Here is a 72,089-nt window from a genome sequence, read left to right as displayed (position 1 = left end):
CAACTGCACTCAGTTACACATCTTTAGATCAGAGCTTTGAACTCTTCCAATGACAATTTCAATTTCAATATACTTTATTGTCCCACTTGGGGAAATTTGTGTTGGACTTAAAGCTGTGCTACCAGTATTGCACAAAAAACACGTAAAAACAATGTTGTGCATAAAAACACATAAAAGCAATATTGCACATAAAACACATTATAAAAAAAAAACAGTATTGCACATAAAACAGTATTGCACATGTCCCAAGGTCACACGACACAAACATACGCTATAGAAAATTAAAAATAATTGCACAATCTTCGGCCTAAGCAGCATTGTTTAGGAGTTTGATGAAGGTGGGAACAAATGAGTTCTTAAAACGGTTGAGTCTGCAGTTGGGGACTCTGTACTGTCTGCCTGAGGGAAGGAGCTTGTATTCTGAGTGAAGGATATGTGATGGTTCAGTCACTATCCTCTGAGCTTGCCTTAGAACCGTTCGCTCATAAATGGACTGCAAGGATTGGTAGTCATTTTTCCCCATCACCTTCATGGCCGTGTGCACCAAACGAGCCAGTTTGCTTCTCATCTTTACAGTCAGGTTTCCATACCAGGCTGACATCCCATAGCGGATTAAACTCTCCAGTACTGCTTGATAAAATAAAAACATAACGTTTTTGTTCACACCATACAGTCTTAGCCTGCGCAAGAAGTACAGTCTCTGCTGCAAACGGGAACACAGGCTTTCCACATGGACAGTCCAACTAAAAGAGCTGTCTAAATGAACTCCAAGATACTTGTATGAGCTGACCTGCTCAATGGGTGAGTCATGTATAACAACAGGACTGTGGTCCCTTACTGATCTCGGGTCTAAGATCATCTCTTTGGTTTTCTGAATGTTAAGGATGAGATGGTGAGCATCACACCACTGCACAAAGTGCTCTATTTCAGAGAAATAGGCTGAAAGGTTTGAATCTCTGTGCGGTAGGCTGAGGATGGCGGTGTCATCAGAAAATTTACAAACAAGGTTCCCAAGGAGACTGTTTGTGCATTCATTTGTATAAAGTGTGAAAAGCACTGGGTAGCTGACACAACCCTGTGGGACAAACAGTCATGAATCTATCGAGCAAAATGAGAGAAGGCTGCTCTACCTTGTTTAATACACACGTGGACAAAATTGTTGGTACCCCTCAGTTAAAGAAGGAAAAACCCACAATTCTCACTGAAATCACTTGAAACTCACAAAAGTAACAATAAATAAAAATTTATTGAAAATTAAATAATCAAAATCAGCCATCACTTTTGAATTGTTGATTAACATAATTATTTAAAAAAACAAACTAATGAAATAGGGCTGGACAAAAATGATGGTACCCATAACTTAATATTTTGTTGCACAACCTTTTGAGGCAATCACTGCAATTAAACGATTTCTGTATTTGTCAATGAGCGTTCTGCAGCTGTCAACAGGTATTTTGGCCCACTCCTCATGAGCAAACAGCTCCAGTTGTCTCAGGTTTGATGGGTGTCTTCTCCAAATGGCATGTTTCAGCTCCTTCCACATATGTTCAATGGGATTCAGATCTGGGCTCATAGAAGGCCACTTTAGAATAGTCCAACGCTTTTCTCTCAGCCATTCTTGGATGTTTTTGGCTGTGTGTTTTGGATCGTTGTCCTGTTGGAAGACCCATGACCTGCGACTGAGACCAAGCTTTCTGACACTAGGCAGCACATTTCTCTCCCGAATGCCTCGATAGTCTTCAGATTTCATCGTACCTTGCACACTTTCAAGACACCGTGTGCCAGATGCAGCAAAGCAGCCCCAAAACATTACTGAGCCTCCTCCATGTTTCACCGGAGGGACAGTGTTCTTTTCTTCGTATGCTTGGTTTTTGAGTCTATGAACATAGAGTTGATGTGCCTTACCAAAAAGCTCCAGTTTGGTCTCATCTGTCCAAAGGACATTCTCCCAGAAGCTTTGTGGCTTGTCAACATGCATTTTTGCAAATTCCAGTCTGGCTTTTTTATGAGTTTTTTTCAGCAGTGGTGTCCTCCTTAGTCGTCTCCCATGAAGTCCACTTTGGCTCAAACAACGACGAATGGTGCGATCTGACACTGATGTACCTTGGCCTTGGAGTTCACCTTTAATTTCTTTGGAGGTTGCTCTGGGCTCTTTGGATACAATTCCAACGATCCGTCTCTTCAATTTGTCATCAATTTTCCTCTTGCGGCCACGTCCAGGGAGGTTGGCTACTGTCCCGTGGGTCTTGAACTTCTGAATAATATGAGTCACTGTTGTCACAGGAACTTCAAGCTGTTTAGAGATGGTCTTATAGCCTTTACCTTTAAGATGTTTGTCTATAATTTTTTTTCGGATGTCCTGGGACAATTCTCTCCTTCGCTTTCTGTTGTCCATGTTCAGTGTGGTACACACCTTTTCACCAAACAGCAGGGTGACTACTTGTCTCCTTTTAAATAGGCAGACTGACTGATTATGAGTTTGGAAACACCTGTGATGTCAATTAAATGACACACCTGAGTTAATCATGTCACTCTGGTCAAATAGTTTTCAATCTTTTATAGAGGTACCATCATTTTTGTCCAGGCCTGTTTCATTAGTTTGTTTTTTAAATAATTATGTTAATCAACAATTCAAAAGTAATGGCTGTTTTTGATTATTTAATTTTCAATAAATTTTTATTTATTGTTACTTTTGTGAGTTTCAAGTGATTTCAGTGAGAATTGTGGGTTTTTCCTTCTTTAACTGAGGGGTACCAACAATTTTGTCCACGTGTGTACATACCTGGGTACCGTGTAGCACAGCGATCTAAATGAGTGAAAACTGTAACAGCTGCTGTAAGTGGCAGGAAATTACTCAAACATGAACAGAGGAATTCAGTGAATCAAACAGTACAGAAATTGTCAGGATTTGAAATAGACCTTGATGCCTTCGTATGTCTTAGTATGTCCAAACATGTGCACCTTCATTTCTTAATCTTTTCCTAATGTTTTGCTTTCTCTGATGGCAGCAGAAGAACGTACCCCGAAACATCGCAAAAACTGCTCAGGAGTGGTCTGGGGAATACAACAGAGCTAAAGTGTTTACCTGGGTTCCACACTCCCCAGATCCAAATCTTATTGATGATCTGTGGGATGGTGCCAGGATAAGTCTGATCTAGATAGGTCCCACCTTGCAACCGACAGGACCCACAGAGTTCATTGCCACCAACCTGGTGCTACAGGACATCCACAGAGGTCCTGTGTCCATGAACCACTGGGTCAGACGAGTTTTAGCAGCACAAAGGAGACAAACACAATGTACAGTGGTCGTAATGTTTTGTCTGATCGGTGTGCTTACACATATATATGTGTGATTGGGACTACAAGGGTAGCTTTATTACATATGCCATTGGGATATAGCATCATTCTCTTTAGTGAATCTGGCTTGTCTTGAATTATGCCCTCAACCTGTACGCTACTAAATGTCGCCGAAGTCTTTCTCATGGTGGCCTGCTTTTAGGTAAACCCCCACAATGCCCAAATAACTGTCTCCTCAGATCTCTACGGTAAATAGGTATGATGGGATTGATTTAAATTATTGTAATATACATGAAGTGTGTATTATCTAGAAAAAAATAGCATCTCATTGAGACTTGGTATTAGCGGATACACAATAATAAATTCTTCCATCCACTATTTACCGGACAATTTAGAGTCATCAATTAACCTCAGCATGTTTGGACTGAGGGAGGAGTACTCGTTAGGAACCCACGCAGGTACAGGGAGAACATGCAAACTGCACACAGAAAGAAACCAGGGATCTTCTAGCTGTGAGGTGACAGTGCTGACCACAGCTCCACTGTGCTGCCCTCAGTAATATATGACTTAGGAAAAAAACTGATTGGAAGATCCTGTGATGACACTGTCTCCCCTTGAAACGTCTTTTTCTTTTTTCTTTTTTTTTTTACTGATAAGATCTTCAGTAGAACGCAATCTGACTTCTATTTTTGGTCCTTGAAAATGTTTCCCTTCTCATCTAAGAGGCTTCCTACTAACAGGTTATAAGCCACGTGATTTAAGGGTAAATTTGTGGAACTCCCTGTAAGTCAGAACCATGGCAGACTCTTTGATGAGAGCATAAATGTGTTTAAGAACCAAAAAGAAGTCCAATTGCATTTTATTGAATCCCTCAGGATTATCTTGAGCTGGATGATTGAAAATCTCCACAGGCTGATATGTTGAAATAGTTTTCAGGGTTATTTGACAGTTGCCATGGAGGAAATGACAGGAAACTTGGGTTTAAGAGAGAGAGGTGTTTCACATGCATCAAAATCCCAGGCCAGAATGAAACCTCTACTGCCGGCTATCCTTCCTGTATCCGCCTGGGAATTTTTCTTGTTTGCCATGACCCCTTTTCTGTGACTGTGCTTCCTCTCTCTCTACATTACGCTGATATGAAGTAAAGGAAAAATGCCACAAAAATTCTTAAAAATACTGTTTGCGTTCCATCACTTTGATACTAGAGAAAAGGCTGATTATTATTTGGTTGATTTTGAAGGAAGAGTTGGTGTTTAATGAGCATGATTCTAAACAGATTAACTAACATTTCTTTATACAGGGCACACTAAAAGGGGGCAGGTCTTATTTTGAGATATTCCAGTTCAGGAACACTGTAAAAGAAAAACACAAACTAAAACTGTATTGGCATGTAAAACACTGTAAGCACTCAGAGGACTAGGACTGAAATTTGAACCCAGAACTTCTGGTTGGTAAAGACACAACTCTAATCACTGAGTCACTGATCTTCCCCTCATAGGATGACTCACATAATCCTGACCATGTTATCACATGGACCACAGATCAGTTTCCAATCACGCATCTCTGTTTTATCCCTTACTTATCATTTCCGCTTGTTCACATCTAATTCTGAGGAAAGTCACCTCATTTCCTAAGATTTTAAAATTAAATACAGGCAAACTTCAAGTAAACTGCAAAACAATTAAGGAGCACTGGAGAAACCAAAAACAGAAACAAGGAAAGATGTGAATGCTTCTGTAAAAACAACCAGTGTTGTGAGAATCTGAGCGTGAGACTCGGTAAGAGACAGAGCAAAAATGACAGGGCCGATGAGAAAGAGAAGACAACGGGACACAAGAGATGAGAGACAAAAACAAGTGTTCGACTGGAAGACAGAGGCGTCGTGCTCAGTGGGAAAGGTCGTATATTGTCCTGCGGTGCTGCAGTGCATTAATTACAGGATAAGAAATGATAAGCTCTGCTGCAGGACTATGAATAGACAGACAGAGACAGACAGATAGCTGACAGAGCAACCGGATGCTGACTGTCTCTGAGTTCCTTACTGTTGACAATGAAGTCAGTAAGCTGGGGTTTGCTCAGTTTTGTATTTTTGTATAAATTGTGAGCATGTCGAAACTCGTTCAGTGCATTTCGTGCTTCCAGGACACTTTGACACAGCAAAGAGTTGTTTCTGACAAGAAAGGGAGCAAAGCAAAACTACCTTTGTGAGCATTTTGTGAGTTGTTTACTACTTGTTAGGCAATTTTCATGATAAATGAATATTTTAAAAGTTCTAACAAGAAAAGCACTCAGAGAGCGCAGTACTCTGCCAAGGCTGCTCAGTTATATAATTTCCGACAGATGAGTCCCAGCGGTTGTTTTGTAGTTTGACTGCAATCAAGTGATGGTTAGCAGGTAGCTAACATAGTGCTCACTTGTAGTCATAGTTGCAGTACATAGGTACAGTTTCACCAACAGTACTTAGTTTTTAGGAGAGCATCAAAATTTGGGTTAAAATACGATCCTTTCACATGTTTGACGAATAGATAGCACCCATTACGCAGCACATTGGGCCATTAACACACTTTATTAAGCCTTTTGCTAGTAATCTAGGTGTGATTTTTGATCAGTCTCTGTCACTTGACAACCATGTCAGCTAGCTTACACATTTCTGTTTTTTTTCCATCTGTGCAACATAGCTGAGTTAAAATCCATGTTATCCAAGGTGGAACTGGAGATGATTCCACATGCTTTTATTTCATCTCATTTAGATTACTGCAATGTCCTTTTCACCTGTTTAAATCAGTCCTCTCTTAACCGCCTTCACACAGTCCAAAATGCGGCTGCTCGTCTTTTAACGGATACTAACTGGAGATCTCACATCACCCCAGTTCTTTCCTCTCTTCACTTCTCTTCATTGGCTCCCGATTAATTCTCATGTTCATTTTAAACTACTGGTGCTAACTTTTAACCCAATGACGCCTATTATTGCAAATTCACAACATACCACTTTCATTCAGACTGCATCCGAGACAGCATATCCATTCCGCCGATGACGGTTTGTCCATATTCAATACGTACCTCGGAACCTTTTGCAAGCACTGGTTTCTGGTAAGACCGGTCGGAGTGGGACCTAATTATTACATATCTGTTATTATTACTATATATCTATGCTCTATGTGTAATACATAAATTAGCAATCTCCACTTATTTTAGCATCAGCTGGAAAGAAAAAACTGTTGAAAAAATGCTTTTGATTTAATTGTAAATAAATTTAGGCGTCAAGAGGTTAAGGCTTTGTGTGGCCAAATACTGTGGTATGTTGCTGACATCCTTCACCCTTATGCCATGAATAGAGCTCTCAGGTCAGGCCAACAAAAATTACTTGTTGTCCCACTAACCAAGCACAGAACCCATAGTGACTGTGCTTTCCAAGTTCTCACACCAAAGCTGTGGAATGCTCTTCTTCTACTACTGAGATCGGTCGACTCCTATGAAGCTTTTGAGAGCCGAAAATGTTTTTACTCAGACAGGCTTTTGATTTAACTGTAGGCACTTAGCTGCATAGCTAGAAGGAAAGGTTTGTCTTCAAATGTATGAAAACTAAAACTGTGTGTTATGTTAAATGAACACACACAGCACACAAGCGAGTAAAACGTGTCCTCTACATTAATTAATATTTGTCTATGGAGAGTCTGAGCAACAGACTTTAAAAGAAGCTGTGAAGTTTTCATACAGCCACTGTGTCTCCAAGAGGGGAAAATGAATTAAGTTGTTTATCAGCCTTTATAGCTATTTGGAAAAAACAGTCTCATTTTCACACTTGCTCACATTTATGAAATTATTCAGTCCAATTTAAGAAAGGACTTTCTTAGCCTCCAGCACACCAGAGCATGTAAAGGTTTGTACAAACCTCCAGTTCAAGGGGAAAAAAAGGGCTCCATCTCCCAATCACGCCCATGTATTTTTGAATCATAAAACCTCACACATAAACCCATAAATGAACATGCCGACATCTAACACAGGCAAAATTAAGAACAAACAGACTTATTTTCTCATTGAGCAGCATCTTTTGAATTGGACAGTGGGTTTTGAATGAGTTTGGTGGGATCGTGAAACTCGCCTTGGAGCCTCCTCAGTATGCCAAAGAGAGAAAACAATCATAATTAACAACAACAAAAAAAGAGGTTTATTCATGCAGCATCAGCAGGATGCAACACGGAAAGCTGGAAAAGAATAACCAGCACTTTCAAAAATAACCTTTATGTCGTTCCATGTAGTATATTGTAGGCCCTCCACAGTCAACAAACCCAAACAACTCTGTACTGTATCCAGTTCTTGCAACTTATAAAACAAATGACACCCAATCTTGTGATTTTGTGTAATTTAATTTATAAATTTCTCTATTTTTGGAGCACACTACACAGACAAACCCAATTAGGATTGCTTTAGGTCCATGTCTTGGGTCTGGGGATGGCAGTGAAAGATTAGATTTAAGGTGTATGGATTATGGATTAACCCTTCTGACTTGAGTGACCTGACCTTATGGGTAGCAACATACTGGGGTTGGGTATATTTGAACAATTATTCAGTGGATTGCCATGAAAAATGATAAACATGCATTTTCTCCTAATGAATAAGTGACTGGTGATATTTTTGGATTCTTACATTGCACCATTATAAGGTCTAATGATGGGTTTATGACCAAATACCTGCAAAACATGAAGCTGTATTTTGTGGTTTGTGCAAATTAGCAAATGTTGGCATACTAACATTAGACTATAGTTGATCTATAATCTGTACAGAGCACTGGTTCAGCACACATGCGAACTGCAAATCAGTTGCAGAGTTTATCAATCAAAAAGTTACATACAGTTTTACCGCCACTGTTACTTGGAAACTTAACTGGAAAGACACTCGTAGAGTGCAGGCACCTTGCAATGCCAGTGGATTATCTCACAATTTTAACCCTCCTGTCGTCCTTCGGGTCAAATTGACCCGTTTTAAAGTTTAAAGAACAAAATAGATATATTTTCACAGTGAAAACTTTTACATTTTCAAAAATTTTTTAGGAAATTTTTGAACATTTTTGGTGGAAAAAAACAAATTAGAAAATTTTTTAAGAACATTCAGAACAAAATCAACCAAAATCCAGTGAATTTTTCTGTCAAATTTGGGGATTTTTTATTTAAAAAATAAAACTTCTGAGGGAAACTTTTCAGGAATTTTCGTCCTGAAGATTTTGCAAATTTTTATAAATTTGGGGAATTTTTTTCTGAATTTTTGGACTTTTTTCAGACAAGGCAACAACATTTTTTGGTAAGGACAACACGAGGGTTAAAGAAAGTGATCTTCATACAAACAAGCAAACAGCACTGAAAACATACCTTCACCTCTATGAAGAGTAAGTCTTAAAATTGTGTGTTCATATGATTGGGGCATGTTGAAAGCCGTCGACAGTGAGTGTGTATTTGTTTCTTAAGATCAGCCTTTGCAAGGCAGAAGCTATTCTTTCTGGGGTCTTCTTAATTTCATTAGAAATAACACAAAATGCAATATGTACATACAATGCATGCAAATTATAAAATTAAAGAATGCACAAACACAATGCATACCAAATACATACAAAACACACACATACACAGTACAGTGCTCTGCTTCTGCTCTCTGAGGGCATGTTAGCAAGGCACACTACAGCATGACAAGTTCCAGATTGTCCACAAATTGGAAGCAAGGAGCAAATTTTGACATTATTTCATCAAGACGAGCCCACTGACTACTACTGGGAAGTTTTACCTTCATAAACTGAGGAGCCAGCACATCCATCTTGGCAATTCATCACTGGAACACATGCAGAGTCATTCAAAGAGCAACAGGTTAACATGTGACAGACAACATAATTGCATTTGGCCCTGAAACATCAGTCAAATGATTAGGTTTTATTTAGTGGCAAGCAAACCTTTGCGAGATCAGAGTTTGTCGGAGCAGTTAAGTGCAAAGACAGCTGTTTAATGTAGCTTTATCGTTTTAGCTGACTTACCAATGTGACAAACATTTCTATCTGCAAACAAAGCACTCTCACTGGTAATGTCAGGTTCACTATAGCTCACTCGCTGCTAGAAGTCACACTATCATAGTCTGCTGATAAATAACATCACAAGTAAATTATAAAAAAAGACTCATTTCTGTAGAAAGACTGAAAGTGGGCAATGTTCACTGAATTACTGCTGCACTTCACAAGTACTGAGAGACATGAACATGTAAAGAGATGATTTAATGAAGAGTTGCTCCAGTTCTGGTTGGATATAAAAATGTGAGAACACAATGCTGTGCTAAAGTTCACTTCCGTTGTTTTTTGGCTTCTTTATCAGTATTGATATGTTAAGCCTGGTATTGCATCAAAATCAGAATTTTGGTATCATGGCAACGCTAAAGGAGGTTAACATTCAGCTACCATTTGTTGACTTCACTAATTCCACATTTGAAATCTAGAAATATTTATTTGAAGGGTTAAACAAATAACCCCTACCCCATGCTTTTCATTTTAGCTTCAGTGTCGCAGCTGTTAGCTTTAGTTTAAATATGGACACATTAAAGTAGAATTCCAAGCCAAGATTGTTGTTATTTTAATCAGTTGATTCTTAAAGTTGTGCTAAATCCCATATTTAAAAGCCAAGGGTCATGCAAATTCGGTGTGCAAGACTGTTGGGCTGCATTATGCAACTGTGTGTGTCTGTGTGTGTGTGTCAGCGGGTGATAAAGGTGGGGGATTCCCGTAGCGACCGGTGTTAATGTGTGTGTCTCCCATCCATCATCACACACACTTCCCTCCTTCAGCGTGTTCGAAAATAGAACAGTGTGTGAACATGACCTCTCCCACACATAAACACACACACACACACACACACACACACGCACGCACTAGTAAACACACCCATTACGATGCCATTGTGTCTTGGTTTCTTGTCCAGAATGTGGGTGCGTGTTTGTTTATGTGTGTGTGTGTTTGTGTGTGTGTGCATTATCAAGAGCTGTAAGGAAAAATGTCCCTCTTGCCATGTCCTCCCTCCTTCTTTCTCTGTCTCTCGCTCCTTTCTTTCTCGCCACAAAGTCTGGAGTTGCTGCCAAATTTCCTCTGTGGCAAAGGTGTGGTGCCACAGCACTGTCTCTCTCTCTCTCTCTCTCTCACACACACACACACACACACATTGCAGTTGTTTTGTTAAAGAACAGCTGTGAACAGGACATTAGGTGATAATGAACCTGTCCTGATATGAGACGATAACTACCGTGCTGGCGGTGAAGAACGCCCGCATACCAGGGGATGTGGTGTTTCCTCTGCTGACTCCGTTATTCCCCAAAATCAGGACGCCTCTGATTATATTAACCACAAATCATGTACCACTTATCAAAGTAAAAATAAGTCAGTCATTGGGAGACGGCAGTATTGGAGAGAAACATCCCAACAACAATTCTTGGAGATAACTACATGTGAGACGGAGTATTTAATACAGCGAGTTGTTCACTTAAATGTGGCTCACCTACTCTGTATTTCACCTCTGTTTAGAAATTTTTCAAAACACTCACTGTAATGTCTCTCAAGTAGGGAAGGTAAAGCATTGCAGACTCTCTGAGCCCCAAAAGCGACTAGTAGTTTTGAAAGGCCTGTAGTATTTTTATACACATAGAAATCTCCAAAAGTACATTTATCATAGCTCCACATTGTAATGACAAAAAGAATCACTGCCCTTGAACTCATCTGTTATGTGTCATTCCACGGGAAAACCGAAAACATTTATACTTAAAATTATTACACTGCATCAAAATTACTTTAGTCTATGCTTAAGTATAGGGGGGGCGAATATTCGGATACCAGAACTAATATCCGGACACCGCTGTAGCGAACGAATATTCGGATATTCGTGATAGTCGGGTTCAGCCCTAGTAAAGTGTTGTACACGTTAATTCCATTTTTTTCAATCTTTGGAAAATAAGTAATCAAAGAAATTCAACTTTTTTTTTCTTTTATTAGGATTTATGTGCTTGACTGCCCAAAAGACATTTTTGTAGTCCTTTCTGCTTCTTGTCGTGGTTGTTCTGGTTCTGTTTCCATAGAGGTGCATGACTTTGTATTGCAGTGAAAAATGAGCCAACAGTGAGTAGAAATGTGACAGGAGCAAAGAAATAAAATACTGCTTGACATCCAGAGGGTGAAAATGCAAAATAAATCAACACGGATGTAAATCTTTTGGCACTTCTGCTGCCTGTCCCGACGGCACCCGAAGTTGCACATTGCACCCACTTTACAAAACACTGAATTAGGCGAACATGGATCCATGTAAGCCCAAAAATAATGTCAAAGTAGCAGGTTGCGTCAGTCGACCATGTTTCTGCCTCACTGTGAACTAAAATGTGCACTGTTTTTATGCACACCTACACTTAGAGTCACTATAAACAGTGACCTAAAAGACATAAAGATGCAGCACACATACACACAAACACAAAGAGAGAGAGAGACACACACACACACAGGGAGCCTGGGACAACAGTGGTAAGTGGGAGTAGTTCCTGGTTGGTCGAGCAGGAGGCTCTGAGACGCCACAGCAGTCTCCCATGGAGCTGGGCGTGGGGAGGAAAGTGTGTGTGTGTGTGTGTGTGTGTGTGTGTGTGTGTGTGTGTGTGTGTGTGTGTGTGTGTGTGTGTGTGTGTGTGTGTGTGTGTGTGTGTGTGTGTGTGCGCGCAGGGGGTCATTATATTGTGGTGGATGAAGGGGCTTTTGGGGGGGTCATGTCCTTGGCAGACAGACAAACACACCACATATAATATTCATTTCAAAAGACCGTTTCGTTGAAGGATGAGTTTGAAAATAATATCTGACTTTAAAGCTTTAGTTTTAACTTTGAGATCTGTCTACTATGCACAATAGCTACGTTCACACAGTATTAAACCAGCACAGCGATGTCGTATATTCACTCAAATGTAGTGTCAAAATCCTCTCTACTTTTAGCATTTGTTTGTAGTTCTTAGTAGCTCATTGATGCAACACCGATATCAGAACCTCTGATCAAAACATACATCCACCACATGTCAATGTGTTGATGTGAATAAATAAAACAGTTTCCACTCAGGTATTGTTCAACAGATCAACAGAAATGCAGCAGGTCTTGGTCATTCATGTTTTCCCTGCGAGTTTGCACACAGTCACCCCACACTTATAGTATGTTGCATGGAAGATGTCCCTGCGTTCGCGAATTCAGTTTATTGGACATTTTAAAATAATAATATTTAATATTAATATTTTATGTATAATGTCTAATGTAAAATTGCACAATTTATCAAAGGAAAAATTGTAAAAAAGTTTTTTAAAAATGAAGGAATTGTTGAATTGTCAACTTTCTAGAGGTCCCTGAACTGCTTTGAAATCCCTTTGCATACTTTGCAAACTGAGCCAAACTGAAGCTTAAAATTATGACATTTGATCAATCTGACAAAAAAATATGTTAAAAAGCAGCTAATAATAATAAAAAATAAAAATCGAGAGGAAAAATGTGCATGCTGATTGCATTATATATATTTTCAGCACAATACATGAAAAAGACATTCAATTTTTTCTTTTCTTTTTATTCTTTTTTAATGATTTCGGACATTTTAACTGTCACACTGCACAAAAGGCATTTTTGGGTTCTCTCTACTTTCCACAGAGGTGCAGGAATTCTATACATATTGCAAGGACAAATTGATCCAAAAGGTAGTAAAAATATGTCAGGAGCAAAACAAAAGGGCCAGAGATCAGAAGGTTAATTGACAGAATTTAGAGTCCATTTTTAAATCGCATATTTTATCTGACCGTTAGTCCAAAAATGACATAAAACTAAGTAAAGCATTCAATTCTCTCCTTTCTATTCCTTTTGCCAGAGAAGGACATTTTTACCCATTAATTGATGCTACTGAACAACTGTCTACCATTTCACCTGCTCAGTAACCATGTAGCCTCTCCTATAACATGCATTTATCTCCTTCTCTGTAGTACATTTAGAAACCTATCTTTTCCAAGTGACAAGCTGTTGCTGCATCAGTCAGATCTGGACCTATCATGCAGAGGTACGTTATGTCCTAAAGCCCATTACTATCAGCAGCCACCCCCATCCAGCCCCTGATTGCCTCCTTCTCTTCCTCTCTCTCACTCTCGCTCCCTCTCCCAGTGAGTTGTTGTTAGGCTCAGCCACTAATCGCTCTGGTTGGGACTGTGGTCGACTGTGTTACCGCTGTCCTGCCCTCAAATACACACACACACACACACACACACACACACACACACACACACACACACACACACACACACACACACACACACACACACACACAAACACATATATATACATGTGTTTGCGTGCATGTGTGTTACAGTTTGACTGTGTGTTTTTGCGTGTGTGTGTGTGTGTGTGTGTGTGTGTGTGTGAGAAGCACCATTCTCAGTTGGGCAAAAACAATGGAACCTCTCTGATTACATCTCCCTGTACAGGCGGACAGCGTGTGTGTGTGTGTGTGTGTGTGTGTGTGTGTGTGTGTGTGTGTGTGTGTGTGTGTGTGTGTGTGTGTGTGTGTGTGTGTGTGTGTGTGTGTGTGAAGCTTCATGGGGAGAGGAAAGGGTGGCGGTTGCGGAGGAGGAAAGACGGGGAGGCAAAGTTTGGACCTCCCCCCTCCTCCTCTCTCCTTTGCTATTTCTCGCGCACACACTCGTTCCCTTCCCCTCGCAGCCGCCTGGCATCTCATTGGTTAAATCTCCGGCTATATATTTATCTGATTGGTCAGGGCGGGGTATATATACACAGCGTGGGTCGGTTAAATCTGGCCACAAGTTTCAAAACTTTCAAACAGGACAGACAGACAGAGAGACAGTGTGTCGGACGGCTTGAGTGACGGAGGGAAGAAGTGGAGATTTGGACAAACCGCCGCACCACACACTCCAAACAAGAACTGTTGTGTTTTGAGAAAAAAAAAGAAAAAAGAGGCAGAGTCATTGTGGATCATTTTCAGGGGGAATATCCTGCACCACAACTTGTTTGTTTTCTCTTTCTTCCACGTCCTTCCACCTCTTCTCAGATCTCGATGCTTTGCTCTGGGATTTGTGCTCCAAATCCATCAAATTCTTCTCTCGATCCTTCTCCTCTTTGCCATCTGAAACATTTTGAGTTACAACTTTTGTCCAGAACTTTGCAGCCTGACAAACTGAGACAGACGTTTGCAGAATTTCACTCGGACTAAAAGTTGATTCCAAGGCCAGTTCTGGAATGAATTTAACTGAGCCGAGCTTGTCTAGAGAGACTCTTCTGCATCCCAGCCGGGTGTCTCTTGGAGCCTGGACGTCGGGGACCCCAAGTCCTGCTTCTGATTCAGAAATGGGTTTTGAGCAGAGCCTCTCCGGGGACTGTAGTTCTCCCGATGGCATGAGGAGAGCCGAGCCGAGGATTTCTCTGACACCCAGTTCTGGGGGACAGAGTCCGGATCTGACCCAGGCAGGAGGTGTGTCGGCAGGCACGGGAGACGGGAAGGCTGTGGGGGCCGAGCAGAGGATCCGCAGGCCCATGAACGCCTTCATGGTGTGGGCTAAAGATGAGAGGAAGCGCCTGGCCCTGCAGAACCCTGACCTGCACAACGCTGTGCTCAGCAAGATGCTCGGTAAGACAAACAAAAACTTCAGCCTCACTCGAGCAGAGAAACCAACACAGACAAAGCAGACTGAAGAAATGCAATCAGAGTTCTTGGTAAAACTGTGTCAGAGGGGGGGCAAATAAAGTCGATTCTTTTTTGTAGTTGCAATTAAATATTCAAAATGCTTGGCTTTCGCTGATACTGCTGTCATACCCCACACATCTAAATCACTCTCAAGATCCCGGTAATAACACCAGCACACACCATAAATAGCATCATAGTAGAACTACTGCTTAAAAAAGACAACAAAACACTATATATGTGTTGATATGAATGCACAATAACCTTTTTACATTATTCATTCTTTATATGTAGAGTATATATGTTCTGACTAAGGCCTTGTTTTGTTTGTTATACTGCATGTTTGCTGTCTCTGCACATAAACTGTGCAATACCATACCATTTACTTTCAGACTGCCAGTTTAAAAACTTTTTTCTCTCATTTTCTTTACATTCTGTTTTTGCCCTCTGCATAATTTTGTGTCTGATGTTTTGCACTGCTTTAAGTTTTACAGTATGCTAGACAGCTAAATTTGTGTAGGATCTGGAAATTTATCCAATCATTTTTGCGCCATGTTTGAGGGATTTTAACTGTTAGCAACTTCACTCTTTACTGCTGAAGCCTTAAACGGACGTCTGCAATACATTATGATTGGCTTCACATTAACTGTATAGGTTTATATTTTTTTGTTCTCCTCTAAAATCCCTTTCAGTTCGACAAACATATGAATTCGTGCACATTAAAGTAATTAAAGTGATCTGTTTGCACATGGCAATCACTGGAATTGTGTAATAAGTTTGCAGTGTCCAGATAAGTGGGAGGAAAATTTCAAAATGTCCTTAGAAACCTCTAAAACCGCCCATAAGTCACTTCTCCACTGTCCATCCATCTGCTCATTATGTTCCAAACGCCATAGTTTGTCAAAAATAAGGAATCCACTACAGTTGACATGAATCCAAGCCGACCACAATCCCTCCTTCAGTCTCCTCGAGAAGGAAAAGTGCAAACCTTTTATGACCACCACTGAACTACTCAGGAGGTGAGAGTTTGTGCACAAAGATTTGGGGTGTATAAATATAAAAGGAGCCAATTAAATGAGCCAAAGACTTTTTTTATTGGATGTTTCTTGAAACATTCTGTCTTTTTTTTCTGTGGCTTTTGACAGCAACATGCTTTTTTAAAATATTGGCATAACATTAATGCACCACATTCATGCAGTGTTTCACATTAACACTGAGAGCTGCTCAGTGCAATCACACTTGACAGCTGGAGTTCATCTGCAGCAGCACATTCTCAGAGCCACTTAATTTCAAACTCGAACGTTTCTGAGAGAAAATGTGCTCAACAGATCTCGAGGCTGCTGGCATCGACAAAACAGACGATAAACTGAGAGTATAATTGCAAAATAAAAATATACCCAATGGGTGGCTACAACACAGCAGTTTATATGCCTGAAAACAATTTTTAAGCAAAGAACATAATCCAGCATCACACAAAATTAAGCTTGAGAGGAGTACTGGAATTTTGTCACGTGGAGACATGTTGTCTCAGGATATGCTATGTAGCTGCCACTGGAGCTGTTTGAAAGTTAGGACTTCACTGCTTTCATTGTGATTTTTTTTATATCTTTTTGTGCATCACCACTTAAATAAGAATTAAAAACTGGCAGCTTGACAGTCCCAGATCAGTAAATATTGCCTTAATCATCCAAACGTATTGGTTACAATTAGAGACGGGATTTATAGCTCTTTGAAGGGAGCCGGATTTTGAGGAGCCGTTCCTTTCAAAGAGCCTTTCAAAAGACTACCTCGTTGTTATATTCATTTATTTTTTAGAAGTCAGCCAGGGGTAGCTAGATTTTATCAAGGAAACAATCACTAGTAGCAGTTATTAGATACGATATGGATCAGATTTATTCAAACTTACATATCCCTCCAATATATACTGTATTAGTGGGAAACATTCTGAAATATTCATTATAATTTCTCTTGGCTTATGTTTTCATTGTAAGCATTCCATAAGGCGCTGCCATATCCTCATGCTTTAACAGTGAAATCACTATTTTGAATTTTCCCTCACCTAAAAAAATTTGTGGCACAACAAAAAATACGCAGGCTACAGCTGCTAGCTCATTCTGTGTTTTTCTTTTTTGGTTGCTAGTATATCCTCCTCCCTGATAAAGCGGTAACTGTGGCTCTACTCCAGTCTCCAGTCAGTTGGGCTCTGGCGGCACTCACCCTCCTTCTCCTCTTAGTTAGCTGTGGATATATAGCTGTGTTCATGTGAACGAAGCATGCTGTGGACAAGTCAATGTCAGAGGTGTCATTATTTGTTCACGTGAAGGCAGCGTGGACAGCTCAGACTCATGGGGCACACAGAGAAAGCATGGGCAATTTGCACACATGAACGGCTCACAACTGTGAACCAGTTCTCGTCGTTCACTTAAAACAGCTGTTCAAATGACTGACTCGATCACGAACGTCACATCTTCAGTTACAATATATATTAGTGGTCAAAGTATGCTGGTGTAAACTGATGCAGTGCAGCACATTTGTTAAACAGCTTGGTTGAAGAGAAGGTACGATTGTTGTAGGTTAAATGCCAATTTGAGCTGAAACAATTTACCAAACATCTGATTGACACAATTTTAATAATCATTTACTTATTTTTAAGTAATTTTAAATGTTGGTTTCCATTGGTTATAGCTCTATAAATTGTTCTGCTTTGGACAACGTAGTATAATGAGTAGCTTAAATATGCAGTATCTGTATTGTTTCTAAAAAAAAATTGTGATTGTCTCTATTTTATCACATTTTTTGACCAAGCAACAAAAAGAAGTAAACATACTGATTGATAATGAAGTAGTTTTCCCATCCCGAGACATTAAGATGACTTTGACTCCCATAATCACTGTCAGTAAGAAATGGAAATGATTTTTTTTGGTTTTCTTGTTCTCCACCTCCTCCAGGTCAGTCATGGAAGGCCCTGAGTGCCACAGACAAGCGACCGTTTGTGGAGGAAGCAGAACGGCTCCGTGTCCAACACCTCCAGGATCACCCGAACTACAAGTACAGGCCTCGTCGCAAAAAGACCACCAAGAAACTAAAGCGGGTTGAACCGGGCCTCCTGCTGCACACCTTGGCCCAAGGTGGGGCACCAGGCCTTGGTTTAGGACCTGCCATCAGCCCCTTGGGCGCAGAAAGTGTCTCTGGAGGTTCTCCTTACGGACATCCAGGCGCTCACCCTCCACACCACCATCATCCCCACCACCTGCTGCCGTCTCTGGGGCACTTCAGGGACCTCCAGGCCCCAGGACACCCAGAGCTTGAGACCTACGGCTTGCCAACTCCAGAGATGTCCCCTCTCGATATTCTGGAAGATGGAGCTGGGGAGTCAGTGTTTTTCCCTCAGCATATGCAGGAGGAGGCAGGGATGGGAGGCTGGAGCGGGTACCCCCACCACCTTCATCACCACAACCAGCATTACAGCCACCACTACAACAACCACAGTCACCACAACTCCATCCATGGTCAAGGGTCAGGGATGAGTGTTAGTGCCAATTTAAACACTAGTATGAATTCCAGTCTGAGTCCTGGCAGAAGCTCCAGACTTGATTCTCGAATGAGCTCTGTTGAATCCAACATGACCTCTAGCATGAGCTCTGTTACTGCAGTCAGCTCCAAGTTAAATCCTGCTCTCGCCTCCAGTCACCAAGTCCCATTGAGGAGTCCTGTCAAGTGCCCACCATCTATCCCTGATTCCTCCTCCCCTGTTTCCTACCCCCAGCCTCCCATCAGCCACCCTGAGTCAATAAAATGCCACCAAGCTCCCCTGAGCACTGCTCCTGTCACCTACTTCAGTCAAATATATGGCAGCGGCGGCCCGAATGCCACCCATTTCGCTCCTTCCCATCTGGGGCAGCTTTCACCTCCTCCTGAAACATCCCCTTCTTCTTGCTCAACCTCCTCCATCCCCCCTCCATCAACCTTCCTTCCCCCTGTGCACTTAGACCACTCAAATCCAGAATCCTCTGGTCATTTGGGGTCGTCTTCTGCTGAATTTTGGTCTGAAGTGGACAGGCATGAATTTGACCAGTATGTAAACATTGGAAGGAATCGAGAGGAGGCCTACGGACTGATTGGGGGATGTGGGGGTGGATCAAAGGTCCTGGGTGGGCGCAGCAGCAGTAGTGTAGGTAGTAGTAATAACAGCATTGTTAACAGTGCCATCAACAGAGATGTCAGTGGTATTTTGAGTGGTGTTGGTGGGTGTGATGACGGGAGCAGCCCTCTCATATCTGCTCTTTCTGATGCCAGCAGTGCCGTCTATTACAGTGCCTGTATTACTGGGTAAACCCTCCATGATCTCATCTCCTGCATGTGCCTCCTGTCATTTGTGTTGGCCCATTTCAACCATTCTGACATGACAGGAAGAAAGTATGCTGGAAAAAAAGAAATGTTTCGACTTACACTTTTAGTCAAGTCATTGTCATGTCTTATTTATCTCTCACAGACTGAAATTTAAAGGTTTTTCTAAATGCCAAAAAAGAAATATGCAGAGGTGTCGTTTCATCAGACATATATTGAAGTCAGAGACAAATGTGCTAACTGGAACAAAAATGACACTCTACATTAACAAATACAATCTTGATCACAAAATCAAGCAGCTTTCCTTTACAGCTACAGGCTGTTGTTGCAGGTTGAGTTAGATGTATTAACCTGTAAACAAAGGCAACCTACTACTTCTTGTAGGATTTAAGGGATAAGTCTGTTAAATTATCAGTTCTTGTCCCCTTTGTAAACAGAGGTTTTAGCAACAGGGTTTTCTTTTTGATGAGGAACTGCAAGATTGGTGCTCATTATTATCGTCTATTATTATCTGTTGATCCAAATGAACACTAAATCAATATCACTCTGCTTTAATTTGGGATGTGTTTAATAACTACAGTGTTTTCTGCCTTATCTCAGCCTTCAAATGAGTAGAATGCAGTTTTCAATACATAATGAAGGACACTAGATCTTGGAGTTAGCATCACAGATGCTAAAAAAAATTCTTCATCAGTCTTCATCAATATCCGGATGCATTTATGGCATACACATTGCATGACCTACGTGATTCAGAGACATCAGCAAGTGCTCATCCGTGTTGAAGTGCCTTTGAGCAAGACACTAACCTGTTACCTTGTTCTGGTATATCAGGAACGTCTGTGACAAATTTTTATCTCAGTATTTTTGACATTTCATCTCAGGACCGGACATGTATTCATCTCCACTGAACTTCATGAATTTTAAAGAAGTTCATCTTGTTTGCTGAATGTTAACGGCAAACTTGTGGGATTCGCAGAAAGAAAAAGACTCAATGGGAGAGACTTGTTCCAGCCTCCGCATATTCCCCAGCAGTGTTGTCGGGAAAACCTTGGCCACTAACCCAGAACACACCACTGATGTCTCCCACAAACTATCAGGATGTTTTACAAGCCGAGTTGGGTTTTCTCTGACTGTGATACATGCCATTCCCTCTGCGGCCCAGGCCATGACAGGGCCTTGTGTCAAACTCCGTGCCAAAATCTGCGGATTTTAAGTCGCTTTGCTTCATACCAAATACTGATATGCTGACAATTCAAAGATCATTCTTTTCAAACCGGCAACATTCTCTGGAATAACAAGCATATCACTTTTTGTTTTTTGTATTTTCTTGTTTGCTTTGGTTGTCAAAATTAGTTATTAAAAAAAACAGGTTATAAATGTAGGTGCTTTTGGAACAAGTCTTGCAAGGAAGAGCATGGAAATATTTTAATTTAAATGTAAATTTCAAAAGTCATCAGCTTTACTTGCAAGTTCTTGCAAAGCACACCTCACACTGCCAAATAGTGTGCAGTTGTTAATCTAACATTCCTGGTGTTGTCATTTTTGGAAACCTCGGTTTGATGTAGCTGTTTACTGTATATAGAGATGTTATGCTTCTTGACATTATGTGAAGGAGAAACTGAGACTATGAAATGTTCTCTTTGCACTGGGTTTAATGTCTTAGCTGTATAGACGGAACACTACTTATTGAAAACTAAATGTCCATATCATAAAATATGTCTTTGTACAGGAAAGACTGTGTTCATGTTGTTTAATGGAGTCTTATTTTTCTTAGAGGAAAACTATTTAGAAAAATCACTCACTAATGTGGTAAGCATGGTGGAGGAGCAGGACTTCAATAAGCAAATAGCCTAGCTTAGCATAAGTTCAAGAATCAGAATTAGACTTTAAAAATTCATCTACCAGCACTCTGATACTAAATTAACAGGCTGTAATTAATTTGTTTAATATACAAACAAACCAAACGCATAATGTGTTATTATGTTCTATATGTGTTTATTATTTGGGACAGAAGAGCTGGTAGGCAGTTTATTTTTTAAACTTTGCACTGCTCTTGCTGCTTAGCGCGGCTATTTGCCCCGATTCGTCGCCATACTTAAACCACAGGTATAAAAATGTTAAATTATTCCTTTGAAGAAATGTAAACATATTGGATCCGTGTGTTTCCACTAGTCTATTTTGAAGTTCCTCCAAAATGTTGTATATTAAAAAATTGCCTTTAAAAGGAAATCTAGAATTATAACGATCTCTTGTAGATCCCTATGGGTCTCATACATTTTCTTCTAGCAGCCTAACAAATGACTTTTAATCCCACGCCAATGTTGGAAATTAAAATCAAAATTTGTGGTTTTGTTTGTGCTGAGAAGTCAACAAGTTGTAGCCACTGTAGAGGTCTCTCTGTATGTGTTTATGTAGCATCCATCCCGTAATAGTTTTGTATACAGTGGAGGCCGAAACCAGAAGTCTCTCTTCAAAGATTTAGCCTACATCTGCTCTTCATTAGTTCTAAAGACAATGCTTTTTTCTTTTTTTTCTTTTTTTGTACATGAAACAGTAGAACAAAATGGAGTATCTTGTACAGTGAAACCAGTTATATTTGCCACACAGTTCCTTGTGACCACCACTGGTTGACAGCAGGGCAATAGTACATTTTTCCAAACATTTCCTCTAGAGGATGGAGTCACAGCGAAGCAGCAGTTCATGTAAAGTATTAAAAAATACTTCTACATCTGCATTTCACATTCTTTTCTGTTGACACCAGAGTCTTGTTTCCATTTTAATTTACTGTGACGCACAAAGACATCAGAGAGACAGGCGTTTTTTTGGAGTCGTGCAATAACTCTGGGGCTTTTGGTAATAATTATCTGAAGAAAAAAAAAAAGAAACACCCAAGATTTTGGGATTAAAACAAAGGACATTTTCTCAGCAGTCATATAACGACAAATTAAAGCCAAGATTTTCCCAGAAGTGTCACTGTGATGCTTCTCAATGTGTCTGACAGGGATCGTTTTTACATCTTCAAAGCATAGAAAATGTTTGTTTTTTTTGTGGTTGTATATTTGAAAAATGTTTCTGTAAATGGATTCGTTCAATTTTATAAAATAATTTCACAAAATAAACACTTCTAAGATTGCACATTTCATGAGTCATCTCCCTTTTGCAAAATTTTATAAAATGTTGTTGGTCGCATATAACGTCTTACATAGTTTTTGCTGATGAAAAAAAATGACCAAATGATTATTTGTTTGGCTTGAGCTCATGACAATGACTGTCATTCTTCCATCATAAAATGGACTTTGAAACCAAATTTGAAACTGAGACTTTCAATGTGATGAACGTCAGTTTATTCTAAAACAATGAAGTATTTTCTTACATTATTGTTTGAATAGGAGAAATTTGAGCTACGAATTCAAACAGCAGCAGGATGGTGTGATTCAATACTTGACCCCAGGGCATCAGACTTGGAGGCAGACGTCCCCACCCAGTCATCACCTCTTCATTAACCCCTTAGTCCCTACAGCCCCCGCCGGTGGGGGCTGTGGAAGTGCCTCAAAAACGGCTTCCGCATTTGAGTTCTTGAAGATTAAAAAATAAAATTAGGCTAATGCTGGGCGCTGTGTACATAGCGTCTATAAAGCATCTACTGAATATATATTGTATATTTTTGATCAGTGTGATGCCATCGGTTTCAGATTTGGATATCTCTTGTAATGAAATGCATAACTCCAACATGTACTGGTATAATTTGCTAATACTGCACCCAAGCTGGTCCCAGTGTCCAAATGTGGCTAAATTTTTGGGGCTCAGTATCGACACCAGCGGCTGTGTTCTAGAACCAATCAGCCAGATGCTGCTGGATACTGCTGCAAAGTTTTTCAATTTAGTGATACAGCATGATTTTACTATAATCTAAGGGTAAAATCATTAACAAAACACCTTGTGTCTGATAATGGTCAAAGTAATATATTTTTATGTTATCAATGTCCGTTTCCTATTTGATCGAACATAGATTAGTTGCATCCTGGACGGAGAGACCCACAAGCCACAATACTATTTTAATTGAAAGTTTTAGTGTATTTAAACCTTACTATCTTGTTTCAGTTGCGATTTTTACTTGCTTTTCATCTGTGGTGTCCACACATAGTTCTAGATTCTCCAGAAATTTTGTGCTATGTCTGTCCAAAGTGCTTGGAATGAGAAGGAAATTGTCACACCTCATTAATCAATAAATACTCATTGATACTCATTCTGCAGTAATGCAATCGCGGCAAAATCTTGTAAAAACTGTGAAGTCACAACCTTTCAGAAACATCCATGGGAGCCCTGTGGGTATTTCTTTGTTCAGTGTGATGGGCAATGCGTTGTGTTGCAGTGTTGCAGACGGATGTGCATCCTATTCATAGTATGAGTTAACCTGTGTTTTTGGGGAAATCAAAACCCTTTCGTCTTCTTTCAATGTAATACTATGTCCCATTTGACCTTGTTTACCATCTCATCCTTTCATGCTCGTCGCACTTTTTCATTGTTATGCTTACCAAACAGCTAACTATGTGATGAGATGACGCCCCCATCTACAAAGCTAACTGTTTTTTAACAATAAGAGCAATCACTGAAGTTGGATATACCTAAACTGTTGCACAAATCTGAGCACATGGGTGGTGACTCAGGAACCAGGTTGAGGAGATCAGCCTTGATGTTAAGAATCCAAATGTAGGAAAATGAGCAACACCTCCCAATAAAAGGACAGTAAATGCTGCTACATTTTACAGTGTCCACTGTAAAAGCTGTGGCCCTCAGTCCGCATGTCTCCAGGTGTTGTAGTGGTAATGAGGAAGAAGCAAATAAAACGAGGGGTGGGAAAGGAAAGACAAGAGTAGAGGGAGGCTGAAATACAATCCTCTGCGATCTGCTCTAATTCGGTCCTCTCCAGGTTCAGATCTGACGCTAAAAGAGTTTGGCTCTGTGGGAGTGTCTCCCCTCGAACAAACCGCTAACAGACTCAAAAGACAACATTCGGAACAAGGAAAACTGTTCTCTCATTCTCTCTCCTTGGACAGCCTGTTTTCTTCTCTCTCTTTTTTTTTTGCTTCAACCTTCTTTTATTCCCTCTCAGTCACTGTAATTTCATGTTGTTTTTCTTTTTGCTTTTCTTCCTTGTCCCACAAGTTTGATTCCTGCATCTTGTTTCATTCATTTTCCATCTCTTGCCACCTTTCCATTTGCCAATTTGTCTTTTCCTTCCTCTGCATTCTTTCTTCTCACCTTTCCCTTCCATTTCCTCATTCCTATCACATTTTTCCCCTTTATCTTTCTTAGGCCACCAAAATATTTTTACTTCCTGCCACCTTCATTCATTTACATTCATTTATATTCTTCACGCATCTTTATGTTGTTGACTTGGTTCACTTTTTTATTCCATCTTTCTCATCTCATTGTTGCTCCTTTTGTCTTTGGATTACCCTACATCTTCTCACATGTTGCTGAATATCCTCATAATTCTTTCTTATTGCTGTTTTTTCTCCCTTTTTAACATAAATCTGCATCATTGTTTCTCTGTCCTCCATTCCACTCTCCCAATACACTGTTGTTATCACTGAACCATCTCTCATAGCTAATTTTCATGGACTTCATTCGCTAAATGTCATTCCAGTCACCCTTTATCATCTTGTCCTCCTTTCTTTCTCTCTCTTTACTCATCTCTTCATCACCTACTGACCCTTTCTGGTCACATTTTTAAAGCGGTAACACCTGTGGCTGAAAACAGCAGTTCCTTGAATGTCCACTTGAGGTTGGTTGTTAAACTAAGTCAATCCCACAGACACCCATGTTAAAATGTGCATCTATACAGCAGAAATAAACATGCTTACAGCTTGGTACACTTTTTTCATGTATGTAGCAAATTCCCCTGTCCATTTGGCATAACTCATGCCTTTTAATAGTACTAAGGATTATCATCATGGAGGAGTATGTAGGTCAGTCTGTCAATTCATAATTCAGTGAATATGTAGCTTCACTATGCCAAGTTTTGTTCAGAGTTCATCTACTTTTTGTGATCCTCAACTAGATTCTGTAAACTATTTTGACAACATGTTGAGTGAATTCACATTTTTTTTCAGTTTTTTCCCACAACTGAATGAAAAGCAAATCAACTGAGGAAAGATGACTCATTTGCATTGTGCTTTCCGTCATTGCTTTTAGTCCAACATTGATATCCTGTTTCACTTAGTTCACTGTTATAGCACTTGAAAGAATGTGCTTTAGTTAACATGAGATTTATTGTGATGAGCACAATTTCTCTGGTCAGTTTTCATTCAAAATGCGGTTATATTCAAAAAGGCACAATAAACTTCATAAGTTAAATTTCAATTTGAGGACAATATGCAAGTAACTTGTACATATGATAACAATGTATAGACTTTTATGCTCACCAGTTTTTGTGGTCCTATGAATCAGTCCATATCACAATTCTGAGTTTTCAAAATAGCAAAAATAAATGAATAAATAAATTATGCATGGCTTGTCATAGTTGCTACTTTTCAAATTCTAGAGTCCTTAGAAGATTGAATTTTTAGTAGGAAGCACCGCTATCAGAAATCACATGAACTAAACTCAAGGACTTCTCATTTTCCCTGATTTTTTCGTCAGGTTTTTCTCCCATCATTTCTCTTCTCTATGTTGCAATTCATTTTTGTTCTTCCACCACAATTAACCCTCATCCCCTCAGTCTACCTCTCTCTCTCTCAAACACATTCTCCCTCATTTTTCTTCCTTTTGCTATTGTATTAACATTCCAATAAGATTTAGTCATCTTTTAGCAGAGGACTCTGAGGTTTTACACTTCTTAATTTAGTTGTTAAAAGAATGTGTATAGCTTAGATTGTGTGTGTTTTCCTATATTGGATCATGTACTCGTATATGTGTGTGTGTTAGTGAGAGGGTTTTAACAGTGTGTGCGTGTGTTGCTGAGGTAACTGACAGGAACGTTAGCAACGAGAAGGAAACTCCTGTGGAAGTTTGGAATATTCGGAAAGGGTGTGTGTGCAGATTGAGAGCTAGGGGGAGGAACAGGTGTATATTTTTATTATTACCCTGACTCGAGAAGATAACACATGGCTGGTTTCCCCTACTGCCAGTTAGAAATGAACATGTGAGTATCTATGGGCTGTATGTCGTTTGTGTACGTGGGTGAGTGAATGGACTTTTAACAAGCAGAATTTGTCATCAGGAATGGAATATTTATTTAATATAAAAAGGAATATTTAAGCTGGTCTGTATTGACATGGAGCTAAGTCAGATCCTTTGTCTATGACCGCTGTCACACAAGTATAGCATAGGTAAGCACAATTATTCGGAAGGACACAAGGCTTGCAATTTTTCATATACTTTCCTTTATCAATAATCTGCAGCTTTATAAATCATAATCAGTTAACTGGCAAGAGAAATGAGCACAGTGGACATTTGTCCTGCATTGATATTGTTGTTCACTCCAATAGACACATGACTGGGATCAAAAAGCAGGCTCTGTTACATTTGCCACAGGGAATATTGTAAGTATGTTCATCCCAGTTAGCCTTGTACACCTGAGGTCTGGACAGAAGCCATTTAGCATCACAAAAGTCTGAGTCGCTGTTACTACCCAACCACTAGGGTCAACTGGGTGTAACAAAAACAACCAAGCCATGCATTCATGGCTATGGAATCTACGGAATTGTTTTATTGCTCAGGTCTACTTCAGCATTCCTGTTTGGGTATGAAAAATTTCAAGTGGCCCCGTAAATCTTTAAGCAGGTTACCAAGGATACCAAGAAAAGTCATGGAAATGCTTTAACAGGACCATGATAGTTAGACACCAATATATTTTAATAGGGGCCCAGTATCTTTTTTTTTAATTTTTCCCTGGGCCTCCCAAGAAAATTAGACTGCCTATTCTGGTTTGTATGTCCTTTGAGAATTAGTGCATGATTTGTGATTTCTCTTTTATTCTACACACACCGTGAACACATGGTACGAGAGCTAGAGCCAGACATTGAAGATGCATATGGAGATAGACAATGAGACAACAAAGCTCCTGCGAGATGCAGAGAGAGATGCAGGGAGAGGCAGAGAGAATGGAATTTGTACATCTATGTACTTAAAAGAGAGGCTGATGAAGAGAGAGACTACGCAAGAGAGTTACAGACAGAGAGAAAGAGAGAGGGATTTTCCAGTCTCTTTCTGTCTCGGTGGCGTTTTATTGGCCACATGTGGTTAGGATGTCAGATCAGCCACCACAACTACACACTGACTGTCTAACTGTGTGTGTGTCTGTGTGTGTGTGTGTGTGTAGCTGTGGTCATTCTTGTGTGTGTGATTTTACAGAGTCTGTACGATGACAGCTCGTTTACACTGTAAATGTGTTTGTGAGTTTGTGCAACTACTTTGTGTATACTGTAGTGTAACGTTCTTGCGTAAAGTTTGTGTGTGTGTTTGTTGTATGTGTGCACAGTATTTGCATGCCTGTGTGTGTCTATGTGTTGGTCATTAGACTGTGAATGTGTGTAAGTGACCAAAACTTCCTATCATATGTTCATGTGCTTTTGCATTAGTTTCCACTGTAATCGCCTTTAACTGCTGAACATGAAATGCCATCAATGTGTGTGTTTGTGTGTGTCGCACATCAAATAGGAACTGATGACAGTCCTGCCTTTGTGTTTTATGTGCAATATGTGACTTTTGTCTGTGAATCTCTTTATGTTTTCTTTTTAAATTTGTTTACAGCTGGTGATCTAATAAACGTATCGACTAAATCCATCTGTTTATCATCAGGGGGTTTTATGTTTGATGAAGGTTCTTGTGTAGTTGGTACTGAGTTTCAAAGCAAATTAAGTATTGCTGCTTAAATCAATGAGTAAAAATCAAACATGGAATCATATGTTATTGATATATATTAAAAGATGATTACATTTTTAGCAACCCCTGTAATGGGAAGAATTGTGTGAGGTAGGTACGCATCACTTAAGCACTACTTTGGAGAACATGTTTCATTGATAGTGATGAAAACAGTTATCAGCTTAGTGTGACACTTGAATCATTTTTAACTGTAAATCGTTGGCCTTCCTATCTGTGAGGTTTTTGGCTTGTGGTGATTTCAAATCTTTGCACCTCCATACTACATATATGCCAGAAAAACATTTAGTTTGTCCATTAATATAACATGTCAATGCACAATGCCAAAAATACCAGCACGTCCTACATTCTAAAAAACAAAAAAAAAAAAACACTTTGTGACATCCTGTAAGAAATGATGTACAAGCAACAAAATATGCTCTATTATCAAAAGCATTTTATAATTACTGGTCTGAATTGGCTTGATGGGTAGCGCTTTCAACTTGCAGCTAAAAGATCCCTGGTTTGCATCCCGGAGTTTCTGGGATCTTTCTGCATGGAGTTTGCATGTTCTCCCTGTGCATGCATGGGTTTTCTCCGGGTACTCCGGCTTCCTCCCACAGTCCAAAAATATGCTGAAGTTAACTGATGACTCTAAATTGTCCGTAGGTGTGAATGTGAGTGTGATTGTTTGTCTGTATATGTAGCCCTGCGACAGACTGGCGACCTGTCCAGGGTGTCCCCTGCCTTCACCCGAGTCAGCTGGGATAGGCCCAGCACCCCCGCGACCCTAGTGAGGATAAAGCGGTATATAGAGGATGGATGGATGGACGGTCTGAATTGGCTTGATGGGTAGCACTTTCGCCTTACAGCTAAAAGATCCCTGGTTTGCATCCCGGAGTTTCTGGGATCTTTCTGCATGGAGTTTGCAAGTTCTCCCTGTGCATGCATGGGTTTTCTCTAGGTACTCCGGCTTCTAGATTGGCGACCTGTCCAGGGTGTCCCCTGCCTTTGCCCAAAGTCAGCTGGAATAGACTCCAGTCACTACCGACCCTAATGAGGGTTAAGTGGTGTATAGATAATGGATGGATGGAACCACAAAAATGTGTTTTTATTGTTGGAATGGAATGTGGAATGCAGCACAAAACTATTTTAGAAACAAACTCGGTGTGTCTGGTTGTGAACACACTTGGTGACCTGTTCCATACCTCAACTACTGCTGAACCCAGGCTGTAAGGCTGTGGATAGAACAGATGATGTCATGGGAGGGAGGGGGTTTAGGATATTCTCTCTGCTGCAGGATGTCAGGCTCTCTCTTCCATACCCCCCCACTTCCTTTTTCCTGTCTCTACAGGAATTAGCTCTGTGTTCACTTCCTGATGGGAGGTCTGCTGCGTTAACAGCCTGTTATAATGTTAGCAACACCACAGTGTCTGAGGACACACAAAATCTTTATCCTACACTGAACCATTTCTTTTCTCTTTTCAAAGCAGTGAGCACAAAATCAGTTCCTAGAACTTACAAAAAAGACAGAGCTCAAACGAGTCCAGTAGAAGTTCAGAACATGAAATGAAAAACATCAAAAGTGATGTCAAGGAAAATAACTGAAACATTACTCCATCCTTTGTGTAGATTTAAACCATTTGGGAGGAAACTAAATTGTGTTTTTGTTGACAGTAACCTGGTGACAGTTGACCTACTTCCACATCTCACAGGAAAGAAAGAATGACCTTTGACCCTAGGTGAAGCTGTCTTTACTTTTAATAGACACCAGAGCCTGACTTTTACATCTGACTTTCCTTTTTCTGTTATTCTCCTTCATTCTCTCTTGTCATTTGTCCTTCCAGTTTGTTACAATTGTCTCTCCTCCATCACTCCTCCCTGACTATATTGTCCGCTCTGTCCATTCACTCTTTTTCTCCATCCTCCCTTATTTTTTCCATGCATTACCTCCCAATCCAACCTGTCTCTCTTGGCTGAAGTAGGTGGTGCACAATCTGTCCATTTTGTTTTTAAAAGAGTGAAATAAAGCATCAAATTCAATCTTTCATAAGAGCTGGCACAAAGTTTGAAAAAGGAAAACCTGGTTAACAAAGAAAGCATATACCCATTAATTTTTAACTAGGGTTTTAGGTTTTGCTGAGCCAGCTTACATTAAGAAAGCTTGGCTATGTCAAACTTGTAGTTCACTGCTCAGGTGGTGAATTTTGTTAAAAGTTGTTTGGTAATTCATCAAAGAATCATCTTTTCCAGGTTTGTAGAAATGCTTGTAGCTATAGATTTGGTACTGTTATGTCAGACCCAAATGCAGAAACGAGAGACAGGTTGCAAAAGATTTAAAATGCTTAAGCTGATGAAAAGCAACCAAAGTCCACAAGGTATCAGCAATACACAGAGAGCAGGCAACGGTGGACTACATCTAAAAGGGGAACAAAAACATGGGAAACAAACTGAAGAAATTCAAGCAATACTAAACTGATTGAGAAACTAATTGCACAAACCGGATGTATAAATGGACCATTAAGGGAAACTCAGACAGATTAAAATGCAAACTGGCAACTTCAAGAGGAAGACACAAGACTATAATTAGCTTGTTTTAATGGAGAACAATGAGGAATATAAAAATGTATGACAGTAAAAAAAAAAGCGCTGAGACTGAAAATGATGTGAGACAGGAATGCTGCAAGAAAACTATTATTATTATTATCAGTTTATTTAAAAAGGGACCATGTACACTATTGAACATAAATGTTTCCATTTGATGTATTGCACCAGAGTTAGCTTTAAGCTAATTTCCATCTGCAGTCCCTTGGCACTGTTAAACATGTGTTAATATATTTATTTTACTGATCAATGTACTTCTCTGTCATAAATATTAATAACCAAAGCAGTTTTCTAATCTCTGGTGTATCAGCTGCAGTACCAGCATGTAAACGGAATCCATAGCAAATCAGGACCAAACATAAAAACATATTTATGCGATTTCTGCATCACCAACTAAATACACATTGAATTCTCATGGCAACGCAATGCACACAGTGTGTGATACTGCAACTGCTTCATTCAGTAGCTGTAGTAATATACAGCTCAAAAGGTTTACAGATATAACATATTCCCTCAACCGAGAATCTGTATCACTCATAAATAACTGTCAGGAAGCAGTTGGTTAAAGGGAGATGCCTGTTAAAGCTGATTTTAATTTAAAGTCTGAACATAACCTGTTCTGAACCAGGTGAGATCATCAGCAGGGTTAGGGCAAGTTACCATGGCAGATCTAGCAAGAGAGCCCCCTTGTGATATTGAAAACTCTGACTTTAAGCTCAACATATCTCATTAACCCACTGACCTGGCTTCGTAATAGAGCCCTCAGGGTAGTGGTTGCTAATTCGGTGAGGAGCTACCAGTCTTAGTGAAGACTGTGGCTCCTGTTAGCAGTCCGCTAACTTTAGTGAGAAGCTATTCATAACTTGAGTCTTTGCATATTGTGTGTAAAATGTGTATGTTTAGAGGCACCCGTTTTGTTTAGTTAGTTCTGTGCCCTATTCACTCATTTGTATTAGTTTCTGTTACTTGTGCTGGGTGTTGCTACTGTGTTTATGTCTGGCTAGGGAGTTAGTTGTTCAGTATTTCTTTAGCTAGTTTGCAAACTCTGTTAGCCTTCATTTTGTTTTATTTGGTTCTTTGATTTAGCAACACCCATCAGCCCCTTTTTTCTTTGTATTATCATTGTTCTTTTGTGTTAATTTGCCATTGAGTGATAAATTGCTTTTCCTCAACCAATAACATCTGATGATTTTTGTTACACCCAGCTGACCCTAGAGGTTAGATCATAAACAGTCTCTGAAGTTCTTGATCAACGCTTATATCTTATCATCTCCTGGGCTAACAAGGTGTAAAGCAGGTGTCATTGTCAAATTGTTGTGTTTGGAAAGTTGCAAAAAATGGTCAAATGCACCCCTATTAAAGCATTGTTCTTTCTTGCCTCCTCACTCATCTTTGTTTCCCCCTAACTTTCCTTGTAAACTCTATCCTTTTTCTCCATCCTCTCCTCTTCATTCCCTCATTCCTTTCCTCTCCTGCTATCTGTCCTCCTCTCAGGCTCCACTCTCTCCTCTTCTCTGTCCATCTCTCCTCAGTGAGAGCCAAGGTGTGGGTGTTAAACCTCTGAGGTTTGCTGGTTTGGTGGCCTTGGCTTTACAGAGCTTGTGGGTTCAGATCCCGGGCAGGCCTAACCACAAACCTTGACTGGTGGAGCCCATCTATCACTGTGGAAACAGTCAAGCAAGCCAATCACTGGCCAGAATCTGAGTCAGCAGGAACCCTGAGAAAAGGTTCAGTTTTATTCTTTTCTTGCAGTTTGTTGAAAACAGTGTTTGTGTTCACCGTTGTACTTTTTTTGGGTAACTGTTTTGTTTTGGGGTTTTTTATGGAGGTGGTGGTGGTGGGGGGGGGCTCCTTTTCAATAATTTGGAAGTGACTGATGGAATATAGTGAACAAGAAAATGCCTACATAAAAGTAACAGACAGGTGAAAGGGTGAACATTAGCACTTTAACTGAAGCGAGAAACTGTCTAACCAAAAAAGGTTAAAAAATGACAAGAACAAATAAAACAGCAAAAGCTCTCAAGAGCGCAACACTCCACCAAGGATGCTCAGCCGTTGTATGATTTCAGACAGATGGAATCTTTAAAAAATTCATGGTCCGCAGTGGTCATTTTGTAGTAGGATCACAATCCTGTGATTGTGAGCAGGCAGCTGACGTAGCATTCACTTGTTGTCATAGTTACAGTGACAACATGCCGCTATCTCGCAATGATATCAACAAATCGATGGATCCAGACTATAAGCCAAGTCACTGCTAAAATCGAATCAATTGGTCTTTGTGTCATTTCTGACCTTCCCTGAAAATTTCATCCAAATCTGTTCATCTGTTGAGTATTGTTGCAAACAAAGAGGCAGAGAAGCAGACAAACCAACGGCAATCGTCACAAAACTCCACCGCATTTCTTGGCTAAGTAACTAACTGCACAACCGAGACATGTATATGAAGACTACATTGCACTTCATTATACAAAGATGGATGCTAAATAGCAATAACTGTGTCCTTCATTAATCCATATGTGCTGGTAACAAATGACCAAACTGTACAAAGCGCACAGCTGTAGCCCTTTAAGCTGCAGTCAATTCCAGCCATGTTCAGTACAAAAAAATCGCTAATATTCTATTTGTAAATAAAAATATGACGAGAAATACAGGGAATATTGGACGTGCATCATGAGGTGCATTTCCTTGAAAATGACCTATTCATGGATTATATACCGACTTCAAGACATGTTTTGGACAAAATATTTTCCTGGCTTGTTTTGTCTGGATGTCCAAGGTTGGATTATGGCCGTTTTTTGTGGAATATTTTCGTCTGTGTGTAATAATGAACCCGGAAATGTGAGTCGCGCTGTGTACGTTAAAGCCGTGTATAGAGAACGGATGGATGGATATTTGTTGTTTGTTGGACAAATGTGTTTATATTACCTGCTGTGGTAATCACATCTGAAAGTGGTTTATACCGGCGGATTCATGAGAATCTCAGCTTTCCATCGGTGTATAGTGTTTGTATAATCGCGTTTGCAGTTTCAGACATTTAGCAAATTGCTTATGCAGATCTCAAAGTGTATCGCGGGCGGGACACTGAAGCGCAATGGGTTAAGTATTGTCTGTCATTAGTAAAATGCCCAAAATTCTGGTCCCCTTAGAGCAGGGGTCGGCAATAAGATGTGGCTTTGGGCCAAAATTTGTGTAAACAATCGAACAGCGGGCCAACCTGCGGGGGGTGCGCTCCGATGCCGCAAGCAGGAGGAGGTGGGGGGGCGAGCGAGCAGCGGAGCTTCTTCAGCTGATCGCCGCTGCTCGGGACACACATCTCAATTCTGATCACAGATGTATTAAAAATGACTCCCGAGACACACACGTTTTGCAAACACTGTTGCTCAGTGAAATCTGGCTGGTACAACCGTGTCCGATCAGTAGCGCGAACGCGGAAATGCCCGGCAGCAGCCGACCACGTGAGTTTCGTGTTGCGGTGACGGACCGGCTTGGCTCCGTGCCACTGGAAACGTAAACTGGTTTTTAGAATGAACCAACTAACCTCTGAACTAGCACTAGCTCCTGGAGCCAGCGGGTGGAAACACGGTATATGGGTGCGATCGATTCTTCATTTTTAATAATCTCAAACATTGAAAAATAAATCAAATTTTCAAAATCATCTGGCGGGCCAGATATTATTCCTGATGGGCCAGTTTTGGCCCGCGGGCCGCGAATTACCAACCACTGCCTTAGAGAACATCAATAATAAGACACTGAAACTGCATGAAAATAAGTGAAAAATTTATTCTTTTTGGTTAAAACAGTCTGCTGATTCGGACATTACAAGCCCATTGCGTGACCTGTTACTAGTAACTTATTAGTACCTACTAACTTGTACTCCTATTTAAATTTTTCTGCAGTCAGGTTCCACTTGTGGGATCTGTAAGGCTGAACTTGTCCTGGGTAGGAAGTGTGGTGAATTTCGAAAGGGTCAGAGAATAAAACCAGGATGACGTTAACACCGTAGAGATTACACTGAATCATTAATTTTTTAAAAATCAGTCTTGGTAGTGTGGTTCATCGATCAAATGAGTAAATAAGATTTGAAATATACACACAGCTGGTGTCCCTCCCAGCTCATGTTTTACAGTCTGCTGTGCCCTCTTGTGGTTGAACTGAAACAATGATTTTAGGCCTTCTTCACTGGATATAGTGTCAGAGGATTATAATCAAAGGATAAGAAAAGCTGGTTCCTCATCTGATGACATTTATTTTTAATTTGTGATTTTATTTTGCTGATTAAATTCATGAAACCAATTTTCTGAATATTTGAAAATTGTCTTGGTGTAGAAACCTATGTAATTTTATGAATTTAGAGATGAACACCTCTCACCATGACAGTTTATAGACATGAAATGATTATTTGATTGACAAACTCTGACACTAGAAAGATTCATATCCATTAATGAGTTTGAGAATATCACAAAGAATACAGTGAAGGATGAATGTCAACATTTTTTTCATGAGGTCACTGTCTTTGAATAGCTGTCAATCTGTTTATTGTTTTACTGTTTATTGTTTGTTTGTGTATTATGTAAGTGTTATATATAAGTTTTTTTTTTAATTTTGTATGGCTGCTACCTTGGCCAAGTCCCCCTTGTAAAAGAGATCTCTAATCTTAGTGGGACTCCCTGGTTAAATGAAGGTCAATAAATAAAGGTAGATGAAATATCACCATTGTAAGCTTCGTCTTGGTTAAGTCAACTGACGAGTTGATCACAGTTTCTGACTCAGATAAAACGCTGCCAGTGTGTTATCTTTCAAAAGAGAAATGCTTTTCAGAGCTGCTGGTGGGATTTAGGGTTCAGAGTGTTTCACTTCATTCCTCAAACTATTTATTTAGTGAGTTTAATAATCTATGTGAAAATTAAATTCCAAGTAAGTACTGAAGTTACTAGTAAGTATTTAACCCTTTGAACCAGAGATGATGTATATATTAAATATTTTGTCCTAATCATGAATAGTTTGATTGATTTGTAACCTTCTTCATCTATCTCAGTGTTGCTAAAATATTTACCTATTTTTCTAACAGGCTGAAAGCATCAGTTCAGTGTCCTCAAATGGACTTAGTGTGTTTTTTTGTTGCTCAGGTTATCAGTTTGTTGATTTGCATAGAACAACCTGATAACAGCTTAACACATCACAGCGTTTAATGATCTTCTTCGGAAGACTGTCTGGTGTCGTGCCAACTCTTCTATGCCCTTTTTTGGGAAAGGGTATGTAAATCAGGAACACTCATGCATGTCCAGTGTTACATGAGTTTATGTTGATATCTTACACAGGTTCACGATAAACTAAGCAGATCACATAAATAAATAACGACAGGCTGGTAGCACTGACTTTCCACCTGAAGCCCCTGGAGAATCTGGTTCTCGTCCATCATCTCTGGGTGACCTCATCAATGGACCCTCTACAGTACGCTTATCAACCTGGAACCAGGGTGGATGACACTGTCATCCTTCTTTCATATGGAAAAAGCTGGGATCACTGTAAGGACCTTGTTTTAGATGTCTCAAGTTTCAACACCAAACAGGCCACAATTTAACCACATCATAGAATCGTGAGCTATAACAAGATGTTGGAAATTCGACTTTACTCTGGGATCCCATTTAAGAATTGAGATCTAAGATAACATTCTAGAATCTTGATATATGATGTGATTTAGCACAGAGGTGTCCTCACTTCTGTTGTATACTGTCCTAGAACATCTGAAAGTCACACTGCAGGCTGATATTTTCTACTGTTTCAACTGCTCAGAATCCTGCCTCAATATGGCAATTAAAAAGAGACATCTTACAACTGATATGAGACAGGATGCGATGATCTGCTGGATGAGTTGGTTCAGGAACGCAGAGACAAGGAGGCACTTTGTCAGGTTTGCATTACAAAAGATTGCTGAAATAAAAACACTAAGAGTCAAAGTTCATAGTTGTACAGAAAATTTTTGCGCTGTTGTAGTATTCAAGTTAACTTAAAACGTCAAACTTTAAGTAAAATATATAAAAAACAAAGTCATAGTTTAAAGTTAAGTTATTCGTTTCTTTAAGCCAGTTTTAATTCTTTGTTTAAAGTCAGTTGTAGCCCAGGCTCTAAAATGATGCTTTAATGTAATATTTATCCCCTAAAACAATTAATTAGAAAGCTAAATAAAATCCTTAAAGCAATGAATCTTATTTTGAAATAAATAAACAGTTCATCTACAGTAGATTTACATGTGTTAAAAACAGTTAAAATGTTATTTAAAAGGTAAAAACTGGAGTGAATGACATTGAATTTAGTCATATAATACATATTTGATTAAAAAAAACTATTTAAAATGTAGAAGCTGTTTTGATAAAAAAAATTGAAAGAAAGAAACTCTTTGCAAAGGAAAGAGAAAAAATTTACTTTGTGTGTCTTATTGCAAAGGGCTCGATCCCATGACCCACAATCCTCAAACTCTGTTTAGTGTCAAGTGACCATGAGAATAAACTCACAGATGGTAGACTTTAGACAACATGGAAGGAAACTTATAGCATTGCTAAACATACAAGCATATGCATTCAATAATAAGAAAAATATGACCTAGGAAGTATATATGCTTCAAGTTAAAAGTCTCCCTCTGCTTTTATGGCTGTGGTCTGTGACAGAGAGAGGTGGGGGTGGGTTGTTTGCGTGTCATGTGTGTGCATCTTCCACATATACTTCAGATTCAATGTGTTCTTTCATACTGGTCCTCATCAACCTGGTATCAGAGACTGAGTCCTTGCATTTCCTTGATGTTCTGATTTATAAACCGCTCAATTCATTCTTGCACACCAAGTTCTTTGTGTTAGGTAGAGTGATTCGAATGTCACCATAAAGAATGCCAATGTCTTCTGAAATGGTGTCTTACTGAATTTACAGCTGTGAGAAAGGGTCTCTGGTGTTATGATCGCTGCACCAGCCCCTGTTCTTCTCCTTCCGTCGTCCTCCTTGTCTCTCTTTCTTCTGTCTCTGTCATCTCTCTCTCTTGCCTCTCCCTCACTCCTTCTGTGTGTCTCTCTCTACGGCTGAATCCCAAACCGCCCCCTACACACTCCCCCTCCACTACCGAGTGTCACTCCAAAAGAAGTCACACTCGCAGCTATGGAGGGCACCTATTATTGAAGGGGGAGGGTATAAATACGATCGTCAGGAATGGGATGCCCTGTCGCCTCACCGGAAAACGGAAGACGTCGTCGCCATGGTAACACAAAGACGCCTACTGTCATGGCTGTAGCGCTGTGGCACAGGTTGCAACTAACAAGGATCGCTGCTGCTTCCAGAAGATGAAAGTATCCCACTTTTTTTCACTCACATGTTTTCCAATCCTATTATCTGGCATTTCAAATCCAACAAATGAATAAATGAATTCTGTCAGTTGTGTTCAAATTTTAAGGTGTCAGGGGGTGCACAATTAAATCAAACGTCAGCAGAGAAGAAGATTTGTTTCTTTTGATTTATCTTTTTTCACCACTCTTTTTGTGATGTTCTGTCAGTGTGAAAAAGGCGTGGGAGAAATAAAGGATGCATGTGGAACTCACATCAATATGTTTGTTTCCTCCTCCATTTCGACGTTGCACTTCCTGAAAAAGTTGTCCAGAGTGAGCATCGATGCAGACTCGCTATTTAAGGGCTGAACAGTCCACTCTCCCTCCGCACTACGCGGTTTGGGACGGCCCTTAATATGGAGGACCCTCCGCGGGAACGCGCAAACGGAGGGGTAGTGTGTAGGGATAGTGTGTAGGGGGCAGTTTGGGATTCAGCCTGCCTGTCCCTCTGGCTCCCTCTGCTTTCATCTGTCCGTCTGTCTGTCTCTCTCTCTCTCACTTGCCCTCTTGCTCTCTCTGCTGATCACTGCAACGAGTGCCAGCTGCAGTAATCAGCTCACTCAGGTCACCTGCCCACTACCTCACCTCCAGCTATTTAAACTCAGCTCATTCACTCACTCCCCGCTGAACTCTGTTTTGCCACTGATCCCACCTTGCCCCCAGCCTTCCATATCCCCACCTGGACTCTTGTCACCCTCCCATCCCTGCATACCCACTAATTCCCTCTCTGTCTTCAGCCTGATGTCTACCTGTCTTGTTTCCCCGCCAGCTCTCAGGTTCTTTGTGTTTGCTTACCTGGCCCCTTTAGCAGTGATGGCAATATGAAGCTTCATGAAGCATTGAGGCTGTCCATCCAATTGGTTCACTCATGGGTTGAAGCTTCATGGTGCTTTACTTGCTCTACTGCGCCATCAAGTGGACAAATAAAAATAAAACAGACAGAGTGACTATAATGACACATTGGCTTTGCTATGTGAAGCTCTGAATTGTGTTTAAATGATAATGCCAATAAACAAGTAATATATTTGATATAATAACCGTTTTTCATGATAGCAGGGACAGAGGGGAAGTGGAAACAAATTGGGGAGAGATTTGAGAAATGTAGCTTGACTGATTGGGTCAGCTTCTGGTTTTCTGTAAAATGCTTAGATATTTTTAATTATAAAGGCTACATAAATAAAATTTAACATGCTTGTGCTACTTGTTTTGTGACTGTGCTTGTGTTACCAGTGATAACCTGAAAAACAAAGTAGGGACAGCATTTTATTAATTTTGATTCAAAAATATAATTTTTTTTTTTCCCACAGTGCTGGGACTGAAGCGGTTTCTCTTTTTGGACAATATTTCTCCAGCTTCTGAAAATAGCCTTTCACAGGGAACGGATGAGGCAAGGGTACAAAGGATTTTTATAGCAAGTGTGTACAAATTCGGACAGGTCTGCTGCTATCCTTTCCGGTAGTCAAGAGGGTTCTGTAGTATGCTTATATTTGGCTCTTCAAGGTATATCTGAACCTCCACAGTTGCATTGACAGTGAGGTTTTGGGTCCTTGTCTGCAGGACTGTGTAGTCGAATTGCTGCCAGAGTCTAGAAAGAAAGAAAGGCTGTAACTCGTGACTGCATTCAACAACACAATTACAATATATCCCTTGCATGTAGTGGCAGGTGGGGAAGCATCTGTATGTGGCTGTGATGAGGACGATTACAACATAGCATTGCTACGCATTACAGCAGCACACTCAGTTGTGAGCCTACTCTCAGCCTCTGCTGCTTTATTGGGGCTAAAGAACCCTATCCTTTTGAATCTTGGATCCAGGAGGGTGGCTGTTGCCATAATGCTCATTGTAGTGCGTAGACCTTCTCCCTTAATTGGTGTTGGAGGGCTTCAACCAGTGCTCTGCTCTCTGGAGTTTGAAGATTTCCTACGTCCTCTTCCTCCAGCACTCGGTATAGCATAGTCAGAAGGGGAATGACTTTAGAGCCAGATACTCCTTTCTCCTCCGACAGCTCCACTGTTGCATCATTGATAGGTGACAGCCCTTTGAGACAGTCTGCTATAATGTTGTAGTCTTCAGATGTGAGAGACGTAAGGTATGTACGCAGGACTACCAGAGCTGCTTCTACAGGTTCTCATAGGTCATAAAACTGGAGCACTATTCCACCTTGTATCCATCTCCTGAATTAATTTCAGTGCCTGCTGGCCCATTTGCTTTTGCACTGTTGTCAGCCTCTCCTTAAAAAAGTAATCAAAAAAAAAAACAATAATTCAAGCATCACTGCAACAGCAGTTTAAGCAAAACTGTTTTATTTGAAATAAAAACAAGCACTTACACCTTTGCAGTGGTGCTACTCTTGAAGTAGTCCACTATCTTTCTGGACTTTGCACGGATGTCAGAAAGGGTTTTGGTCCAGAGCCTTTTTTAACAATTAAATTTAAAGCATGTGCCACACAATTTGTGTGATGCAAACAAAGCTCCTTCGCACAAGCCCCCATATTTGGAGCACCATTAGTCACTAGGCAGGTTACTTTGTTGGTGATACCCCATTCAGACATAAGTGCCAATTTAACACTGGCCAGATTCTCAGCAGTATGGGCAGGGGGAAATGTAGCACCACCGCCAAATATGCATCCGTGTTTATCGAGGTCCACATATCGGACGTCAAACTAACAGAGGTTGCCTTGGAGACCATGGCTTTGGCTTTCTCCTTGGACTCCTTTTATCTTTTCTCCATCATGGCTTTTAAAGCCGAAAAGAGGCAAAAGAAAAGAGCACTGTTAGAATGGCCATTTTTGGGAAATGGTGAAAAATGCTTCATGTGCTTACACACGCACCTGTCTTGTGGGGAGAATACAGCTAGGTTTTAGAGCTTGAACAAGCTTTCTGAACCCTTTGTCCTCCAATAGAGAAGGGCTGGGAATCCTCAGTGACTCTGCTCACCAAGGCCTCATTCACATCATTCTCTCCTGATGACAAAATAAATGCACTATTTGGTTACATACACTCAACAAAAATATAAACGCAACACTTTTGTTTTTGCTCCCATTTTTTATTAGCCTAGTCGCGCTAGACCCAACTCTGAAGACGCAAGGGTCTAGGAACTCTCGACGGGGAGGGAGGCGGGCTAAAAGGTTGTCTTTCAAATCACTCTGCAGCAATTGGGTAGGTATACAACCAAGCAGCGCAATGAATAGGCTGACGTGGTTCCTAGAGCTCCGGAAATCAGAGGATGCGGTAGTTCGGTGAAGCCTTATTTATACAGTCAATGGGTGAAGCTCAAGTATATTACAGACATGTTAACAGAAAGATTATTCAGAGTCTGTGCTAATGGAGCTCAACGACTGTTGTCATTTTTGTTGTCGACCCTGGCAGAGAATTAAATTTGTTGCCGTGGGTTGTCTAGTGCGGCTAGGCTAGTTGTTTCCGGTTGTTTCTGTCAGAATCGTCGCGCCTCTGTCGTCATTTAGTTACGCCCGCCTTCTGACTCTATACTCCATGGTGATTCGTCGGCCAGTTTTAGGAGCATCCAACCTCGAGGCTTACCGAAGGTAACTAGACCCTTGCGTCTTCAGAGCTGGGTCTAGCGCGGCTAGGCTAATTTTTTATGAGATGAACTCAAAGATCTAAAACTTTTTCCACATGCACAATATCACCATTTCTCTCAAATATTATTCACAAATCTGTCTAAATCTGTGATAGTGAGCACTTCTCCTTTGCTGAGATAATCCATCCCACCTCACAGGTGTGCCATATCAAGATGCTGATTAGACACCATGATTAGTGCACAGGTGTGCCTTAGACTGCCCACAATAAAAGACCACTCTGAAAGGTGCAGTTTTATCCCACAGCACAATGCCACAGATGTTGCAAGATTTGAGGGAGCGTGCAATTGGCATGCTGACAGCAGGAATGTCAACCAGAGCTGTTGCTCGTGTATTGAATGTTCACTTCTCTACCATAAGCCGTCTCCAAAGGTGTTTCAGAGAATTTGGCAGTACATCCAACCAGCCTCACAACTGCAAACCACGCGTAACCACACCAGCCCAGGACCTCCACATCCAGCATGTTCACCTCCAAGATGGTCTGAGACTGTGATCATTTCATTATTGTAAAATAAAGGTGTTGCTTTCAGTGATTATTATTTTTTCAATAAATAGCAAATATGAGGCTTTTATTTTTCTGAAAGTAAAAGGAAACGTTGCTTATCCGTAGTTTCGCTAACTTAACTTTAGCTGCACTTTTACCATGTTCTAACTGATAGATCTTTTTTTATATATTAAAATAGCGGCACTTCCTTTGTATATTTGGTCGTTTCTTATGTTGCTGCTGTTTCATTGTAATTATATTTTAATAATATGAGTTTAAATGCAGATAATTGAAAATAAAAAAAAGGCTCTGAAATACTCAATGAACTGATACGTCATCTCGTGTTAAACTGAATAAGAATTCTTAATAATATAAAATGGAACTGACTGAGCTGTATTAATTTAATCCAGATATTTCAAATTGAAAGAAACACAACACTGACTGAAAGATTTCAGTCAATTAAACCTTAAATTAATTTACCTAAGAAAACCATCCTTAAATGTCTTTCCTTAAAATGATCTACATTTTTTTTTTTAAATATAGGTGTAAAGTAAAAGTGTCACACTAAAGATTAATCACTGATGAGCATTTCATGGCATTAACTCAATTATTATGAGGAAATAGATATCCATTTATAATATTTCTATCAAATATATTTATGTCCATAAAATATACTGGACATCAATAAAAAATGCCTGCATATTGAAATATATTAAGTCCATCTGCATTTATGTGTATATAAATAATATACAATAAAAAATGTATTTATGCACTGCTCAAAAAAATTAAAGGAACACTTTGAAAATACATCATATGTTATTTTGAGTGGTCTGAATGGTGTCAGGGTCGTTCTCAAACACATTTGGAGCTCATTGGTCAGTCTGGTACGATATTAATTTGGATTATATTCATAGTTGAGAAAACTGCCTCATAACTGTATGTTTAGCCGAACATAATCAGCATGTGCAGGGCTACTTTCTTCTCGGTGTCGCGTTATTTGTCTTTCTATCTACTCTGTCCTCTTGTGTGTGCTTTGCCTCTAAACTGTTTTCTGAACGCTGAGCTTGCTTAGCGGCTACAATGCAGAGATTTCATTGGCTGAGTAGCGTCACGTGGGATGCCTGAATTCGTATGTAATTGGTCTGTGTGTTTCCTGAGCTGATAACCAACGACATAAACACTGGAAAAGCTGCGCTGGGATAATAGAAGCAACCCGTGAAATTTAAAATGTCATTACAATTTACTGATTACAGGTCCGGGGGAACCCGTTGACCAGCCCCACTAGACACCAGCCCACCGGGACAGTGCCCGGTATGCCAGATGACCAGTCCACCCCTGTTCTCCACTGACGTGTCGTTCTATGCTAAGACATCAACACATTCCAATGTCCTACATCCCAACCTCCACAGGGTTCACTGCATGCCACCACCATGCTTAACTGTAGGTTTGGTGTACCTTGGAGTTAAAGGCTTCACACACAAAAAATATTATATAGCACATGATTCCAACCTTGTTGGTTTGTAATGATTTATAGTCAGGCAAAGGTAGCTCAAGACACCTTATCTATATGTGTATGAGCTATGAGAATTCAGTTAAAACTGTTGCTCCAGGATCTCACAGCAAAACAACAAAGATTGCCTTGAGAATTAAAAATAATGATGAAAAAAAACACTGCATTTCCTTTTTCTTGTGAATCATTTTGTAACTCCTTGAATAGGTCTTGATCACTGAGACTGGGAACCACTTTTATGCAGTATAGGCTTAGACCACAAAGGGAAGTGTGTAAAGTCTGTCCGCATTCTGACCACACTGTGATGTGAAACATTTTTACTCAAACACCACTAGGGAGCAGTGCAGGCAAAGACATCTGTGGGAACAAAGAGCTTCTTGACTCTTGCATCGGGTTTCAGGAAGAGTTCAGTAGGTTTTTGTGCCTGAACCTCTGCTTTCAGTTTACTTCAATCACCAAAGTAATTCCTTATACAATAATAATAATGACTGTCCAAAGATTTTTCTGAAATATCAACACAGTCCAGTGAACAGGGATGGCTTTGTGTAATTTTGAACTATCACATTTTTGGATATTTAGAATGAACTTAAACTATAGTAATGAGAAGTACTGTGTTCTGATTCTTAAAATAGGTTTTATTGTTATAGAAAAAGACTAAAAATGAATCATGATTTTGGAGCGAGGTGATAAAAAGTTGGTTTCATTTCTTGCCACTTCATGTTTATGTTTCTGTCTGTCATGTACCAAACACTACTACACGAAATGAGCCATCAAACCAAAGTTCCATGCCCTGCTGACAAACATCCTCTGCCACATCCAACCAGTTCAGTGACTGTTTCTGTTTTGCCTAAAATGGAACCATTATCTGTTTGGTAGAAACTTCAGAGGGACAAGGTGCTGTTTGCTTTCATGCAAATGCATATCAGAGCACAAAACTGCCTTCATAGGGGCCTAAAATCTGTGAGAGTGGGAGAAACAGAAACCTGGCAAGAAAGGCAAATAGAGAGTAGAAAAGAACACAAGCGAAAGAGGAGTTTTTTTTTTTTTTTTTTTACTCTTTTCTGAAATTTTCCTGCTGGTCATCAAAACCAAAGCCTGACATTCTTAGTAACTCCCAAACAGTTCAATCATTGTTTTGACAACAGTGACACCCCCTCACATTCCAGCAGTGGTTGTTGGACCTGAGCTGCTAGACTAGACAGTTTGATATGTTTTTCATTAATGTACCAACCATGCTCAGCTTGCTCATTCTTGGACATCACAGCTTCTGTCTGGGCAATCATACACTGAGCTTGCTGTCAGGAGAAAGACAAGACAAAAACAAAAACAAAACAGAAAAAACACGTAAGTTAATTTAAGAGTGACAGCGAAGTGTTACTGTACTCAGAAAGAAATCCATTATTCATCCAGTTTGGGTGGGTTTTTGACACTGCATTCAGGACATTTACATGCACAGTGCTTCTCATTTATTTCTAATCGTCATGGCAACGCCCAAAAGCACAACTGCGTCACTTGCCAGAGCCAGACAGGCAAGAGAGGAAATGAACCCTTTATCCTGCCTTTAGTTTTGACATTTTTGTGAATGAGATACTTGGAGAACCAGAGGCAACTGTGACTCAGATACAGAGGAAAGTGCGTTTTAATGGATGAAGACAAAACATGACAAACCAGGTCACTTTGCACAGAAGGTGATTTCTAATTAAACTAAGCTAAAGTTTATGTTTAGAGAGATTTTGCGGATTGTTCTGGATCTCAGTGCTGAAAGCTTCTGTGGATAAAAGACAGATTCATATCAATGCTGGAATAATTCCCATCAGAACGACAAGGAAGACATTTGAATTTGTTTAAAATGTGACGTTCAATTTCTCGAATCATTGTGCTATGAATAGACTGAATGTGTGTGAGTGTGTGTGTATACGGAGGAAACGCGTCTACTTTACTTTGGAAAATTTCCCAGAGTGGTTTTAACTGTCATTTTTCCACCAGTGCTTTTTTTTTTTTTTCCAAGATTAAACTTTAGCAGAAGCCCATCAAGCAGTGACTCATTTCAGTTCCAGAAACCTTACTTAGCCCGAGCTACAACAAAAGACCAGGAGCTTTATAGAGGTGTTTGTGATTTTAAAATGCAGCCATGGTGTTTTTTTAGTGATGACGTTTCAGTCATTACTTCCTAATTGACATTTTCTAACAGCAGCTCATCGTCAGGCTCTTATCAATCCTGCAAGCTTTGCATGATCACCTCACCTGTATTTAGACAATCAAATAAAAGCTTCTGCACATAATGTGTGACATTGTGTTGTCCCTGATGTTAAGACTAACAAAATAGCAATGTGTTGAGGTGTGCTCGAGGTTATGTCAATGAATAGTTCCACTTGTCCACCCACAATGTCAGCAACACAGCTTGTGTGCTCTTAGTAAGTACACTTGTCTAATAATAATTCTAGTACAGCGCACTGTGTGAAAAAGAGTTCACAGCACTATGACCTGACCACTGCTACAAAGTACATTTACAAGTACAGTTTTGAGGTTCTTGTACATTACTTTAATAGTCCTCTTTTATGATATTTCATACTTCCACTCCACTAGTTTTAGAGAGAAATATTGTACTTTCTACTCCACTACATTTACTAGACAGATTTAGTAACTTTTAAGATCTCACACTGCACTCTGTTGAAAATGAAGCCAGTGGTTTTGGCTTCTTCCAAAAGAAGGCTCACATTTCAGATGTCCGTGACTTGTTACAGCTCCACCAAGCACTGATTTTACCTTTAATCTTCAAAAAATCATCTACCAAAACTCCAGATTTGTCTGTATACACAATTACCATTGTCGGTCACTGAAATGCCAAACAATTCATAATGCTATCACCTCTCAATAAGTTGAACAGTAGAGTATCTGCACTTAAATTTTAAAATTTACATTTTTATATTGAAATGATTAAAATAATAAAATTGCAGCCCCCTGCAGAAGGAATGGTAAAACCAAGGTCAGTACGCCTTTCATTCCTGAGCTGCAAATCATTTATTTTGTCAGTGCTTCATATCTTTATAACTTTATTTTCAGTGACAGACTAATGGCGCCTTGGTGTGGGGGATACCAGATTTCATCTTTTGCCCAACGTCTACACACAGGGATTCATCTTGTAAGCCACTGTTTTATGATAGGCATTCATGGAATCCTCTGTAAATGTCACCTCCCCAGCATCTCATGCCCAATATCATCACACTCCCACCTCTGTGCTTCACTGTCAGGACTATACTTTCACTGCAGTAGCCTTGACCGTGCACATGCCAAACATGCTGTACCCCATCTGTGTTAAACACATTTCCTTGGTCTTATCTGATAGAAGAATGTGCTGCCAAAATGTATTCAGCTTCCTTTCATGTTCTTGAGCAAGGCTTCATCTTGCAATTTTGGGCCAAAGAGCGAGCTTTTGTTTCATGGATGCCATCCATAGAACTGTTGTTAAGCAATATTTTTCACACTGAGTTTGTCTTGTCTATCTGTTTGTCTATCAGATTGTGAAAGTAGCGCACTGTTTGTAGCAATCATTTTAGGAGGATAATCGCTGCGACTCTGATTACTGCTGCTATGGCTCATTCTATACCTTGTGATTACTGCCATAACTGTGTTTCCACGGATTTTTGGATGATCACAGATCTCCTTGTGTCCTTTTCCATGGTTGAAAGAAAATTCAATCAGATTTTCCATTTCCTCTGGCTATTCTATTCCATGTCAAGCCATGATGGAGACATGCACATAATCACAGCCCATTCGAGAAAATTCTGGTGTTCATGGATCATTTATAACCATGTGCAAGCAAGTAGGCTATTTAGGAATGACAGGTGCACTTAATTTTGTTTCAGTAATCCCCGGTTTTCCAGTTTATAGGTCAGTAATCACAAATGTATTCACTTTATTACAACGAGTGTCTACTTTAGCCCCTATATTTTCAGTATTCCCTTCAAAAGTAGCAGTTTTTTGGTTTATGAATTGAAATACTGTTGTTGTAAATACAATCAGAGAGATGATACAGTTCAAAATCATTTGTCACTTGTAAGTGATTTTGCACAGACGTGTCCTCACTTCTGTTATATCGTGTATAACAGCACGAGTTGTATAAGTCAGTTAGCGGCTACAACTGCAGCTATTGAAACTGCAAGCTAATTGACAACTAACATGCTGCTGACACACTGATGAACAATCCAGTAATGTCATTGATAATGATCACTCAGAGGGACCAATCCAGGATTTTAATACTTTTTCTACATTTCACTCCTGGTACATGTGTATTTTCCCTCATGTAGACTTTTACACGCAGGATTTTTTTTTTCTTGTAATGGAATATTTGACCACTGCTGTACTGGTTCTTCTATAAGTAAAGGATCTGAATACTCCTTCCATGACTTGGCCTCACTATGTAGTCTTTACCCCATTTATTATTATGATTTAGCCCTTGAGCACCTCTCAGCTCAATTTTTGATGTCACCGCCCTATACACTCCTGCTCTGATTCATCCTAACCGCTGCCAGCAGCCCATTGTGCAGATGCACACATACAGTTATATTTGGTGAAAAAGCTCAGGTAAGTGAATTAAACGTCAGACTGACAATTTAGCAGGTTGCTGGTGAACACAGTGGATGGTGTAGCAGTTTAAAGGGCCTATATTTTCTATCAGATGTTAGCAGACATCAAAACCTAAAGAAGAGGAAGACTCGGTATAGGTCTTTTTTGGCGTTTGGCCAGAAACCAACTGTATTGCCAGACAAACATAACAATACTAACATCAAATAATATGCAATGGCAATGTTTATGTGTATTATTTTAAACATTTTTCTTTCTCTGCTTCATGTAGCTTCGCATGGCTGCTATGGTATGGTTGATGTGAGTAAAACTGTGTTCCATTTTTATGCTGATGACATGCAGCTGTACCTGTATGTTTGATCTTACGACCCTCGTATCCTGACTTCTCCTCATGGATGCCTCCATGATGCCATGAACTGGATGTCAAAAAGTTTCTTCAGCGGAACTCAGACAAAACAGAGATGTTCGCCATCAGCACACAGCAAAACTAATCCTCCCGTCATCTGGGAAGTCTTAATATCTGGTTTCACAGGGATCTTTGTGCAGCTTCTCACAAAGCTTGTGCTATCATGTTTTCATCATCTGCAAAAAAAAATAAAAAATCCGTCTAGCTTCACTTTTTACCTGCCTGATCTAACAACTTATTGACTCCAGACTGTATAGAACGTAAAACAGCCAGGTTTCTGTAGAAAATGAGAGATGAGAGATCACTGTTTCAGGCTTCTTTTTTTTTTTTTACGCTTGCTTCCAGTTTGTTTTAGGATACATTTTAAACTTGATTAGCCCTTTACAGTCTTTCTCCCCTCTATATTGTTCTCAGACTTTTCAGTACTGCGGCAGTATGTGCTTTGGGATACACAGACAGAGGTGTTTTGTCAGTTGCAGGGGCCCAGCTGAAAACCAAAGTGGACAGGGTCATTTGCAATCAAGGCCTCCGTGGCTCTGGAGTGATCAGCCTGAGTAACTCGAGAATACATACATTTATTAGAGACTGAAAATTCCTAATTTTACATGCGTTTTAATATTCTTTGAACCGTCTTCTATCTCCTAGATTTTTAAAAACCCTTTTCCTACGCACTTTATATAGCAAATTGTTGTTTTTTTTTATCTGCCTGTTTTTAAATGCTGATGATTTCATGACTTGTCTGTTTTATTTTGCTGCCACTTTGTGGTGTGGCTTTGAATAGTGCTCTATAGATGCAGCTTAAGCATGTGCATGTCCACAATCAAGAAACTAAAACACTTAGTTGACCCTTATTCTGATTAAATCTAATTTATCATCACCTTTAATTCATTGCAATTTAAAATTCTTTCAAGTCCCCCATAAAAACAATAACATAAAAAAACCCCAGAGGTTACAGAGGTTAAGGTTGGGATAAGATTATGCTCACAGTTAATAAGCAACCAACCATTATTTGCAAGTCTGTGACATTATGTGAACTTGTGAAGCATTGTGTCCTTTCTGCAATGCACCTCTGTGCTTTTTTCCCCTTATGATGACTGTCACAATTTAAATTTTTCAGTAAAAAATCAAATGTGAGCCCTTAACAAGGCGTCACATCGAGTACCGACCACAGATGCCAGCGTGATTGTCTCTTCATGGAGCGAAACACGGCTTGATTTCAGTAAGATCACTGTGTGGTTTCTGGCAGAATCACTTCCTAAGATTCCTCAGCATGCAGCTCAGAAAGACTCCTTGCTGAACTTGAACTGAAGGGCTTTCATAAATTCAGATTCACTCAACCACATTACCCCCTTTAGGCGAGTCAGGCCGAGCAGAGAAAGAACTATATTGTGTGCAGCCTTTCGCAGTGCATTCAGAACAAAATGAATCGTGTAAATTGTTCCAAAGATTTTCTTGAATATTTTGGCTTTACAGTTTGGTCGGAAGGAAACAATATGATTTTTGTATTATGTGATTTATGGGAGTCAAACTGAAATGAACACCATTAAGTTTGTCCCAGGATGACTCTTAATGCCATGTCGTGAATCCACAGACGGAAACTACTGTGTGATGGTGGAATTTATGTGTTTGTGTCTTTGTATGTGTACATGAAGTCTTTTTAAACCAGCGCTTTCCTACAGATTAGTGGTGCAGGTTACTGTCTGAGCATCGTTGTGTGAAACAGCACAGAAAGAACCCCTGCTGGCATTACATAAAGTGAGCAGACACAAAGCATGATTGGGCGATGATTTGTTCTTCTCCACAGAGTGGGTAAACAAGCCCAAATGATTTGTTACAACATAAAAATGACAGACCGAAGTGCCCATTAGTTTGCGCTCAGAAGCACTAAGCCTGTAAATTCATGAAGATGAGTTACTGCAGGCTCTGACAGGACCGCAAACAAAGTGATTAAGGCAGTGTCTTGGCAACTGCACGGTGGGAGGAACTGATCTTGAATTTGACCTGCGTGGTTCCATGGAAAGTTGTTTTGAATCACATTTGCTGACATGAAGTAAACAAGTTCACAGTGTCAAGGATGACTACTTAAAAGACTGTCACTGTCTTATTTCTTATAAAAGTAATAGTTGCACTTTTAGAGAACTGCACGTATTTGCTTTCTTGTTGGGATGTGATGAAAATGATGATACCTCTCATGTCACTTAAAGTGAAACAATTCAAAAAGATGCCTGTAATCACTCACACATAAGTTAGAAATGTTGTGATCACTGAAACAAAAATGAGAACAGCTGTGATTCCTATGGAGGCGAATTGGCTCTACAAGGTTATAAAATGGCCTGTGAACATAGCCAGAGAACTTTCTTAATTTTAGGCCTGTGGGTTACATCTATCTCCATGTCTGCATCTTAGCTTCGTGATGCCTGCAAGGCTGTCAGAGGAACAGAGAAAAAAAATGAATGTGAGACTACAGAGAGATTAGTATCCAACTAAAAATTAATGCTAGCAGTAATCAGGAGACATGGGATGAGTCATAGCACTATGGCCACAGTGGCCATTAACCAAAAATGATGCCACAGTGAGCTATTTGTGCAACCTAGTCATGCAAAACAGACGTCGGTGCCTCAAACTTTCAACAGAGATTATCAATGGAAATCAATTTCTGCAACAGCACAGGCAGACAGTGTGAAGCACATCACATGAAATCAGCTTCTATGAATGGCATGCTAGAAAGAAAAAAAAGTATAAAACTTGCTTGCTTTCTGGCACAACTATAAGATGAAACATTAAGAAAATGCATTCCATGATCCGTCTTCCTCTTCATATCCAAGAGTGTTTATCTCTTTTTTACTTCGCTCTTTACAAAAATAGTAAATCTCATGAGTTTGTGCACTTCCACTTGCTGACAGCATACTGTGCCATAATGTCGTCTGTAGCTTTACAGTGATTCCCTGCAGAGACACGGCATGCTTACCTTTTCATTACACACTATGTGAGGCAGTTCAAGTGAAAGGCTTACGATGGCACATGAGCCCTTTTAATTAGCAGTTACCATAATTATATGTTCCCTTATCTCAGCACTTTAGGAAATTTGCTGCACTCCCCTCCTCTTTCTTCCAGCCCATAAACTTGGCAAGCAAAACAGATGTCATGAGGTTTCCCAGAGGTCCGACTCACGGAAATGTCAGTTCGATTCATATTCTGTTTGGAGTGAAGAAAGACACGAATCAGCGACAGGAGGAACTAGACGACCCATTTATAGCCTTGCATCCTATCCCTGCTTTCTAAATCTCATATCGCCCATTCCTGACAATCCAAAAACCACCTCCGGACGTAGTAATTTCCTAAACCAGATAAAACATTCCATTATCCCCACCAAAGTGCAAGTTAAACAAGATAAGTTTAAATATTTTTGGCAGCCGATGAGACCATTTCTGGATTACATCACCTGTAGAAACACACATCTGAACCCTTCAGGTCAAGAAAAGCTTGTAGGATTACAGTATGATACAGTGATGTCATAGAGGGGAAGGTTAAACAAACTGACATCATTATTTCGGAACCAGTCCCTGAACCTTCTTGTTATTGTTTAATTAAATGACAAACCAACACTCTCTTTTTCAGGTAGGTGTACGTCCTGGAATCTAATTTTATTAACCGTACTCACAGAATCTAAATCCTTCAGAGACAGGAATAATGCTGAAGTGATTTAGTTTAATATCCTTCATTTATTTGATGTTGAACTGCGTTGTTGTCTGACATGCCCAGGTTTCTTTCGGGGCCTCTGCTTCATTGTTGAGTCTGCAGACAGCAGAGAGTGATACCAGCTTAAGGATTTTTTTGTAGGTATTACGTGCCTCTCAGTCTCCAGATTGTTCTGAGATTTGGTGGATTATCAGTATGAGTCTGGGTGAGGTCATATAAGAATGTGGTTTTGACAAGTGTCCTTTTGTCTCCACAATTCATGGGATAAGGGAAAGCTGTGAGTGCCAATTTTGGGATTTAATTGGTTTCCATGTAGGAGTGGCTGGTTTGCAAGAAACGTTTTCAGAATAATGCTGTGAAACAAATGAGAAAGCAGTGAAGTCATGACGTCATGTAAAGGCTAATCTCTGGTTTGCTACCTTTAGCAGCTCAATACAATCTCGTATTTCATTCTTTTGTTGTAAAAAATAAATAAATGAACAAGTGCTGGGAATTACATTGCATATTTTAAATGTGAAGCAAGTTCATCTGAAATTAGAACAAGATGAACAATTATTACTATGGAGACAGAAAAAAAACTGCAGCTCTCATGAAAGAAAACTAAATTTACTCACTGACTCGTCTCTTCTGTTGAGCGTGATGTTTAGCGCACGTACATCTGGGGCTTATGGCAAATGGTGCTTGTTGAAGAGAAGTAAAAAAATGATATACTGAATATGGTAAATGGTCTGTATTTATATAGCGCTTTTACTATACCTGCAAGGTACCCAACGCGCTTTACATGATACACACGTGGACAAAATTGTTGGTACCCCTCAGTTAAAGAAGGAAAAACCCACAATTCTCACTGAAATCACTTGAAACTTACAAAAGTAACAATAAATAAAAATTTATTGAAAATTAAATAATCAAAATCAGCCATCACTTTTGAATTGTTGATTAACATAATTATTTAAAAAAACAAACTAATGAAATAGGGCTGGACAAAAATGATGGTACCCATAACTTAATATTTTGTTGCACAACCTTTTGAGGCAATCACTGCAATTAAACGATTTCTGTATTTGTCAATGAGCGTTCTGCAGCTGTCAACAGGTATTTTGGCCCACTCCTCATGAGCAAACAGCTCCAGTTGTCTCAGGTTTGATGGGTGTCTTCTCCAAATGGCATGTTTCAGCTCCTTCCACATATGTTCAATGGGATTCAGATCTGGGCTCATAGAAGGCCACTTTAGAATAGTCCAACGCTTTTCTCTCAGCCATTCTTGGGTGTTTTTGGCTGTGTGTTTTGGATCGTTGTCCTGTTGGAAGACCCATGACCTGCGACTGAGACCAAGCTTTCTGACACTAGGCAGCACATTTCTCTCCAGAATGCCTTGATAGTCTTCAGATTTCATCGTACCTTGCACACTTTCAAGACACCCTGTGCCAGATGCAGCAAAGCAGCCCCAAAACATTACTGAGCCTCCTCCATGTTTCACCGTAGGGACAGTGTTCTTTTCTTCGTATGCTTGGTTTTTGAGTCTATGAACATAGAGTTGATGTGCCTTACCAAAAAGCTCCAGTTTGGTCTCATCTGTCCAAAGGACATTCTCCCAGAAGCTTTGTGGCTTGTCAACATGCATTTTTGCAAATTCCAGTCTCGCTTTTTTATGAGTTTTTTTCAGCAGTGGTGTCCTCCTTGGTCGTCTCCCATGAAGTCCGCTTTGGCTCAAACAACGACGAATAGTGCGATCTGACACTGATGTACCTTGGCCTTGGAGTTCACCTTTAATTTCTTTGGAGGTTGCTCTGGGCTCTTTGGATACAATTCCAACGATCCGTCTCTTCAATTTGTCATCAATTTTCCTCTTGCGGCCACGTCCAGGGAGGTTGGCTACTGTCCCGTGGGTCTTGAACTTCTGAATAATATGAGCCACTGTTGTCACAGGAACTTCAAGCTGTTTAGAGATGGTCTTATAGCCTTTACCTTTAAGATGTTTGTCTATCATTTTTTTTCGGATGTCCTGGGACAATTCTCTCCTTCGCTTTCTGTTGTCCATGTTCAGTGTGGTACACACCTTTTCACCAAACAGCAGGGTGACTACTTGTCTCCCTTTAAATAGGCAGACTGACTGATTATGAGTTTGGAAACACCTGTGATGTCAATTAAATGACACACCTGAGTTAATCATGTCACTCTGGTCAAATAGTTTTCAATCTTTTATAGAGGTACCATCATTTTTGTCCAGGCCTGTTTCATTAGTTTGTTTTTTTAAATAATTATGTTAATCAACAATTCAAAAGTAATGGCTGTTTTTGATTATTTAATTTTCAATAAATTTTTATTTATTGTTACTTTTGTGAGTTTCAAGTGATTTCAGTGAGAATTGTGGGTTTTTCCGTCTTTAACTGAGGGGTACCAACAATTTTGTCCACGTGTGTACATCACATTCACCCATTCACACACTGATGGCGGAAGCTGCCATGCAAGGCGCTAACCACGACCCATCAGGAGCAATTAGGGGTTCGGTGTCTTGCTCAGGGACACCTCAACATGAGCGAGGATCGAATGGGCCACTCTATCCACTGAACTATGCCACCCCACAATAAATAAACCAAGCTAAAATAATTATATGTATGTATTGTCTTTATCTAAACACATGTAGTAAGGAATTTAAGAAACCCTTTAGAAAGGTATGTTACAACATCATCATTAGAGGGCTTTTAATAAGATTTTCTTACTTTTGGAACAGAGCTAAAACTGTCTTTTTTCTCTCTGTATAGAAACTAGAAAAGCACTCGGAGAGCGCATATCTCCGCCATGCCGTGTGTCTGTCTGTCTGTCTGTTAACAGCATAACTCAAAAAGTCATGGACGGATTTTCACCAAATTTTTACAGGATGTCCGGAAGAGCAAGACATTGCTCTTCCGGAGCAATGTCTTGTCCAATTGAGAGATGGCCGCCAGGCCATCTCTCAATTGGACAGAGACCTTCAAAAAATTCCTGGATCCAGACGGTGATCCGGATCACCTCCAAAATCTAATCGATTCTTACTCTTGCTCTTCCGGACATCCTGTAAAAATTTGGTGAAAATCCGTCCTTGACTTTTTGAGTTATGCTGTTAACAGACAGACACACACACAGACGGACAGACAAACAAACTCCGGTGATTACATAACCTCCTGGCGGAGGTAATAAAGACCACTAGACAATACAGAAAATAAGATAAGCTTTATTGATCCCACAGTGGGGAAGTTCACCATTGCACATACGTCCCAGTTTTGTCAGGCTACACTTCCTAATATTTTCATAAGAACAGTGAATCAAATCACTATGGTTAATGTCAAAAGTGTTACTCATAGTGATGAATTCTTAGAGAATTATTACATGGCTTTGTAGAAACTTCACAGCTCTACACAGACATTTTAGCATTTTTCAGCTCATGGTCTTGGACACACTCCACCTTTAGCTTTTTGAGTCATTCTCACTGCTCTCATTGGTGAGGTGTTCAGCCACAACAGGCAGCTGACTTCAGGATAAACATTCTGACAATGTCTGACCAGAACCAGACAAAACTAGTGATTAGTTGGTGAAAACAGTGGAACGCTTACCAGTTCAAGATGTAGAAATTAAGCTCAGGAGATGGTGGAGACCAAAATTGAGTTAAGAAAAGACTGATTGTTGGAAAGCAATAACAACAATTTTGACACAACATTTAAGTTGTGTCAAAATTTAAGTTGTTTGAATGGGCAGTCTTTATATTTTGACTAAAAATTGTTTTCTATGGCACTTTCAAAACAATATCAGCAGACCTTTAGCAGCTTGTTATTGAAGCCAAAGTTGCTTCTTTTGCAAGACAACATCATCAAAGGCAAAATTCTAGAATGCTGTCATCAACTGAAGGCTTCAAGCAGAATGATCACATTCTAATATGCACACATTTGTAGCAATCCTGAACAGAAATCTGTGGGAGAATTTTATCACAAAAGATGGGAGTTGTATGACACATGTCCCACCCCTCCTCCCAAAATGCCAACCCAGGAAACATCCTGTCAGTTGTGTTATTGCACTGACACAGTGCCATAAAAACGTGTGCATGCGAGATATAATTCGTGGGAAAAACTACTTTTTATATCTTCATTTGGGGACAGAGTCACAGAACTTTTTAGGCAGTTTTTGCCCAGTTTGACTAGCTCAATAGCATTTGTTTGGATAGGGGCCTGTTTTGCAAGCTTTAAAAAAAAAGCTCCAGGTGGCTGTCGTGTCACAAGATTTGCGTGCATGGACTTTGGAATGTCATGTTCCTCAAATTTGCTTAGCAAGTTAGCAAACTTTTTAAAACTGTTAGAGTTTGATGCAGGATCAAAAGAAAAAAAATCCAAAAATATCTATTTTGTCCGTTTATCAAAAAGTAGAGTCTTATGTCTGGGTAAATTTTAAGCCAAAAGACTGACTAAAGGCAGAGGCAGCATTACTGTAATCTGCTCATAAGTGTCTTTTCTTCTACTCTATCCTCTGTTTCTTCATCACATCTGGTGTTGAGGTTTTTTTGTTTTAGTGACCTGAAATGGGTCAGATAGTCTGTCAATGTGCATTATGTCAGAGAGGTGATATGTCAGCGTCGTCATATCTATTTCACAGTTGAGTAACATTTTGCATCGGTAGCAAACTAAATATGACGTTATTCTTTTAACACTTTCCCAGTAGGAAGCACCACTGAGCTGGACTCCCCTCTCTGCTCTTATAAGGAAGGCTTGTTGTTACCTTAAGCAGCCTAAATTGAACACAGAGGAGGATGAAGAGCTTCGGGTATGCAGTGGTGAGCCAAATCCCTCGAGGCGCACCAGATTAGGTGAAGTCAGGGCAAAACATTTAGGGGTCACCTCAGTGTGTTCACATGACAGGGGAAAAAATGCAAAAAAGGCAAGATGCCTTTAAAATGAGATCACTGCGGGAGTCTCCCTTGCATAGCCTCAGTCACTCCTGTGTCCAGAAGTTGGCCCCAAAGACCACAGTAAGACCAGAGTGCTCTCTTGATTGCTTACGTAACACCACATCTGAGCCAAGGCTGAAAGTTTGATTCTCCTTAAGAGGCTGTGATCAAGCTGTCTGCTGCGATTTGAATTCATTTCCCTTCACTCTGTCTCAGCTTCTCACACTCTTTTGAAGTTGTTCCTCATTATACTGAGGGCATGTTTGCACAGTGTGATTACAGCAGGCATTTACAAGGGGAAAAGATCATCGCCTGGCTTTCAGTTCTCAGTTAATCCCATAACTTTTTATGTGTTACTGCTATATCTACTGTCCTGTCACATCAAAGTAATCTCCAGTTCTGTAAATGTTTACTAGGACAGATCTCTTTTCACGGTGTTTTTTGTTCTCACGTACTTGCACTGTGTCAGATGGATTAGTTAATAATTACAAGACTTGTGTCGAAGAAGTCTGATACATCTCATCATTCATCATTATCTATCGAGCTGCTTTCAAAGGTCAAACACCCACATGTGCATGCACTTAAACACGGACGGTTTTACCTTCTGACTGACTCGTCCCACCTCCTGCATTTGTCACAGTTCTTTGCAAAGCTCCCGTGTTCACCTCTAGCAGCATTTTGCAGCGGTCCAACTCCATGCGGATGAGAGATAAAGGCAGAATTCCCAGCAGCAGTGAGCAGTGAAGGGCCTTTTTTGGTCATATCAGAGTAAACGGAGGCCAAATAAGCCAGCTGTGAGGAGGAACTCTGTAGACTCAGCACTGAACTTCATTATTACTGCTTGACCCACCACTGGCAAAACTCATTGGCATGCACTGCCTGTCTGAGTGGGGTTGTTTGGGAGATTCGGATCAAGGAAATAGATCCTGATGATTAATTTAGGATTTATAAAACAGTGAATTTTGCACCCTCGGGGCATGACATCTTAAGAATCTTATTTGCTTTCTTGTGTAATGTCTTTGGCAAATACTGTGAAACAGATAAGGCCAGACTTTTGTGGTTCTCTTTGGAACTACACAGATACTATTGTGTAATCTGTGTGCCAGTGAAGTGCTAATATTTACAACTAAATATCTGGCTGAACTAGCTTTTCTCTACACTTTTCTATTCACTTATTACCTGTCCATCATGTTTCTCAGAAAGTGCTGCTGTGTAGCACATGTTGAAACCCAGCAGCACATCCTGCCCAGCACTTCCAGAAGAAAAGAACAGACTGTGGCACGTCCTGTCTGTTAGTCACTGCTAAAAGTGGCTCTCTTGGGGACAACACTTCCACTGGAAAGGATGTGCTAAATAATAGGGGAAAGAGTGGAAGTTCACCACAAGAGGTTGATAGATGACCCAGCTAAAACAGTCCCATGTAAAAACCTGAAGTACAAAATATTCAGGTATTTAGTATCAGACAAGGACTTTGGAGAAACTACTATGAGGAATTGTAGGGCTCCTGAAGTCTGGAAGTAAGAGGCTGTCCTGCATGACTGGTGTGCAGAAGACTGTGACAGTTTTGTCCCACCTCTGCTGTTTGTGAGTTTATGTGGAGGTGTTGATTTGATGACGGACACTGTTTGGCTTGTTATCACTGTCGATGGGCTGTCATACATAATTGCATACAAAAGCAGACACAAAGAGATAACCGAGGGACGTGTGAAACTGACTAAAAACTGTTAGATAATTGTACAAGTGTCACTATATTTACTTCTCCATATGCGTTCCAGCTGTTTGGCTTATGATTCTTCTCTCTGCAAAAACTAAACAAACCTCAAACCCCACTATTTGCTCTGTGTTTAATATACAATCTGTCAGTTTCCCCTTGCCACTGTGTTACCACGGCAACCAAGTAAACACAGTGCAAGAGGAGCCCTGAACGAACCTAACCTTTGAACCACGCTTGTGCAACCATCAGCCAGTGAGATTGATTACTTCTCGTTTTCTATGTGTGTCTTTGAGCTGATTTCAGCTCCACAGACACCTAACCCCCCACCCCCCCACCCACCCCCACCCACCCCCAGAGCATCATGGGTAAACAATGATGTCAGGTGAGCCTCTGGTGGCTTTGTCTTTTTAGAGAATATACAGGCAAGTAAAAGGTTTTGGAGAGAGTACCTCTTTATGACAGGAATGTCAAAGGGTTAGCTTTTAAGACCAAAGACTTTCACAAGGAACAACAAACAGTGATCTGCTCTGAGTGTTTTAATGGTGCCAACAAGAGGCCAGACCTCCTCTCTATTCTCTACGACCAGCAGCATAGACTCATATTTCTGCTCATCCTTCCTATGTCCCCTGACAGTCTGACATGGAAAGTGAATTCTTTTCCTGTTGGGTAGCTGTGCACATTGTTGAAATGTTTTCAGGTCATGTGCAGGATAGGTCAATGTAGCCCTTTGATGCACAGCATGGTCAAAAGTGACCCAAATCCAGTGGAAAATGGGTCTCTCCTGACCCATGCTGTGCATCAAAGGGTTAAAACTAAAAAAAAAAGGGAGAGCGACCTCTAATCTAGTATGCAGTATATAATACTACATGCTTGTTGTCCACTTTCCTGATTTGCCTTTTCATTTTCATATGAGCCTGTAAATAACATCTAAATTTCTTATCTTTGTTTAGCTTGTTAAGCACTGCCCGGCCCAAAAAAAAAGTCATAAAGTCATACACTCTAATATTTTTTTTGACTGCCTTTAGCTTTGAGTACGGTACTCATTCGCCATGGCATTGTTTCAATAAGCTTAAGCGATGTCACAGCATCTATTTCTGTCCAAAGTTGCATTAATTTTTCACCACCTTATACTGATGATGGGAGTGTCGGATCGCTGTGCCAAGTCTTCTCCTGCACATCCTAAAGATTCTCAGTGGTCTGAACTCTGTGTTGGAATATCCATGTGTAAAATGATGTCCCATGCTCCCTGAACCACTCAGTCACAATGTGAGGCATCGTCATCTTGGAATATGCCTGTGCCATCAGGGAAGAAAAACTCCATTGATGGAAAGCTCTGGTCATTCAGTATATTCATGCAGTCAACTGATGTCATTCTTTGGGAACATAGCATTACTGAACCTGACTAACCCCAGATCATAACCCTAACCCCTACAGGCTTGTAGACACTGGACATGATGAGTGCGTCACTTTCTCCTCCTCTCTTCTTACCCTGACGTGCCCATCAGTTTGGAACAGGATAAATCTGGACTCATCAGACAACACGACCAAATGCATTTGTTCCTTGAAGATGATGGTTCACCACTATCCTTCCAGGTTTTAATAATGCATTGGACGGTTCCTAACCTCATTTTAGTAGTTTCAGAAATCTCCTTAGTTGTTTTCTTTGCTTGAAGCTGGCCAATAATTTTACCCTTCTGAGACAGATCAACATCCTTTCCACGACTACAGGATATGTCTTCCAACATGATTGTCTAAGAAATGAGAAGCTCCTCACTGCATCAGTGAGGGTTAAATAAGTTGTTGCCTGCTGAAACATGTTCCTCATTGCAGTAATTATCCAATGGAAGATTCTTACTTACTGATTTGCTTAGTTAAATCCAGGTGGTGGCTTTTTTTTTGGCAAGGCAGTGTATTTGTTTTGCTCCCAGAGGCGTGCCAGACGTGTCACAGTGACAAAGATTTTTGGCTGGTTTGGTTTAGAAAACCCAACAATATTGGATTAATTGTCCTTATCTATGAATGTAGATGGACATATTGGTGTGTATTTAATATAATCATGTTCACTATTATTATTATTGTTATTGTTAATAAATGGTAATATTTTGAAGAAACAGGAAGAATAGATTTTCTATCATTTGTGTAAGAAGAAAGGGTGGGATTAGATAAGCTTCGACTTCTTCCCACTGCTTTTTGAGCAAGTTATTCATTGTCTTTTGCTGTTTTCTCCTTATGGTAAAATGTCCAAAATAAACCTTCAAAAAAAAAAATAGAATCAGGAATGTTTATATATTCATGGTCTCAGAGGATGAGTCTGCTTGAATGTTTGAACTGTGGTGACAGTTTGGTATGTGCCATGGTTTTGAGGTTAGAATTTGTTACATTTTTGGTGCAGCAGAGAAGACAAAAACATGTGGCTCTCTTTTGGTCTTTAATTCTAAAGACATAAAATCTTAGTCTTTGTTTTCTCTACTTTGTCCTTGTGAGATCATACTTAATTTGTCTTATTCTGCCAATGAGCATAAAGAGAACAAAAACTGGTAGCACTTTATAATAACTATACACTATTAAGCATTAGTTAAGCATTGGTTAAGCATAATTTCAGCATTAGTTAATCCTTAAATCCTCATGAACTCATCATGAATTCACCATTAGTAATGCAATACAAAGCATTAGTAAAGACAGTTTTAAATGTTCAACCAACACATTATTAAGCATTAGTTAAACATTAGTAAAGTGCTTAATTCATCGTTAACTCATCATTTGTAACTAATTAGTTATACGTGCATAATTAATCATGAATTCATGATCTGTATGACATTATGCATTACTAAGCACTTAATAAATCCGGTTAAAAATGTTTTGTTGCTCATTGATAACCTCAGTTGTTAATACTTTATAAAGGGTTAGCAACTGTGTTAGTATATGATTTACAAACACATATTCATCCTCAATGAATAACTTATTAATGCGGTTACTACTCATTAGTTAAGTATATTCCGTGAGCCCATCTAAAGTGAGGACTATCTATGCTTTATAAAGCATTTATAAAGGACACAGAAGCAAAGATATACAAAGTGTCAGTTTTATTGGTCCCAAACAATACAAGCTCTTTTAAATACACACTTTAAACAAATACAATCTATAAAATTTCAAGTAAACTTGACAAACATCTTCAAATAACAACAGTCTGTGATCGTATAAAATAGAAAAATAAAATACAAGCTCTTTTAAATACACACTTTGCAATCCTTAACATTTCAAGTAAACTGGTGAACTATCTCTTCAGGGCACACACACACCAGAGGTAAGTGGCTGCCTGATTCTGGGATTCCGCCAGTGCATTTCAATGGTGTGCCCTTGAAGTGCACAAAGTGCTTTACAGTAAAACAAATATACCGTTTTCAAATATTGCAAGATAACACTAGATAATTTCTGCAACCTGTTTGCCTCTACGATCAGCTGCCATCTCCCCAGCGTGATATGGCTCTCTCTCCGACTTCCGCATTTCAGAAAAATTAAAAAAAACCCGCGCGGTCTCGCTCTCCAGAACCGCGGAGGAGGCTGGGACTTGTGGGACTCTGGGACTCTGGGATTTTGGAGCATGCGCACTAGCATTTTTGACGGTAAGAGCATGCGCAGTAGCGTCCTACATGTCCCAGAGTCCTACAAGTCCCAGCCTCCTCCGCGGTTCTGGAGAGCGAGACCCATAGATATATACGTGTATATATGTGTTTGTATATATCTATGGCGAGACCGCGCGTTTTTTTTTTAAAATTTTTCTGAAATGCGGAAGTCGGAGAGAGAGCCATATCACGCTGGGGAGATGGCAGCTGATCGTAGAGGCAAACAGGTTGCAGAAATTATCTAGTGTTATCTTGCAATATTTGAAAACGGTATATTTGTTTTACTGTAAAGCACTTTGTGCGCTTCAAGGGCACACCATTGAAATGCACTGGCGGAATCCCAGAATCAGGCAGCCACTTACCTCTGGTGTGTGTGCCCTGAAGAGATAGTTCACCAGTTTACTTGAAATGTTAAGGATTGCAAAGTGTGTATTTAAAAGAGCTTGTATTTTATTTTTCTATTTTATACGATCACAGACTGTTGTTATTTGAAGATGTTTGTCAAGTTTACTTGAAATTTTATAGATTGTATTTGTTTAAAGTGTGTATTTAAAAGAGCTTGTATTGTTTGGGACCAATAAAACTGACACTTTGTATATCTTTGCTTCTGTGTCATTTATAAATGCTTTATAAAGCGTAGATAGTCCTCACTTTAGATGGGCTCACGGAATATACTTAACTAATGAGTAGTAACCGCATTAATAAGTTATTCATTGAGGATGAATATGTGTTTGTAAATCATATACTAACACAGTTGCTAACCCTTTATAAAGTATTAACATCTGAGATTATCAATGAGCAACAAAACATTTTTAACCGGATTTATTAAGTGCTTAGTAATGCATAATAAATGTCATACAGATCATGAATTCATGATTAATTATGCACGTATAACTAATTAGTTACAAATGATGAGTTAACGATGAATTAAGCACTTTACTAATGTTTAACTAATGCTTAATAATGTGTTGGTTGAACATTTAAAACTGTCTTTACTAATGCTTTGTAATGCATTACTAATGGTGAATTCATGATGAGTTCATGAGGATTTAAGGATTAACTAACGCTGAAATTATGCTTAACCAATGCTTAACTAATGCTTAATAGTGTATAGTTATTATAAAGTGCTACCCAAAAACTGCACAGGACTGTGGCATTGAGCTACAATCAATTCGGATTCAGAAGTATGATCTATTTAACACAATGTGTAAAAAGTGTCACTTCATGGAGGTTGGAGCAAATGTACCTGCACCTAATTCTGCATATACTGTTGCATTACTTTTTCACACTTCACTGAGTTGAAAGTTTCATGTTAATTTGATAAAATTTCCCAAATTACACTCAGTAATCCATAATGACATAGTCAACGCATGTTTTTCGCATTGTCTTGCACATTTCTTAAAAATGTAAAACTTCAATCGATCATTTATGGAAGTGATCTCACACTCCAAATTATGATCATGTGTGTCCTGTTTGCATTAATTACCCACTGAGAAGCATCTAGGACTTGCCTGAAGTGCACTTATGCGAAAGTGAAATGACTATAGTCTAGAAAGCGAGACACCTGTGTAGCTTAGGTCCCTCAATCCACACTACATGTCAGGACAAAACCATGAAATCCAAGAACTGTGGAAGAACTGAAAGAATGGCGAGGCATAGATCAGAGAGTTTCCATGACCACAGTGGCCTCAGTACTTGTGAAATGGAGGAAGTTTAGACTCTTCCTACAGTTGGCTGAGTGGCAAATTGAGTAAGCAGGGAAGTAGGTCATTGGTCATTGAGCTGACCAAGAACATAATTGTCACTGTAACTGCTTCAGAAGTCCTGTGCAGAATTGCAAGAACCTACCTAAAGACGACCATCTCAGCTACACAACACCAGGAAGGTCCTTAAACTGCCTTGAGAACAGGAGAAAAAAACACTGCTCTAATAAAACAACAACAACAAACCCAAACAGCACATCCATCAAGACACCTGAAAATTGCAACTTACAGACAAATCCCATGTAATCTGACAGGATTTGAGTGGATCTGCTCATGCTAAGCTCAAACTACAGGAGCCCTCTTAACAATAAGAGCAAAAAAATATGGTCTGGGGGCCTTGATCTGAAGCTGGATTAGGCTTACACTATCTGGTAATGTGAAGAGTTTACAGATTCAGTAAATCTGAAGTGAAAGTCAAAATTGGTATGGCTGTGGCTATCAAGCTACCACTAACAGCAGTAAACACTGCTGTCAAGCAGGGCTAAACACTGAAGTTCTTAAGGCTAATGTTAGCTTTTGATGTTGAAACTAGTTCAGGTCAAATCTCATCTCCACTTCTCACTGAAGAATATACAAACTATGATGAATGCATTTTCCCAGCTATTTTCTCATCCAGACTCATTTAGGGTTTTGTTTTTTGTTTTTTTTTTACTTCTGTTTGTCTCACTTTAAAGTATTATTAGCATCAAAGAAATTTCACCACAGCCTTCACTGTGTCTCCTTCTGCTTCTCAATAAGAAAAAATGAAACAAAACAAAAAAAAGAGCTTTGAAGTCACTATATGGGAAATCATAGATATTAACCAGATTCATTCTATGTTTGAGCTATGTAGGTAGCCTACTAAATGTCTGTTGTTTTACTGCAAACCATTAGAAAGACGCCTTAGCAGTTTAGTTCCTGTCTTTTGTGGTCCTAACTCTCTGCCTCATTTACTTCAATTTATGTCTCACAAGGAGAAACAAGGTGAAGCTTTGTCAAGATTATGTTACACAGATTTTTGTGTGATAGTAGACGGCAGGAAATGAGGTATGCAGGTGTTCCTGTGTGTGGCTTTGAACTAGACGTATTTCTGTTTGTGTGTCACCCTTCCTGGGCATGCTGTTATGACAGAGGGATGGTGGAACCTTTTGGAGCGCTTTAAATATGGACCTTCCCTTCCTGTGATGGAATTCCTCCCATCAAAAAAAAATTCTTCCAAACAATCTCTATAATTAGAGTTCCCCCGCTTTGGAACAGCATCCAGCAGTAAGTGGATTAACCGGGGTTAGGTGAAGAGAAGTAATAAGGAAACAAAGAGGTCTCTGTACAATGTGTTCTTTTAAATCTGATGCTGCTTTTAAAGCTAGAGTGTGGGACTTCTACATATAAATGAACATTCTTTGTGTTCAAGCCAAACAAGTTCACACAATGCCGATTAATCCTATCTGTTCCCTGTAAATCTTGGTATTTCTCAGTGCACTGGAGCTTTAAATCTAATGTCTGTGGTAACAATCCAAAAGTCCTTATATCGATGCATCTCTAGTACAATACTGCTGGAACATTATATGACATCTGCAAAGACAAAACTATGGTGTCAGAATGTAACATCATTATGTGACATCCTAAGTTTGACTTTGATGATGTTGCCTTGCAGCAAGGGTGACTTGAGTTCCAACCACAAGCGGCCAAAGGACACTTGAGGATACTGATGTGAAAGTGTAACAGAAAACCACTTTGAGCCACAAAATCCTGCACTTCCTCAGATCCCCAACAACACATCTGGCAAGTTTCAAGTAGATCGGATGAACAGTTGACGAGAAAAGTGAAGAACAGACACACTCACACGTACAGACATTCCTTAATTTATCAGCAGCATGGATAGGAGTTAGGTAGGGGATAAACGCAACATATTTCTCAACAAGACCCAGTGTTATGTCATAGCGAACCAGTCATTCTTGGCTTTTGTAAAAATGTAGAATGATACGTTGTCACTGACACTCCACAAAACTGTGGGTCACCATGGGCCTTGTGGATGAGAGGATGTGTGAGGGAAACATAGGGTGGAGCTGGGTCTGTGGCCATGGTGAGACAGTTTTATAGTTTCTACTTGCCACTGAGAGCTGAGAAAAATTTCACATGGTTTATTTTTCACCTTACACTTGCAATAGTCTGTGTTTGCTAACTCTTCATTTTATTGAGTAAAACACTTATTCTACATCTTCAACGCTGATCTTTTTAGAAACAAAATTTCTAGCTTTGTAGAACCGTGACGTCCTTTAAGCCTGGAAAGGCATGGGTCTGCATAACATAACAGTTGAAGACAAAGACAGATTTTCGTACCTTCTGTCATTTAAACTTCACTAGTTTCACCTCGAAACAGAGAAGCATAGCTCCACATGCAGTTTCAATCATTTACCCTTTGCTCTGGAATGTCAGGGAGTTACTCATTCAAAGAATGCCAAGGTTAGTGAAACTGCCTCAGATAACAGCATCTGAGCGTATGAAAAGAAAGAACAATCGACTGATGCCTTAGACTTGATGAACTCAGCTTTGGAGTGTCTTCATGTATGAGTTGTTTTAGACCGGTTTTATCCACACCAGAGGGCCGCAGCGCTGTATTTTTAGCAGAGGATAGTCGGCAATCATCTTAGTCCTTTGGGTGTACAGCTTGCAACTTTCTGGTCACAAAGTTCTTTTGGTAAGTTTCCACGGAAACCAGACGAATGAGTCACTCAACAAGTTCAGCCAATTCATCTCTTCAGTTTGGGAGGTGAACCTTGGATTTCCAGCTCACTCCCCACGCAACAGGACTGGAAAATGAAAGTTGGGAGAGCAAACAGTGGCTGGGTGGTGGCTCACTGCCCAGTTGTGTTCTTACTGAAACTGCCCTCTCTGCCTCCTCCTCCTCCTCCTTGGCCCCCTCTACATCTCTGCTCTCCCACACTCTTGTTTTCCCACCTTTAATCTTTCACTCATTTTCAATTTCATTACTTCTCCCTTAAAGGAACTTTTTATTCCTCACATCTCCCCTGCACTCGGCCTCCACTGTGCTAAGCTCATTTGCACACTGGCACAAGCTCCAAATAGTGGCGAGACATACCGTAACTGTTTTGAAAAAGATTTTCTGTTCCCAGAATTCATTTAAGGTGACATCAGTATGTTTACTAATCTGTCATGCCTGCGATGCTGCGAAAGGACAAAAGTCTCTATTTGGTGAGTAAATCTTTCTCCATGCAGAGCAATTATGCGCCACTGTTTGGATTTGGATTGTAGGTTTTGATAACGAATGCTTCCTGTGTGGGCAATCTGCTCTGTGTAACTTTCACGGAGAGTTTACTCAGCCAATAATAGAGAATCTACTGCAGCATTAATCAGTTTACCGTTTTCTACCCATTTTCTCACCACTGATCCCATTACTTAAGTTGTGCTGTCCTCAAGTCACACACACCACACACACAGACACACCCAAGCTCCCTCCACCAGTGGTCCCTCACTTCTCCTCCTTTTTTGCTCCCACTGGGAGGAGGCCCAATGTACTGGGAGCACTGGATGACTGACTTACACTCGACACACCCTACAGATGTGTGGGGCAGAGGGAAGCATCAAGAATGCGTGTCTGTGTGTGAGCGAGAGATGATTCATGTAGTGTCAATGTGAAAGCCTGTTAACTGTTTTACCATGGAAAGGGAGGGAGAGATGAAGCAGTGGCTGCTTAAACTGCAGGCCTCTGACCTGTCACGACTGACTCTCACTAAGCTTGAAGAAAGATCTGAATGAACCCCTACGCTCCAACTTAAACAGTTTATCTAAACTCATGATAGGAGCTGATAACTCTTTACAGGCCTGCTCTTGCGCATTAAATGGTCTGGTTAAAGGAGCAGGAGGAGTTCAGGAATTTCTACACTCTGGATGATGCAATCTGTTTATCTTTAACATGAAAATTTAACCAGAGCCACCACCCTTACAGATTATGAGTTTGAAACACTTTCATACATTTTTCTCACTGAGACCTTTGGGAATTTCTATCTCAGCTGCAGAAATATTTTATCTCAGCCTTAAACATTTGATTTTATTGTTATTTGAAAGATGGGTTCAGAATTTTTACAGCCTGTAATAACACAATACTGACATGCCATAAGTTGAACAGTTGCTTTAATCATTTTTCCTGTCCGTGACATCCTCCTCATTCCCGTACACAGTTGTAAATCTACTTTTTACTCGTGCATAAACATACTCTTAGGTCCTATTAAAGCTAACATGGGGCTTCAGTAGTCTGAGATAGCTAAACAAATGGTTATGCTCTCAAAAGCTTTGGATTCAATGAATGCACTGATCTAAAATGTCCATTTGTTCAGTTCCTAACTCTAAAGTTTCTTACGGGGAGACAGTATTTGCCCAGACGATCCAAAGTGAAGCATCGGAGAAAAAAATATCCTTCCAGCTTTCTTTAGGGTTTTGAGGTACTACATGCACTTCAGCCCATAATGTTCTCTATCCTATGTCCTCTTCCCGCCAGTCCTACCATCCTTCTTTTTTTTGATGAAATTCCTTCCCTCTCCCTGGTTTGCCTGCAAAGTTTCTTTCAGCAAGACTATAATATGAGGCGTCTGGCTGCAGGGGATGACAGAGTCCTCCAACAAAGACGCAGAGTGTCTGGGATTACAGTTGGACCACTTCACTCATAACAGCAATTACTGAGATTGTCACATGGAGCGACTCACAGCAGTCATGCTTCCACACACATTCTACACAATAAAATAGCAACTTTAGGGCACTGGAAACTGGCACAAATCCATCAGCAGTCTGAAAAATAGGTTCTTGATTAGGAACTGGCAGGAAGATATGTTGTGCCTTCTGTGGAATGTTGAAATTGTGTATTTCCAAAAACGAGACTTTGTGATGATAAGCATCATCTTGATCTGTGAAGGCTGAGTTCATGCTGAATAATCTTCCCCAAAATATTTCCAGCCAATTACCAAAATCCGCTGCACCGCATATCTTCATTAACAACACATGAACGGCCCGTTAACACAAAGTTATGCAGTGACTCAACTGAGACCAAAAGAAGTTAGTTTGTATCAAGTGGCTCACAGGAATTAGTCTGTCTAATTCTAATGTAAATAAACAGAAAGTAGGGACACAGGACTTCAGTGGCCTGCTGGGGCATGGCCTGGGAATCACTTCCTTCTGCCTATAATGGGACAAGGCTGAAGAACTGCAGGTCAAAATGTGGATTTCTCAGAAGCTGAAAGAATTTCCTGCACTCGCTGCAGATTTGTACGTGTGGGAGGGTGATGGCAGGATGCCAGATAGTTATTAATGTGTGTGAATAACATAGAAGTTGTCTTAAATCTGGTCTGCACTCGACATCTGTCTATAAAAGAATCATTCATTGTTGCTAGTTTTAGATAAGAAGATCAGGACCATTCCTCTGCCAGTAGATGGTTAGCTTAGCTTAGCATAAAGACTGGAAGCTGAGATGCAAGAGCAGCTATCTTGTCTTAAGTGTAAAAACAACAAGGTGTGTTTTCAGAGGAGGGTATGTGAAGGATTATTTCAGTATCTCCTTGGAGCTTTTTCATCACTGTGAGGTTAGCAGCCAACCACAGAGGTTCAGAGGGATCACTGCTCCTGACCATAAAAACAGTCTTGACTTGTTTAATGTACCAAAAATACTCTATATATGTTTGCGCCCCGGCCTGCGATATTTCTGCATGGAGTTTGCATGTTCTCCCTGTGCATGTCTGGGTTTTGTCTGGGTTTTCCAGCTTCCTCCCACAGTCCAAAAACATGCTGAGGTTAATTGGTAATTCTGAATTGTCTGTTGGTGTGAATGTGAGTGTGATTGTTTGTCTCTAGGTGTAACCCTATGATAGACTGGTGACTTGTTCAGGTCTTCTGCTTTTGCTTTAAGTCAGCAGGGATAAACTCCAGCCCTCCCACAACCCAAATGAGGATAAAACAGTGAATAGATAATGGATGTATAAATACTGTGTATACTTTGCATATATATTTACACACAATGTCTGATGGCGTCATCAGTGAGCTGTAGCTGTAGAGGTTTATAAACTATTGATTTAAGGGATTTGTGTAGTATGAATGTAAAAAAATGTTTTAGTCTTACTGAGTAACCAGGGGATAGCTCACGAAATGATTTGCGTGATCATGAAAGCAGTGCTTGTTTTTCTTCTGAAAACAAATCTACAAAAACAGTCACAGGTGTGTTACTACATTTCTTATGGTTCTTTTTATTTTATTTTATTTTATTCAGTTTTACAATAGCTAGTTCCTCCAATCTTTGTACATGTCTTGTGACATGATGTGACAGTGTAAACTGGCCAAAACTCATTTCTTTATCCTCAACATTTCACATTCCTCAGGTCATCTGCAATGCACGTTTGTTGTAGATGGGATGTATGGTTGTTAAAATGTCCAAATAATACATACAGAGACATAAAGACAGAGATTCATGGAAATGTAGTTACATGGCAACCTGTTCACTGGATTTGACATCCTTGCTCTCTGACACTACTTTGCCATCCACCAACGTCTGAGTGACGGTCACCACTTTGGTCTGGATTGTCTTCGGATCAACTGCGTCTTCCAATCTATTAGAAATAAAAGCAAAAAAGTAAAGATCAAATTTAGTCACAGCTTTTACACTGGAATCAGACACTTTCTGTCACAATTTTGGCGGCATCTCTTCTCTCCTTTAAAATTATCCAGTATCCGCATGCTAAAAATCACCAGTCAAAATGTAAATGGCGGCATGAGTATTATACTGAAGCAGATGAGTCAGTTTTACTTTCCATATCAATGCTGCTTCATGTTTGCATGCAGTTCATTTGAATTGAATTTGCAAAAGCTCCCCTGGGATGAACAAAGCTGCTTTATCAGGGAGCTCACAATGCCACACATTGAATGTGTAGCTTTGAAGCAAAGGTATTGAGCTGTTTTCAGTGCTTCACCTGTACTTTCCTCCTCCTCTCCTCATACTCACTTGAAGTCACCATCCAGCAGCCTCCTGTACTCGGCGATCTCAGCCTCCAGTTTCACCTTGATGTTGAGCAGGTGTTCGTACTCTCTTGAGTTTTGCTGGATGTCGGTGCGGATCTGAGTCAGCTCCTCCTGCAGCCTTACAATGATTGCATTATACTTCTCCACCTCCATGTTGTAGCGCATTTCGATGTCATGCAGGGTGGCCTCCAGGGTCGCTTTCTGTTGAAATGGGAAAGAGAAAATGCAGTAGATAAGTGAAGGGTTTTAATTTTTTTTTTTACTGCTGTCTTACAAAGAGTTAGATGAGTTGTATAACAAATAAATATCAATAAATGTAGCTGGATTTTGGTTCAAGACTGAAAAAAAACAGGGAGACAATTTACCTGTCTAAGATTAAAGACAAAAAAACTCCTCTCCCAGCACCTTTACAGCTTACTGATTACACATGTAAAACCACACCCTGTCATACTTGCTCTTTAGTTTCTATAAAGTTTTAATTAGTGAACTTTAGAGGTGCTGGCGGGTGGAATAGCTGAACTGCTAATTCATAAGGAGCATAACATTTGGCACACCAAGAACATCTTGCTAGTTTCCAAATGATGAGAAAATTCTGACTGCTGGA

At 40.0% G+C, this 72,089-nt stretch overlaps 2 protein-coding genes and 1 long non-coding RNA gene across 3 annotated transcripts in view; 1 reads left to right on the top strand and 2 right to left on the bottom strand.

Moving 5' to 3' along the window:
* The first annotated feature begins 14,123 nt into the window (after window positions 1-14,123).
* On the top strand, window positions 14,124-22,491 carry LOC110969508 (transcription factor SOX-7-like). Its single transcript, XM_022219588.2, has 2 exons — window positions 14,124-14,955; window positions 17,958-22,491. Exons 1-2 carry the CDS (start codon window positions 14,568-14,570, stop codon window positions 19,340-19,342), a joined length of 1,773 nt encoding a protein of 590 aa, XP_022075280.1. The 5' UTR covers window positions 14,124-14,567; the 3' UTR covers window positions 19,343-22,491.
* An 18,488-nt stretch (window positions 22,492-40,979) lies between these two features.
* On the bottom strand, window positions 40,980-58,220 carry LOC127534470 (uncharacterized). The gene is made up of 3 exons (XR_007942651.1): window positions 57,991-58,220; window positions 45,017-45,080; window positions 40,980-41,155 (listed from the first exon to the last, which is right to left on the bottom strand). It is a non-coding gene; the product is annotated as an uncharacterized LOC127534470 (long non-coding RNA).
* Window positions 58,221-70,854: 12,634 nt separating this feature from the next.
* The window catches only part of LOC110950912 (keratin, type I cytoskeletal 18-like), a 4,040-nt gene continuing 2,805 nt past the window's right edge, over window positions 70,855-72,089 (bottom strand). Inside the window, exons 6-7 of the mRNA XM_022193765.2 lie at window positions 71,469-71,686; window positions 70,855-71,076 (exon numbers count right to left, since the gene is read on the bottom strand). Coding sequence (XP_022049457.1) covers window positions 70,950-71,076; window positions 71,469-71,686 — 345 coding nt within the window. The 3' untranslated portion in view covers window positions 70,855-70,949. The remainder of the gene's footprint in view (window positions 71,077-71,468; window positions 71,687-72,089) is intronic.

Source organism: Acanthochromis polyacanthus, chromosome 6 (genome assembly GCF_021347895.1).
Source record: "Acanthochromis polyacanthus isolate Apoly-LR-REF ecotype Palm Island chromosome 6, KAUST_Apoly_ChrSc, whole genome shotgun sequence".
NCBI classification, from domain to species: domain Eukaryota; kingdom Metazoa; phylum Chordata; class Actinopteri; family Pomacentridae; genus Acanthochromis; species Acanthochromis polyacanthus.
This window is presented reverse-complemented; position numbering and strand designations above follow the sequence as displayed.

Bases quoted from the DNA above. Each gene is read 5' to 3' on its own strand.
- LOC110969508 (XM_022219588.2), top strand. From the start codon at position 14,568: ATGAATTTAACTGAGCCGAGCTTGTCTAGAGAGACTCTTCTGCATCCC. The intron at 14,956-17,957 runs GTAAGACAAACA...CACCTCCTCCAG, and splicing joins TGTGCTCAGCAAGATGCTCG to GTCAGTCATGGAAGGCCCTG.